General features: G+C 36.9%; 2 annotated features.

Moving 5' to 3' along the window:
- Positions 7,767 to 8,268: an enhancer, noted in NCBI's record as "OCT4 hESC enhancer chrX:61887532-61888033 (GRCh37/hg19 assembly coordinates)". NCBI's record gives its function as "activates a minimal SCP1, AML or CMV promoter by ChIP-STARR-seq in primed H9 embryonic stem cells {active_cell/tissue: H9 hESC(primed)}" and the evidence as "EXISTENCE:reporter gene assay evidence [ECO:0000049][PMID:30033119]".
- Positions 35,943 to 36,444: an enhancer, noted in NCBI's record as "OCT4 hESC enhancer chrX:61915708-61916209 (GRCh37/hg19 assembly coordinates)". NCBI's record gives its function as "activates a minimal SCP1, AML or CMV promoter by ChIP-STARR-seq in naive H9 embryonic stem cells {active_cell/tissue: H9 hESC(naive)}" and the evidence as "EXISTENCE:reporter gene assay evidence [ECO:0000049][PMID:30033119]".

A 72,089-nucleotide genomic window follows, 5' to 3' on the forward strand; every position in this document is an offset into this window, starting at 1 on the left:
GCGTAGAGGTGTTTGTAGTATTCTCTGATGGTAGTTTGTATTTCTGTGGGATCAGTGGTGATATCCCCTTTATCATTTTTTATTGTGTCTATTTGATTCTTCTCTCTTTTTTTCTTTATTAGTCTTGCTAGCGGTCTATCAACTTTGTTGATCCTTTCAAAAAACCAGCTCCTGGATTCATTAATTTTTGAAGGGTTTTTTGTGTTTCTGTTTCCTTCAGTTCTGCTCTGATTTTAGTTATTTCTTGCCTTCTGCTAGCTTTTGAATGTGTTTGCTCTTGCTTTTCTAGTTCTTTTAATTGTGATGTTAGGCTGTCAATTTTGGATCTTTCCTGCTTTCTCTTGTGGGCATTTAGTGCTATAAATTTCCCTCTACACACTGCTTTGAATGCGTCCCAGAGATTCTGGTATGTTGTGTCTTTGTTCTCGTTGGTTTCAAAGAACATCTTTATTTCTGCCTTGATTTCATTATGTACCCAGTATTCATTCAGGAGCAGGGTGTTCAGTTTCCATGTAGTTGAGGGGTTTGGAGTGAGATTCTTAATCCTGAGTTCTAGTTTGATTGCACTGTGGTCTGAGAGATAGTTTGTTATAATTTCTGTTCTTTTACATTTGCTAAGGAGAGCTTTACTTCCAAGTATGTGGTCAATTTTGGAATAGGTGTGGTGTGGTGCTGAAAAAAATATATATTCTGTTGATTTGGGGTGGAGAGTTCTGTAGATGTCTATTAGATCCGCTTGGTGCAGAGCTGAGTTCAATTCCTAGGTATCCTTGTTGACTTTCTGTCTCGTTGATCTGTCTAATGTTGTTGAGCAGTTTGGAATCTGTCTTTTTGTATTATCTGCAAATGGATATTTGGAGGACTTTGAGGCCTATAGTGGAAAAGGAAATATCTTCACTAAAAAACAAGACAGAAGCATTATGAGAAACTTCTTTTTGAAGCTTGAGTTCATCTCACAGAGTTGAAACTTTCTTTTGATTGAACAGTTTTAAAACACTCTTTTTGTAGCATCTACAACGGATATTTGGAGCACTTTGAGGTCTATGATGGAAAAGGATATATCTTCACATAATAACTAGACAGAAGCATTCTCAGAAACTTCTTTGAGATGTGTGCATTTAACTCACAGAGCTGAACCTTTCTTTTGATTGAGTGGTTTGGAAACAGTCTTTTTGAAATATCTGCAAATGGATACTTGGAAGTCTTTGAGGTCTATGGTGGAAAAGGAAATATTTTCACGTAAAAACTAGACAGAAGCATTCTGAGAAATGCCTTTGTGATATGTGCATTCATCTCACAGAGTTGAAGCTTTCTTTTGAGAGCGCAGTTTTGAAACACTCTGTTTGTAGAATCTGCAAGTGGATATTTGGAGCGTTTTGAGGTCTATGGTGGAAAAGGAAATATCTTCACATAAAAACTAGACAGAAGCATTCTGAGAAACTATTTTCTGATATGTACATTCATCTCACACACTTGAACATTTCTTTTCATTGACAAGTTTGGAAACAGTCTTTTTGTAGTATCTGCAAATGGATATTTGCTTTGAAGCCTATGGTGGAAAAGGAAATATTTTCACATAAAAACTAGAGAGAAGCATTCTGAGAAACTTCTTTGTGATGTGTGCATTCATCTCACAAAGTTGAACCTTTCTTTTGATTGAGCAGTTCGGAAACAGTCTTTCTGTAGTACCTGTATGGAGTGCTTTGAGGCCTACGTTGGAAAAGGAAATATCTTCCCATAAAAACTAGATAGAAGCATTCTGAGAAACTTCTTTGTGATGTGTGCATTGAACTCACAGAGTTGAACCTTCTTTTGATTGAGCACTTTGGAAACAGTCTTTTTGTATTATCATCAAATGGATATTTGGAGCGCTTTTAGGACTATAGTGGAAAAGGAAATATCTTCACATAAAAACTATACAGAAGCATTCTGAGAAACTTGTTTGTGAGTTGTGCATTCATCTCACAGAGTTGAAACTTTCTTTTGATTGAACACTTTTGAAATACTCTTTTTGTAGAATCTGCAAATGGATATTTGGAGCGCTTTGAAGCCTATGGTGGAAAAGGAAATATCTTCACATATAAACTAGACAGAAGCATTCTCAGAAACTTCTTTGTGATCTGTGCATTCAACTCACGGAGTTGAACTTTTCTTTTGATAGAGCAGTTTTGAAACAGTCTTTTTGCAGTATCTGCAAATGGATATTTGTAGCGCTTTGAGGCCTATGGTGGAAAAAGAATATCTTCACATAAAAACTAGACAGAAGCATTCTGACAAACTTCTTTGTCATGTGTGCATGCATCTCACAGAGTTGAAGCCTTCTTTTGATTGAGCATTGTTGAAAGACACTTTTCATAGTCTCTGCAAATGGATATTTGGAGTGCTTTGAGGCCTATGGTGGAAAAGGAAATATCTTCTCATAAATACTACATAGAATGATTTTGAGAAACTTCTTTGTGATGTGTGCATTCATATCACAGACTTGAACCTTTCTTTTGATTGAGCAGTTTTGAAACACTCTTTTTGTAGAATCTGCAAGTTGATATTTGGAGTGCTTTGCGGCTTATAGTGTTAAAGGATATACCTAATGCTAGATGATGAGTTAGTGGGTGCAGCGCACCAGCATGGCACATGTATACATATTTAACTAACCTGCACAATGTGCACATGTACCCTAAAACTTAAAGTATAATAATTAAAAAAAAGAAAAAAAAGAAAATATCTTCACATAAAAACTAGAAGGAAGCATTCTGAGAAACACGTTTGTGATGCATGCTTTTATCTGACAGTGTTGAACCTTTCTTTTGATTGAGTAGTTTTGAAACACTCTTTCTGTAGAATCTGCAAGTGGATATTTGGAGCTCTTTGAGGCCTTTGGGGGAAAAGGTGATATCCTCATATAAAAACTAGACAGAAGCATTCTGAGAAACTTCCTTGTGATGTGTGCATTCATCTCACAGAGTTGAAACTTTTGACTAAGCAGTTTTGAAACAGTCTTTTTGTAAATTTTGCAAGTGGACATTTTGTGCGCTTTGAGGCCTATGGTGGAAAAGGAAACATCTTCACATAAAAATTAGGCAGAAGTATTTGGAGAAACTTCTTTGGGATATGTGCACTCAACTCTCAGATTTGAACCTTTCTTTTGATTGAGCAGTGTGGAAACAGTCTCTTTATAGTATCTTCAAATTAATATTTGGAGTGATTTGAATCCTATTGCGGAAAAGGAAATATCTTCACATAAAAACCAGACAGAAGCATTCTGAGAAACTTCTTTGTGATGTGTGTATTCATCTCACAGAGCTGAGCCTTTCTTTTGATTTAGCAGTTTTGAAAAACTCTTTCTGTGGAATCTGCAAGTGGATACTTGGAGGGCTTTGAGACCAATGTTGGAAAGGAAAATATCTTCAATAAAAAACTAGACAGAAGCATTCTGAGAAACATCTTTGTGTTGAGTGCATTCACCTCACAGAGATGAACCTTTCTTTTGATTGAGCAGTTTGGAAACACACTTTTTGTGCAATCTGCAAGTGGATATTTGGAGCGCTATGCAGCCTATAGTGGAAAAGAAAACATCTTCACATAAAAACTAGACAGAAGCATTCTGAGAAATTTCTTTGTGATGTGTGCATTCAATGCAAAGAGTTGAACCTTTCTTTTGATTGAGCAGTTTGGAACCAGTCTTTTTGTAGTATCTGAAAATGGATAGTTGGAGTGCTTTTTGGCCTATGGTGGAAAAGGAAATATCTTCACATAAAAACTAGACAGAAGAATTTTGATGAACTTCTTTGTGATGTGTGCATTCATCTCACAGAGTTTAACATTTCTTTTGATTGAGCAGTTTTGAAACACTCTTTTTGCATAATCTTTAAGTGGATATTTGGAGCGCTTTGAAGCCTACGGTGGAAAAGGAAATATCTTCACATAAAACCTAGACAGAACCATTCTGAGAAACATATTTGTGATATGTGCATTAATCTCACAGAGTTGAACATTTCTTTTGATTGAGCAGTTTTGAAACTCTCTTTTCGTGGAATGTACAAGAGGATATTTGGAGCACTTTGAGGCTTATGGTGGAAAGGAAATATCTTCACAAAGAAACTAGACAGAAGCATTCTGAGAAAAATCTTTGTGATGTTTGCATTCAACTCACAGAGTTGAAACTTACTTTGACTGAGCAGTTTGGAAACAGGCCTTTTATACTATCTGCAGGTGGATATTTCGAGCACCTTCAGGGCCGTAATGGAAAAGGAAATATCTTCACATAAAAACTAGAAAGAAGCATTCTGAGAAACTTTTTTGTGATGTGTGCATTCAACTCACAGAGTTGAAACTTTTTCTTTGGATTCAGCAGTTTTGAAACACTCTTTTCATAGAATCTGCAAGTGGATATTTGGAGAGCTTTGGGGCTTATACTGGAAAAGGAAATATCTTCACATAAAAAGTAGACAGAAGCATTATGAGAAACTTCTTTGTGATGTGTGCATTTGACACAGAATTGAACATTTCTTTTGAGCATTTTGGAAACTATTTTTGTTGTACCTGCAAATGGATATTTGGTGTGCTTAGAGGACTCTGGTGGAAAATTAAATATCTTCAAATAAAAACTAAACGGAAGCATTCTGAGAAACTTCTTTGTGATGTTTGCATTCAACTCATATAGTTGAACCTTTCCTTTGAGCATTTTTGAAACACTGTTTTTGGAGAATCTGCAATTGGATATTTGGACCGCTTTGAGGACTATAATGGAAGTGGATATATCTTCAAATAAAAACTACTCAGAAGCATTCTGAGCAACTACTTTGAGAGGTGTGCATTCATCCCTCCAGGTTGAAACTTTCTTTTGATTGAGCAGATTTAAAACACTGTTTTTGTAGTATATTCCAGTGGATATTTGGAGGGCTTTGAAGCCTATAGTGGAATAGGAAATATCTTCACATACAAACTAGACAGAAGCATTCTGAGAAACTTCTTTCTGATGTGTGCATTCATGTCAGAGAGTTGAAATGTTCCTTTGATTGAGCATTTTGGAAAAAGTCTTTTTATAGTATCTGCAAATGGATATTTTGTGTGCTTTGAGGCCAATAGTGGAAAATTAAATATCTTCATATAAAAAGTATACAGAAGCATTCTGTGAAACTTCTTTGTGATGTGTACATTCATGTCACAGAGTTGAACCTTTCTTTCGATTTAGCAGTTTTGAAACATTCTTTTTGTAGAATCTGCAAGTGGATATTTGGAGCGATTTGCGACCCATAGTGGAAAAGGAAATATCTTCACATAATAATTAGACAGAAGCATTCAGAGAAACTTGTTTGTGATGTGTGCATTCGTCTCACAGTGTTGAAACTTTCTTTTGATTGAGCAGTTTTGAAACACTCTTTTTGTAGAATCTGCAAAAGGATATTTGGAACACTTTGAGGTCTGGGGTGGAAAAGGTAATATCTTCACATAAAAACTAGACAGAAGAATTCTGAGAAACTTCCTTGTGATGTGTTCATTCAACTCACAGAGTTTAAACTTTCTTTTGATTGAGCATTTTGGAAACAGTCTTTTTGTAGTATCTGCAAACGGATATTTGGAGCGCTTTGAGACCTATGGTGGAAAAGGAAATATCTTCACCTAAAAACGAGACAGAATTATTCTGGGAAACAACTTTGTGATGTGTGCATTCATCTCAACGAGTTGAACATTTCTTTTGATTGAGCAGTTTGGAAACAGTCTTTTTGTAGTATCTGCAAATGGATATTTGGAGCGATATGAGGCCTACAGTGGAACAGGAAATATGTTCATATAAAAACTAGACAGAAGCATTCTGAGAAACATCCTTATGATGTGTGCATTCGTCTCACAGAGCTGAAAGTTTCTTTTGATTGAGCAATTGTGAAACACTGTTTTTGTAGAATCTGCAAGCGGATACTTGGAGCGCTTCATGCCCTATAGTGCAAAAGGAAATATCTTCACATAAAAACTGGACAGAAGTATTCAGAGGAACTTCTTTGTAATGTGTGCATTCATCTAATAGAGTTGAACCTTTCTTTTGATTGAGCAGTTTTGAGACACTCTTACAGTAGAATCTGCAATTGGATATTTGGAGCGATTTGAGGCCTATGGTGGAAAAGGAAATATCATCACATAAAAACTAGACAGAACCATTCTGAGAAACTTCTTTGTGATGTGTGCATTCAATGCAAAGAGTTGAACCTTTCTTTTTATTGAGCAGTTTGGAACCAGTCTTTTTGTAGTATCTGAAAATGGATAGTATGAGTGCTTAGAGGCCTACGATGGAAAAGGAAATATCTTCACAAAAAAACTTGAGTGAAGCATTCTGAGAAACTTCTGTGCAATGTGTGCATTCATCTCACAGAGATGAACCTTTCTTTTGATTGAGCATTTTGGAAATAGTCTTTTTGTAGTATCGGCAAATGGATATTTTTAGCGCTTTAAGGCCTATGGTGGAAAAGAAATATCTTCACATAAAAACTAGACAGAAGAATTTTGAGAAACTTCTTTATGATGTGTTCATTCAACTCATGGAGTTTAAACTTTCTTTTGATTGAGCATTTTGGAAACAGTCTTTTTGTAGTATCTCCAAATGGATATTTGGAGTGCTTTGAGCCATATGGTGGGAAAGATATATCTTCACATAAAAACGAGACAGAATTATTCTGGGAAACAACTTTGTGATGTGTGCATTCATCTCACCGAGATGAACATTTCTTATGATTGAGCAGTTTGGAAACAGTCATTTTGTAGTATCTGCAAATGGATATTTGGAGCAATATGAGGCCTGCAGTGGAAAAGGAAATATGTTCATATAAAAACTAGACAGAAGCATTCTGAGAAACATCCTTATGGTGTGTGCACTCGTCTCACAGAGCTGAAAGTTTCTTTTGATTGAGCAATTGTGAAACACTGTTTTTGTAGAATCTGCAAGTGGATACTTGGAGCGCTTCACGCCCTATAGTGCAAAAGGAAATATCTTCACATAAAAACTGGACAGAAGCATTCAGAGGAACTTCTTTGTGATGTGTGCATTCATCTAACAGAGTTGAACCTTTCTTTTGATTGAGCAATTTTGAGACACTCTTATTGTAGAATCTGCAAGTGGATATTTGGAGTGATTTGAGGCCTATGGTGGAAAAGGAAATATCTTCACATAAAAAATTGACAGAGGCATTCTGAGAAACTTCTTTCTGATGCGTGCATTCATCTCACAGAGTTGGATCTGTCTTTTGATTGAGCACTTGTAAAACACTCCTTTTGTACAATCTGCAAGTGTATATTTGGAGTGCTTTGAGGCCTATGGTGGAAAAGGAAATGTCTTCACATAAAACCTAGACAGAAGAATTCTGAGAGTCTTCTTTGTGATGTGTGCACTCAACTCACAGAGTTGAATCTTTCTTTGGATTGAACAGTTTGGAAACAGTCTTTTTGTAGTATCTGCAAATGGGTATTTGGAGTGCTTTGAAGTCTATGGTGGAAAAGGAAATATCTTCAGATAAAAAGTAGACAGAAACATTCTGAGCAATTTCTTCCTGATGTGTGCATTCATCTTACAGTTGAACCTTTTCTTTGAGGAGTTTTGAGACACTCTTTTTGTAGAATCTACAAGTGGAAAATTTGAGCGCTTTGTGGATTATAGTGGAAAAGGAAATATCTTCACATAAAAACTAAACAGAAGCATTATGAGAAACTTCTTTGTGATGTGTGCATTCACCTCACAGAGTTGAAACCTTTTGATCGGGCAGTTTTGAAACACTCTTTTTGTACAATCTGCAAGTGGATATTTGCAGCGATTGGCGGCCTTTATTGGAAAAGAAAATATCTTCACATAAAAACTGGAGAGAAGCATTCAGAGAAACTTCTTGGTGATGTGTGCATTCATCTTACATAGTTGAAGCTTTCTTTTGATTGAGCAGTTTGGAAACAGTCTTTCTGTAGTATCTGCAAATGGATATTTAGAGTGCTTTGAGGCCTATGGTGGAAAAGGAAATATCTTCACATTAAAACTAGACAGAAGCATTCTGAGAAACTTCTTTGTGATTTTTGCATTCAACTCACAGAGTTGAAACTTTCTTTTGATGGAGGATTTTAGAAACAGTCTTTTTGTACTATCTGCAAATGTTTATATGGAGCACTTTGAGGCCTATGTTGGAATGGAAATATTTTCAAATAAAAACCATATAGAAGCATTCTGAGAAACTTCTTTGTGATGTGTGCATTTCTCTCACTGAGGTGAACCTTCCTTTTGATAGAGCAGCTTTGAAACACTCTTTTTGTATAATCTGCAAGTGGATACTTTGAGCACTTTGCAGCCTATAGTGGAAATGGAAATGTCTTCACATAAAAACTAGACAGAAGCATTCTGAGAAACTTCTTTCTGATGTGTGCATTCATCTCACACAGTTGAATCTTTCTTTGATTGAGCAGTTTTGAAACACTCTTTTTTGTAGAAACTGCAAAAGGATATTTGGAGGGCTTTGAGGCCTATGGTGGAAAAGGAAATATCTTCACATAAAATCTATACAGAAGCATTCTGAGAAACTTCCTTGTGCTGTGTGCATTCAACACACAGAGTTGAACCTTTCTTTGGATGGAGCAGTTTGGAAACTGTCTTTTTGTAGTATCTGCAAATGGATATTTGTAGCGCTTTAAGTCCTATGGTAGAAAAGGAAATATCTTCACATACAAACTAGACAGAAACATTCTGAGAAACTTGTTTGTAATTATGTGCCTTCATATCACAGAGTTGAAATTTTCTCTTGATTGAGCAGTTTTCAAACACTCTGTTTGTAGAATGTGCAAGTGGATATTTGCAGCGCTTTGTGCCTATGATCGAAAAAAGAAATATCTTCACATAAAAACTAGACAGAAGCATTTGAGAATCTCCTTTGTGATGTGTGCATTCATCCGAAAGAGTTGAAACTTTTTTTGATTGAGCAGTGTTGAAACAATATTTTTGTAATATCTGTGAGTGGATATTTGGAGGTCTTTGTGGCCTAAGGTGGAAAAGTAAATATCTTCATATAAAAACTATACAGAAGCATTCTGAGAAACCTCTTTATGTTGTGTGCATTCATCTCACAGAGCTGAACCTTTCTTTTCATTGAGCAGTTTTGAAATACAGTTTTCATAGAATCCACAAGTGAATATTTAGAGAGCTTTGTGGCCTATAGTGGAAAAGGAAGTATCTTCACATAAAAACTAGACAAAAGCATTCTGAAAAACTTCTTTGTGATGTCTGCATTCATCTCATGGAGTTGAACGTTTCTTTTGATTGAGCAGTTTTGAAAAACTCTTTTTGTAGAATCTACTAGTATATATTTGGAGGGTTTGAGGCTTATAGTGGAATAGGAAATATGTTTACATAAAAACTTTACAGAAGCATTCTGAGAAACTAGTTTGTGATGTGTGCATTCATCTCACAATTTTGGAACTTTCCTTTGATTGTGCAGTTTGGAAACAACAGTCATTTTGTAGTATCTGCAAATGGATATCTGGTGTGCCTTGAGGCCTATGGTGGAAAAGGAAATATCTTCACATAAAAGCTAGACAGAAGCATTCTGAGAAACTTCTTTGTGATCTGTGCATTCATCTCACAGAGTTGAACTTTTCTTTTGATTGAGCGGTTTGGAAAAAAGTCTTTTTGTAGGATCTGCAAGTGGATATTTGGACTGCTTTGTGGCTTATGGTGGAAAAGGAAATATCTTCACATAAGAAATAGAAGCATTGTCAGAAACTTCTTTTGATGTGTGCATTCATCTCACACAGTTGAAACTTTATTTTGATTGAGCAGTTTTGAAACACTCTTTCTGTAGAATTTTCAATTTTATATTTGGAGTACTTTGAGGCCTATGGTGGAAAAGGAAATACCTTCACATAAAAACTAGACAGAAGCATTCTGAGAAACTTCTTTGTGATGTGTACATGCAACTCACGTAGTTTAACCTTTCTTTTGATTGAGCAGTTTGGAAACAGTCTTTTTGTAGTATCTGCAGATGGACATTTGGAGTGCTTTGAGGACTGTGGTGGAAAAGGAAATGTCTTCAAATAAAAACTATACAGAAGCACTCTGAGAAACTTCTTTTTGTTGTGTGCATTCATCTCACAGTGTTGAACCTTTTTTTTCCTTGAGCAGTTTTGAAATACTCTTTTTGTAGTACCTGTAAATGGATATTTTGAGTGTTTTGTGGCCTATAGTAGAAAAGGAAATATCTTCACATAAAAACTAGACAAAAACATACTGTTTAACACCTTTGTGATGTTTGCATTCATCTCACAGAGTTGAACCATTCTTTTGATTGAGCAGTTTTGAAAGAGTCTTTTTGTAGAATCTTCAAGTGGATATTTGGAGTGCTTTGAGGCCTAGAGTGGAAAAGGAAATATCTTCACTTAAAAACTAGACAGAAGCATTCTGAGTAACTTCTTTTTGTTGTGTTTATTGAACTCACATAGTTGAACCTTTATTTTGATTGAGCAGTTTGGAAACAGTCTTTTTTAGTATCTGCAAATGAATATTTAGAGTTCTTTGAAGCCTATTGTGGAAAAGGAAATATCTTCACATAAAAACTAGAAGGAAGCATTCTGAGGAAATTCTTTGTGATGTGTGCATTCATCTCACATAGTTGAAACTTTGTTTTGATTGAGCAGTTTTGAAACACTCTTTTTGTAGAATCTGCAAGTGGATATTTGGAGCGCTTTGAGGCTTCTGGTAGAAAAGGAAATATCTTCACATAAAAACTAGACCAAAGCAGTCTGAGAAACTTCTTTGTGATGTGTGCATTCAACTCACAGAGATGAAATTTTCTTTTGATTGAGGAGTTTAGAAACAGTCCTTTTGTAGTATCTGCAAAAGGATATTCGGAGCGTTTTGACTCTTATGGTGGAAAAGGATATATCTTCACATAAAAACCAGACAGAAGCATTCTGAGAAACTTCTTTGTGATGTGTGCATTCATCTCACAGAGTTGAACCTATCTTTTCTTTGAGCAGTTTTAAAACACTATTTTTAAAGAATCTGCAAGTGGACATTTGGAGCGCTTTGAGGCCTATGGTGGAAAAGGAAATATCTTCACATAGAAACTAGACAGAAGCATTCTCAGACACTTCTTTGTGATGTGTGCATTCAATTCACTGAGTTGAACCATTCTTTTGATTGAGCAGTTTGGAAACAGTCTTTTTGTAGTATCTGCAAATGGATATTTGGAGCACTTTCAGGTCTATAGTGGAAAAGGAAATATCTTTACACAAAATTAGACAGTAGCATTCTGAGAAACTTATTTGTGATGTGTGCATTCATCTCATTGAGTTGAACCTTTCTTTTGATAGACCAGTTTTGAAACACTCTTTTTGTAGAATCTACAATTGGATATTTGGAGCGATTTGAGGCCTATGGTGGAAAAGGAAATATCTTCACATAAAAACTAGACAGAAGCATTCTGAGAAACTCCTTTGTGATTCATGCATTCATCTCACAGAGTTGAACCTTTCTTTTGATTGAGCAGTTTGCAAACACTCTTTTTGTAGAATCTGCAAAGGGATATTTGAGGTGCTTTAAGGCCTATGTTGAAAAAGGGAATATCTTCACATGAAAACTAGATGGAAGCTTTCTGAGAAACTTCTTTGTTGTGTTGGCATTCATCTCACAGAGTTAAACCTTTCTTTGATTGAGCAGCTTGGAAATAGTGTTTTTCTGGAATCTGCAATGGCATATTTGAGGGCTCATTGAGGTCTTTGGTGAAAAAGGAAATACCTTCACATATAAACTAGATAGAAGCTTTCTGAGAAACTTCTTTGTTATGCGTGCATTTATCTCACAGAGTTCAAACTTTCTTTTGATTGAGCAGTTTGGAAACAGTCTTTTTATGGAATCTGCAAAGGGTTGCTTGGGAACTCTTTGAAGCCTATGGTGAAAAAGAAAATATCTTCACATAAAAACTAGACAGAAGCTTTCTTAGGAACTTCTTTTTGATGTGTGCATTTATCTCGAAGATTTGAATTTTTCTTTTGATTGAGCAGTTTGGAATCTGTCTTTTTGTAGAATCTGCAAAGGGACACTTCGGGGTGCGTTGAGGCCTATGGTGGAAAAGGAAATATCTTCACATAAAAGCTAGACAGAATCTTTCAGAGGAACTTGTTTTTGATGTGTGCATTCATCTCACAGAGTTGAAACTTTCTTTTGATTGAGCAGTTTGGAAACAGTCTTTTTGCAGAATCTGCAAAGGGATATTTCTGAGCAGTTTGAGGCCTATGGTGAAAAAGGAAATCTTTTCACATAAAAACTAAACAGAAGCTTTCTAAGAAACATCTTTGTGATGTGTGCATTCGTCTCACACATTTGAAACTTTCTTTTGATTGAGCAGATTGGAAACACTCTTTTTGTACAATCTGCAAAGGGATATTTCTGAGTGGTTTGAGGCCTATGGTGAAAATGGACATATTCATATAAAAACTACACAGAAGCTTTCTGAGAAACTTCTTTCTGTTGTGTGCATTCATCTGACAGAGTTGAAGCTTTCTTTTGATAGAGCAGTTTGGAAACAGTCTTTTGTAGAATATGCAAAGGGATATTTAGGAGCCTTTGAGGACTATGGTGAAAAAGGAGATATCTTCACATAAAAACTATACAGAAGCTTTCTCAGAAATGTCTTTGTGATGTGTGCATTCATCTCACATAGTTGAACCTTACTTTTGATTGAGCAGTTTGCATACAGTATTTTTGTGGAATCTGTAAAGGGATATTTCTGAGCGTTTTGAGGCCTATGGTGAAAAAAGAAAAATATTCACATAAAAGTAGACAGAAGATTTCTGAGAAACTTCTTTCTAATGAGTGCGTTCACCTCACAAATTTGAACCTTTCTTTTGACTGAGCAGTTTGGAAACTGTCTTTTTGTACAATCTGCAAAGAGATATTTGGTGGTGCTTTGAGGCCTATGGTGAAAAAGGAAATATCTTCCCATAAACACTAGACAGAAGCTTTCTGCAAAAAATTTTTGTGATGCATGCATGCATCTCACAGAGTTGAAACTTCCCTTTGACTGAGCAGTTTGGAAACACTCTTTCAGTATAATCTGCAAAGGGATGTTTGGGAGCCCTTTGAGGCTTATGGTGAAAAAGGAAATATCTTCATATAAAAACTATACAGAAGCTTTCTGAGAAACTTATTTGTGATGTGTGCATTCTTCTCACAGATTTGAACTTTACTTTTGATTGAACAGTTTTGAAACAGTCTTTTGGAGGATCTGCAAAGGGATAATTGGGAGCCCTTCGAGGCCTATGGTGTGAAAGGAAATATCTTCACATAAACACTACACAGAAGCTTTCTGAGGAACTACTTTTTGATGTGTGCATTCACTTCACATTGTTGAATTTCTCTTTTGATTGAGCAGTTTGGAAACAGTCTTTTTATAGAATATGCAAAAGGACACATGGGGGAGGTTTGAGGCCTATGGTGGAAAATGAAATATCTTCACATAAAAACTAGACAGAAGCTTTCTAAGAAACTTCTTTGTTATGCGTGCATTCACCTCACAGAGTTTAGACTTTCTTTTGACTGAACAGTTTGGAAACAGTCTTTTTCTAGAATATACAAAAGGATATTTGGGAACTCTTCATGGCCTATGGTGAAAAAGGGAATATCTTAACATAAGAACTAGACAGAAGCTTTCTAAGAAACTTCTTTGTGATGTGTGCTTCCAACTCACAGAGCTGAAACTTTCTTTTGATTGAGTACTTTGGAAACAGTCTTTTTGTAGAATCTGCAAAGGGATATTTCAAAGCGGTTTGAGGCCTATGGTGAAAAAGGAAATATGTCCATATAAATACTAGACAGAAGCTTTCAGAGAAACTTTTTGTGATGTGTGTATTCATCTCACAGAGTTGAACATTTCTTTTGATTGAGCAGTTTGGAAACAGTCTTTTTCTAGAATCTGCAAGGGGATATTTCCGAGCATTTTGAGGCCTATGGTGATTAAGGAAATATCGTCACATAAAAACTATACAGAAGCTTTCTGAGAAACTGCTTTGTAATGAGTGCATTCGCCTCAAAGAGTTGAACGTTTCTTTTCACTGAGCATTTTGGAAACAGTCTTTTTGCAGAATCTGCAAAGGGATATATGAGGGCGCTTTGAGGCCTGTGGTGAAAAAGGAAATATCTTCATATAATAACTAGACAGAAGCTTTCTGAGAAACTTCTTTTTGTGATGTGTGCATTCATCTCATAGAGTTGAAACTTTCTTTTGATTGAGCAGTTTGGAAGCAGTCTTTTTGTAAATTCTGCAGAGCGATATTTGTGAGCTGTTTGAGGCCTATGGTGAAAAAGGAAATATCATCACATTAAAACTAGACAGATTTCTGAGATACATTTTTGTAATGAGTGCAATCATCTCACAGAGTTGAACCTTTCTTTTGATTGAGCAGTTTAGAAACAGCCTTTTTCTAGAATCTGCAAAGGGATATCTCTGAGCAGTTAGAGGCCTATGGTGCAAAAGAAAATATGTTCACCTAAAAACTAGACAGAAGCTTTCTGAGATACTTCTTTGTGACGTGTGCTGTCATCTCACAGGGTTGAAACTATCTTTTGATTGAGCAGTTTGGAAACAGTCTTTTTGTGGAATCTGCAAAGGGATATTTGGGGGCCCTTTGAGGCCTATGGTGAAAAAAGAAATATCTTCACATAAAAACCAGACAGAGCTTTCTGAGAAACTTCTTTGTGATGCGTGCATTCATCTCACAGAGTTCAAGCTTTCTTTTGATTGAGCCGTTTGGAAGCAGACATTTTGTAGAATTTGCAAAGGGATGTTTGGGAGTCCTTTGAGGCCTATGGTGAAAAAGGAAATATCTTCATATAAAAACTAGATAGAAGCTTTCTCAGAAACTATTTTGTGATGTGTGTATTCATCTCATATGTTTGAACCTCTCTTTTGATTGAGCAGTTTGGAAACATTCTTTTTGTAGAATCTTCAAAGTGATAATTCTGAGTGTTTTGAGGCCTATGGTGAAAAAGGAAATATCTTCATATAAAAATTAGAAAGAACCTTTCTGAGAAACTTCTTTGTGATGTATGCATTCAGCTCACAGAGCTGAACCTTTGTTTTGATTGAGCAGTTTGGAAACAGTCTTTTTGTAGTATCTGCAAAGGGATATTTCTGAGCAGTTTGAGTCCTATGGTGAAAAAGGAAATATCTTCACATAAAAACTAGACAGGAGATTTCTGAGAAACTTCCTTGTGATGTGTGCATTCAACTCACAGAGTTGAAATTTTCTTTTGAATGAGCAGTTTGGGAGCAGTATTTTTGTGGAATATGCAAAGGGATATTTGGGATCCCTTTGAGGCCTATGGTGAAAAAGCGAATATCTTCCCATAAAAACTAGACAGAAGCTTATTGAGAAACTTCTTTGTGATGTGTGCATTCACCTCACAGAGCTGAACCTTACTTTTGATTGAGCAGTTTGGAAACAGTCTTTTTGTAGAATCTGCAAAGGGATATTTGAGGGTGCTTTGAGGCCTACGGTGAAAAAGAAATTATCTTCACATAAAAACTGGACAGAAGTTTTATGAGAAACTTCTTTGTGATGTGTGCATTCCTCTCACACAGTTGAAACTTTCTTTTGATTGAGCAGTTTGGGAGCAGGCTTTTTGTAAGATCTGCAAAGAGATATTTTGGAGCCCCTTGAGGCCTATGGTGAAAAAGGAAATATCTTCACCTAAAAAGCAGACAGAATATTTCTGAGAAACTTCTTTGTGATGTCTGCATTCATCTCACAGAGTTCAACCTTTCTTGGATTGGGCAGTTTGGAAACAGTCTTTTTCTAGAATCTGAAAAGGGATATTTCTGAGTGGTTTGAGGCCTACGGTGAAAAAGGAAATATGTTCACCTAAAAACTAGACAGAAGCTTTCTGAGAAACTTCTTTGTGATGTGTGCATTCATCTCACCGAGTTTAACCTTTCTTTTGATTGAGCAGTTTGAAAACAGTCTTTTTGTGGAATCTGCAAAGGGATATTTGAGGGCCCTTTGAGGCCTATGGGGAAAAGGGAAATATCTTCACATAAAAACTAGACAGAAGCCTTCTGAGAAACTTTTTTCTGATGCATCCATTCATCTCATAGAGTTCAAACTTTATTTTGATTGAGCAGTTTGGAAACAGTCCATTTGCAGAATCTGCAAAGGGATATTTGACGGCCCTTTGAGGCATATGGTGAAAAAGGAAATATCTTTACATAAAAACAACTAGACAGAAGCTTTCTGAGAAAATTCTTTGTGATGCATGCATTCATCTCACAGAGTTCAAGCTTTCTTTTGATAAAGCAGTTTGGAAACAGACTTTTTCTAGAATCTGCAAATGGATGTTTGGTAGCTCTTTGAGGACTATCATGAAAAAGGAAATATCTTCACATAAATACTAGCCAGAAGATTTCTGAGAAACTTCTTTGTGATGTGCACATTTATCTCCCAGTGTTCAAACTTTCTTTTGATTGAGCAGTTTGGAAATAGTCTTTTTCTAGAATCTTCAAGGGGATATTTCTTAGCATTTTGAGGACTACGGTGAATAAGGAAATATCTTCACATAAAAACTAGACAGAAGTTTTCCGAGAAACTTCCTTGTAATGTGTGCATTCAACTCACAGAGTTGAAATTTTCCTTTTAATGAGCAGTTTGGAAACAGTATTTTCGTAGAATCTGCAAAGGGATATTTGGGAATCCTTTGAGGCCTATGGTGAAAAGGAAATATCTTCAGATAAAAACTAGACTGAAGCTTTCTGAGAAAGTTCTTTGTGACGTGTGCACTCATCTCACAGAGATGAACCTTTCTTTTGATTGAGCAGTTTGGAAACAGTCTTTTTGGAAAATCTGCAAAGGGATATTTCTGAGCAGTTTGAGGCCTAGGGTAAAAAAGGAAATATCTTCATATAAAAACTTGACAGAAACTTTCTCAGAAACTTCTTTCAGATGTGTGCATCAATCTCACAGAGTTCAACCTTTCTTTTGATTGACTAGTTTGGAAACAGTGTTTTTGTAGATTCTGCAAATGGATATTTGGGAGCCCTCTGAGGCCTATGGTGAAAAAGGAAATATCTTCAGGTAAAAACTAGACAGACAAAAGCTGTCTCAGAAACTTCTTTGTGATGTGTGCATTCATCTCACAGAGTTGAAACTTTCCTTTCATTGAGCAATTTGGAAAAAATCTCTTCATAGAATCTGCAAAAGGATATTTCTGAGCGGTTTCAGATCTATGGTGAAAAAGGAAATACCTTCATATAAAAACTAGACAGAAACTTTCTGAGAAACTTCTTTATGATGTGTGCATTCATCTCACAGAGATGAACTTTTCCTTTGATTGAGCAGTTTGGAATCATTCTTTTTCTAGAATCTGCAAAGGGATATTTAGGAGCCCTTGGAGGCCTATTTTGAAAAAGGAAATATCTTCAAATAAAAACCAGAAAGAAATTTCCTGAGAAACTCTTTTGTGATGTGTGCATTCATCTCACAGAGTTGAAACTTTCTTTTGATTGAGCAGTTTGGGAGCAGTCTTTTTGTAGAACCTGCAAAGTGATATTTGAGGGCCCTTTTGGGTCTATGGTGAAAAAGGAAATATCTTCACACAAAAACTAGACAGAAACTTTCTGAGAAACTTCTTTGTGATGCATGAATTCATCTCATAGAGTTGAAAATTTCCTTTCATTGAGCAGTTTGGAAACAGTCTTTTTGTAGAATCTACAAAGGGATATTTGGGAGCCCTTTGAGGCCTACTGTGAAAAAGTAAATATCTTCACATAAAAACTACACAGAAGCTTTCTGAGGAACTTCTGTGTGATGTGTGCATTCATCTCACAGAGCTGAACTTTTCCTTTGATTGAGCAGTTTGGAAACAGTCTTTTTCTAGAATTTGCAAAGGGATATTTGGGAGCCCTTTGAGGTCTATGGTAAAGATGAAACATCTTCACATAAAAACTAGAAAAAGAAGCTTTATGAGAAATTTCTTTGTGATGCATGCATTCATCTCACAGAGTTGACATTTCTTTTGATTGAGCAGTTTGGAAACAGTATTTTTCTAGAATCTGCAAAGGAATATTTCTGAACTTTTTTAGGCCTATGTTGAAAAAACAAATTTCTTCACATGAAAGTAGACAGAAGGTTTCTCAGAAACTTTTTTGTGATGTGTGCATTCATCTGACAGAGTTGAACTTTTCTTTTGATTGAGAAGTTTGGAAACAGTCTTTTTGTAAAATCTGCAAAGGGATATTTGGGATCCGTTTGAGGCCTATGGTGAAAAAGGAAATATCATCACATAAAAACTAGACAGAAGTTTCTGAGAAACTTCTTTGTGATGCATGCATTCATCTCAGAGAGTTGAACCTTTCTTTTGATTGAGCAGTTTGGAAACATTCTTTTTGTAGATTCTGCAAAGTGATATTTGTGATAGATTCTGCAAAATGATATTTGTGATCCCTTTTATTCCCATTGAGAAAAAGGAGATATCTTCACATAAAAACTAGACAGAAGCCTTCTGAGAAACTTCTTTGTGATGCATTCATCTCACAGAGTCGAACCTTTGTTTTGATTGAGAAGTTTGGAAAAAGTCTTTTTGTAGAATCTGCAAAGGGACATTTGTGAGAGCTTTGAGGCCTGTGGTGAAAAAGGAAATATCTTCCCATAAAAACTAGACAAAAGCTTTCTGAGAAACTTCTTTGTTATGTGCACATTCACCTCACAGGGTTGAACATTTCTTTTGATTGAGCAGTTCGGAAACAGTCTTTTTGTAGGATCTGCAATGGGATATTTGTAGGCGGTTTGAGGGATATGGTGAAAAAGGAACTATCTTCACATAAAATCTCGACAGAAGCTTTCTGAAGAACTTTTTTGGATGTGTGCATTCACTTCACATAGTTGAATCTTTGTTTTGATTGAGGAGTTAGGAAACTTATTTTGTATAATCTGCAAGGGGATATTTGTGAGCACTTTGAGGCATATGGTGAAAAGGGAAAAATCTCCACATAAAAACTGGACAGAAGCTTTCTGAGAAACTTCTTTGTGTTGTGTGCATTCATCACCCAGAGTTGAACGTTTCTTTTGACTGAGCAGTCTGGAAACAGTCTTTAAGTAGAATCTTCAAAGGGATATTTGTGAGCACTTTGAAGCCTATGGTGAAAAAGGAAATATCTTCACATAAAAACTAGACACAAGTTTTCTTGGAAACTGCTTTGTGATGTGTGCTTTCATCTCACAGAGGCAAAAGTTTCTTTTCATAAAGAAGATTGAATACTCTGCTCTGGTAGAAGCTGCAAAGGGATATGGTGAAAAAGGAAATTTCTTCACCTTAAAGCACGACGGAAGCTTTCTGAGAATCTTCTTGATGTCTGCATTCATCTCACAGAGTTAAAAATTTCTTCTGATTGACTAGTTTTGAAACAGTGTTTTTGTAGAATCTGCAAAGGGATATTTTTGAGTGCTTTAGGCCTATGGTGAAAAAAGAGATAGCTTTACATAAAAACAAGACAGAAGATTTCTCAGAAACTTCTTTGTGATGTTCGCATTCATCTCACACAATTGAACCTTTCTTTTGATTGAGCAGATTGGAAACAGTCTTTTTGTAGAATCTGCAAAGGGATATATTTGTGAGCGCTTTGAGGCCTATGCTGAAAAAGAAATATCTTCAAATTAAAACTAGTCAGAAGCTTTCTGAGAAACTTCTTTGTGATGTGTGCATTCACCTCACAGAGTTTAACAATTCTTTTGATTGAGCAGTTTGGAAAAAGTCTTTTTGTAAAATCTGCAAAGGGATATGTGTGAGCGGTTGGAGGCCTATGGTGAAAAAGGAAATATCTTCACATAAAAACCAGATAGAAGCTTTTGGAGAAACTTCTTTGTGATGTGTGCATTCAACTGACAGAGCTGAACCTTTCTTTACATTGAGCCGTTTGGAAGCAGTCTTTCTGTAGAATCTTCAAGGGTATATTTGTGGGTACTTTGAGGCCTATGGTGAAAAAGGAAATATCTTCATATAAAAACTCAACAGAAGGTTTCTGAGAATCTGCTCTGTGACGTGTGCATTCAGCTAACAGAGGTAAAGGTTTCTTTTCATTGAGCAGATTGGAAACTCTGTTCTTCAAGAATCTGCAAAGGGATATTTGAGAGTGCTTTGATACCTATGTCAAAAAAGGAAATACCTTCACATAAAAGCTAGAGAGAAGCTTTCTGAGAAACTCCTTTGTTTCTCACAGAAACAGAACAAATGTTCATCTCACAGAGTTGAACATTTCCTTTCATTGAGCAATTTGGAAACAGTCTTTTTGTAGAATCTGCAAAGGAATATTTGTGAGTGTTGTGAGGCCTACAGTGAAAAAGGCAATATTTTCGCATAAAAATTATACAGAAGCTTTCTGAGAAACTTTTGTGATGTGTGCATTCATCTCACAGAGTTGAACCTTTCTTTTGAGTGAGCAGTTTGGAAACAGTCTTTTTGTAGAATCTCCAAAGGGATATTTGTAGGCTCTTTCATGCCTATAGTGATAATGGAAATATCTTCACATAAAAACTAGACAGAAGCTTTCTGAGAAACTTGTTTGTGATGTGTGCATTCATCTCACAGAGGGGAACCTTTCTTTTGAGTGTGCAGTTTGGAAAGAGTCTTTATGTAGAATCTGCAAAGGGATATTTGTAAGCTCTTTGAGGCCTATGTTGGAAATGGAAATATCCTCACTTAAAAACTAGTCAGAAGGTTTCGGAGAAACTTCTTTGTGATGTGTGCATTCATCTCACAGACTTGAACCGTTATTTTAATTGAGGAGTGTGGAATCCGTCTTTTTGTAGAATCTGCAAAGAGACATTTGTGAGCACAATGAGGCCTATGGTGAAAAAGGAAACATCTTCACATAAAAACTGGAAAGAAGGTTTCTGAGAAACTTCTTTGTGATGTGTGCATTCATCTCACAGAGGTAACAATTTGCTTTCATTGAGCAAATTGGAAACTCTGTTCTTGTAGAATCTACAAAAGATATTTGGACGCGTTTTCAGGCCTATGGTGAAAAAGGAATTATCTTCACATAAAAACTAGACGGGAGCTTTCTTAGAAACTTTTTTGTGATGTGTGCATTCATCTCAGACAGTTGAAACTTTCTTTTGATTGAGCAGTTTGGAATCAGTCTTTATGTAGAATCTCCAAAGGGATATTTTTTAGTGCTTTGAGGCCTATGGTGAAAAAGAATATATCTTCATATAAAAATTAGACAGAAGCTTTCCGAGAAAGTGCTTTGTGATGTGAGCATTCACCTCACAGAATTTAACCCTTCTTTTGGTTGAGCAGTTTGGAAACATTCTTTTTGTACAATCTGCAAAGGGATACTTTTGAGCTATTTGAGGCCTATGGTGAAAAGGAAATATCCTCACATAAAAACTAGAGAGAAGCATTCTTAGAAAATTATTTGTGATGCGTGCATTCATCTCACAGAGTTGAAGGTTTCTTTTGATTGAACAGATTGGAAACAGTCTTTTTGTATAATCTGCAAAGGGATATTTGTGAGTGCTTTGAGGCCTATGCTGAAAAAGGAAATATCTTCAAGTAAAAACAAGACAGAACATTTCTGAAAAACTTCTTTGTGAGGTGTGCAGTCATCTCACAGAGTTGAACCATTCTTTTGATTGAGCATTTTAGAAACATACTTTTTTTTAGAATCTGCAAACGGATATTTGTGAGCGCTTTGATTCTTATGGTAAAAAAGGAAATATCTTCACATAAAAACTAGACAGAAGCTTTCCGAGAAAGTGCCACGTGACGTGTGCATTCATCTCACACAGTTGAACCTACCTTTTGATAGAGCATTTTGGAAACAGTCGTTTTGTAGAATTTGCAAAGGGTTATTTCTGAGCTGTTTGAGGACTATGGTGAAAAAGGAAATATCTGCACATAAAAACTAGATAGAAGCTTTCTGAGAAACTTCTTTCTGTTGTGTGCATTCATCTCACAGAGTTGAAAATTTCTTTTGATTGAGCAGTTTGGAAACAGTGTTTTTGTAGAATCCACAAAGGGATATTTATGAGCACTTTGAGGCCTATGGTGAAAAAGGAAGTATTTTCACGTAAAAACTAGACAGAATCTTTCTGAGAAGCTTCTTTGTGATGTGTGCACAGAGTTGAACCTTTGTTTTCATTGAGCAGTTTGGAAACAGTCCTATTGTAGAATCTGCAAAGGGATACTTGGGAGCCATTTGAGACCTATGGTTAAAAAGGAAATATCTTCACATAAAAATTAGACAGAAGGTTTCTTAGAAACTGATTTGTGATCTGTGCATTCATCTCACAGAGGTAAACGTTTCTTTTCATGAGCAGATTGGAAACACTGTTCTTGTAGAATCTGCAAAAGAATATTTTTGAGCCCTTTGAGGCCAATGGTGAAAAAGGAAATATCTTCACATAAAAAGAAGACAGAAGTTTCTGAGAAACTTTTTTGTGATGTGTGCATTCATCTCACAGGGTTGAAACTATCTTTTGATTGAGCAGTTTGGGAACAGTCTTTTTCTGGAATCTGCAAAGGGACATTTGTGAGTGCTTTGGGGCCTAAGGCAAAAGAGGAAATATCTTTACATAAAACCTAGACAGAAGCTTTCTGAGAAACTTCTTTGTGATGTGTGCATTCATCTCCCAGAGTTGAATATTTCTTTGATTGAGCAGTTTGGAAACAGTATTTTTGTAGAATCTGCAAAAGGATATTTGTGAGCACTTTGAGGCCTATGATGAAGAAGGAAATTTTTTCACATAAAAACTAAACAGAAGCTTTCTGAGAAACTTCTTTGGATATGTGCATTCATCTCATGGAGTTGAACATTTCTTTTAATTGAGCAGTTTCAAAAATGTCTTTTTGTAGAATCTGCAAAGGGATATTTGTGATTGCTTTGAGGGCTATGGTGAAAAAGGAAATATCTTAATGTAAAAACTAGGCAGAAGCTTTCTGAGAAACCTTTTGTGATGTGTGCATTCATCTCACAGAGTTGAACCTTTATTTTGATTGAGCAGTTTGGAAACAATCTTTCTGTAGAATCTTCAAAGTGATATTTGTGAGCGGTTTGAGGCCTATGGTGAAAAAGGAAATATCTTCACACAAATACTAGCAGAAGCTTTCTCAGAAACTTCACTGTGATGTATGAATTCATCTCACAGAATTGAAACTTTCTTTTGATTGAGCAGTTTGGAAACAGTCTTTTTGTAGAATCTGCAAAGGAATTTTTTGAGTCCTTTGAGGTCTATGTGAAAAAGGAAACATCTTCACATAAAAACTAGCCAGAAGGTTTCTGAGAAAAAGCTTTGTGATGTGTGCATTCATCTCACAGAGGTAAACGTTTCTTTTCATTGAGCAGATTGGAACCTCTGTTCTTGTAGAATCTGCAAAGGGATATCTATGTTCACTTTGAGGCCAATGGTGAAAAAGGAAATATCTTCATATAAAAAGGAGACAGAAGCAGTCTGAGAAACTTCTTTGTGATGTGTGCATTCATCTCACAGATTTGAACCTTTCTTTTGATTGAGCAGGGCAGAAACAGTCTTTTTGTAGATACTGCAGAGGGATTTTTTGAGCCCTTTGAGGCCTGTGGTGAAAAAGGAAATATCTTCATGTAAAAACTAGACAGAAGCTTTCTGACAAAGATCTTTATGATGTGTGCATTCATCTCACAGAGTTGAACCTATCTTTTCATTGAGCATTTTGGAAACAGTCGTTTTGTAGAGTCTGCAAAGGGATATTATTTATGAGCAGTTTGTGGCCTACGGTGAAGAAGGAAATGTCTTCATGTAAAAACTAGACAGAAGCGTTCTGAGATACTTCTTTCTGTTGTGTGCATTCATCTCATAGATTTGAACATTTCTTTTGATTGAGCAGTTTGGAAACAGTCTTTTTGTAGAATCTGCCAAGAGATATTTGTGAGCGGTTTGAGTCTTACGGTGTAAAAGGAAATATCTTCATGTAAAAACTAGACAGAAGCATTCTGAGAAACTTCATTCTGTTGTTTGCATTTGTCTCACAGAGTTGAAAATTTCTTTTGATTGAGCAGTTTGGAAACAGTCTTTTTGTAGAATCAGCAAAGAGATGTTTGTGAGTGCTTTGAGGACAATGGTTAAAAAGGTAGTATCTTCACATAAAAACTAGACAGAATCTTTCTCAGAAACTTATTTGTGATGTGTGCTTTCATCCCGCAGAGTTGAACCTTTCTTTTGATTGAGCAGTTTTAAAAGGGTCTTTTAGTAGAATCTGCAAAGGAATATTTGTGAGCCCTTTGAGGGCAATGGTGAAAAAGGAAATATCTTCACATAAAAACTAGACAGAAGGTTTCTGAGAAACTGCTTTGAGATACGTGCATTAATCTAACAGAGGTAAAAGTTTCTTTACATTGAGCAGATTGGAAGCTCTCTTCCTGTAGAATCTGAAAAGGGATATTGGTGAGTGCTTTCAGGCCCATGGTGAAATAGGAAACATCTTCACATTAAAACTGGACAGAAGCTTTCTGAGAATCTTCTTTGTGATGTGTGCATTCTTCTCACAAAGTTGAACCTTTGTTTTGATTGTGCAGCTTGGAAAGAGTCTTTTTGTAGAATCTGCACTGGGATATTTGTGAGTGGTTTGAGACCTATAGTAAAAAGAAACATCTTCAAGTAAAAACTAGACAGAAGCTTTCTGATAAACTTCTTTCTGTTGGGTGCATTCGTCTCACAGAGTTGAACATTTCTTTTCATTGAGCAGTTTGGAAACAGTCTTTCTGTAGAATGTGCAAAGGGATATTTGTGAGTTCTTTGAGGCCTATGTGAAAAAGGAAATATCTTCATATAAAAACTGGACAGAAGTTTACTGAGAAAATGCTTTTTGATGTGTGCATTCATCTCACAGAGGTAAACGTTTCTTTTCATTGAGTAGATTGGAAAGTCTGTTCTTGTACAATCTGTGTATGGATATTTGTGAGCGCTTTGATGCCTATAGTGAAAAAGGAAAAAAGTAGACAGAAACTTTCTGATAAACTTCTTTCTGATATGCGCATTCATCTCACAGAATTGAACCTTTCTTTTGATTGAGCAGCTTGGAAAAACTCTTTTTGTAGAATCTGCAAAGGGATATTTTTGAGTGGTTGGAGGCCTATGGTGAAAAAAGAAATATCTTCCCATAAAAACTAGACAGAAGCTTTCTGAGAAACTTCTTTCTGTTGTGTGCATTCATCTCACACATTTGAACTTTTCTTTTGATTGAGCCATTAGTAAACAACAGTCTTTTTGTAGAATCTGCAAAGCAGTATTTGTGAGCCCTTTTTAGGCCTGTGTTGAAAAAGGAAATATCTTCACATAAAAATAGACAGAAGGTTTCTGAGAAACTGCTTTGTAATGTGTACATTCATCTCACAGAGGTAAACGTTTGTTTTCATTGAGCAGATTGGAAACTCTCTTCTTGTAGAATCTGCAAAGGAATATTTGTGAATGCTTTGAGGCCTATGGTGAAAAAGGAAGTATTTTCACTTAAAAACTAAAAGTAAGCTATCTGAGGAATTTCTTTATGATGTGTACATTCATCTCACACAGCTTAACCCTTCTGTTGATTGAGCAGTTTGGAAACAGTCTTTTTGTGGAATCTGCAAAGGGACACTTTTGAGTGCTTTGAGGCCTATGGTGAAAAGGAAATATCTTCACATAAAAACCAGACAGAAGCTTTCTGAGAAACTTCTTTGTGATGTGTGCATTCATCTCACCGAGTTGAACCTTTCTTTTGATTGAGCAGTTTGGAAACAGTCTTTTTGTAGAATCTGCAAAGGGATATTTATGAGCACTTTGAGGCCTATGGTGAAAAAGGAAGTATCCTCACATAAAAACTAGACATAAACTTTCTGAGAAACTTCTTTGTGATGTGTGCATTCACCTCAGAGAGTTGAAACTTTCTTTTGATTGAGAACTTTGGAAACAGTCTTTTTGTAGAATCTGCAAAGTGACATTTGTGAGCGCTTTGAGGCCTATGGGGAAAAATGAAATATCTTCACATAAAAACTAGGCAGAAGCTTTCTGAGAAACTTCTTTGTGATGCGTCCATTCATCTCACAGAGTTGAACATTTCTTCTGAATGAGCAGTGTGGAAAAAGTCTTTTTGTAGAATCTGCAAAGGGATATTTCTGAGCACTTTGAGGACTGTGGTGAAAAGGGAAATATCTTCACATAAAAACTAGAGAGAAACTTTCTTAGAAACTTCATTGTGATGTGTGCATTCGTCCCACATATTTGAATTTTTCTTTTGATTGAGCAGTTTGGAAACAGTCTTTTTGTAGAATCTGCAAAGGGATATTTGTGAGCGCTTTGATGCCTATGGTGAAAAAGGAATAACTTCACATGAAAACTAGACAGAAGCTTTCTGAGAAACTTCTTTTTGATGTGTGTTTTCATCTCACAGATCTGAAACTTTCTTTTGATTGAGCAGTTTGGAAACAGTCTTTTTACAGAACCTGCAAAGGGATATTTGTGAGCACGTTAAGGCCTGTTGTGAAAAAGGAATAACTTCACATGAAAACTAGACAGAAGCTTTCTGAGAAACTTTTGTGATGTGTGCATTCATCTCACAGACTTGAATATGTCTTTTGATTGAGCAGTTTGGAAGCATTCTTCTTGTAGAATCTGCTAAGGGATATTTTCGACTGCTTTGAGGCCTATGGTGAAAAAGTAAATATCTTCACATAAAAACTAAACAGATGCTTTCTGAGGAACTTCTTTTTGATGTGTGCATTCATCTCATGGAGTTGAACCTTTCTTTTGATTGAACAGGTGGAGACTGTCTTTTAGCAGAATCAGTAATGGGATATTTGTGACCCCTTTGAGGCCTATGGTGAAAAAGGAAATATCTTCCCATAAAAACTAGACAGAAGCTTCCTTAGAAACTTCTTTGTGATGTGTGAATTTATCTCACAGATTTGAAACTTTCCTTTTGATTGAGCAGTTTGCAAACACTCTTTTTGCAGAATCTGCAAAGGTATATTATTTGTGAGCAGTTTAAAGCCTAGGGTGAAAAAGTAAACATCATCAAATTAAAACTAGACAGAAGGTTTCTGATTAACTTCTTTGTGATGTGTGCTTTCATCTCACAGTGTTGAATCTTTCATTTGACTGAGCAGCTTGGAAACAGTCTTTTTGTAGAATCTGCAAAGGGATATTTGTGATAACTTTGAAGGCTGTGGTGAAAAAGAAATATCTTCACATAAAAACTAGCCAGAAAGTTTATGAGAAACTGCTTTGTGATGTGTGCATCCTTCTCACAGAAGCAAACATTTCTTTTCATTGAGAAGATTGGAAACGCTGTTCTTGTAGAAACTGCAAAGGGATATTTGTGAGCACTTTGAAGCCTATGGTGAAAAAGGAAATATCTTCACATAAAAACTAAACAGAAGGTTTCTGAGAAACTTCTTTGTGATGTGTGCCTTCATCTCACAGAGTTGAACCTTTCTTTTGAAAGAGCAGTTTGGAAACAGACTTTTTGTAGAATTCGCAAAGGGATATTTGTGAGTGGTTTGAGGCATATGGTGAGAAAGGAAATATCTTCATGTAAAAACTAGACAGAAGCATTCTGAGAAATGTCTTTCTGGTACATACATTCATCTCACAGAGTTGAATATTTCTTTCAATTGAGCAGCTTGGAAACAATCTTTTTGTAGAATCCACAAAGAGATACTTGTGAGCGCTTTGAGGCCTATGGCGAAAAAGGAAATATCTTCCCATAAAACCTAGACAGAAGCTTTCTGAGAAACTTCTTTGTGATGTGTGGATTCAGCTCACAGTGTAGAAACTTTCATTTGATTAAGCAGTTTGGAAAGAGTCTTTTCATAGGATCTGCAAAGGGATATTTTTGAGCACTTTGAGGCCTATGGTGAAAAAGGAAATATCTTCACATAAAAAGTAGACAAAAGCTTTTGGAGAAACTTCTTTGTGATGTGTGCATTCATCTCACAGTGTTGAACCTTTCTTTGGTTGAGCAGTTCAGAAACTGTCTTTTTGTACGTTCTTCGTAGGGATATTTTTGAGCCCTTTGAGGCCTATGGTGAAAAAGTAAATATCTTCACGTAAAAACTAGACAGAAGTTTTCAGAGAAACTGCTTTGTGATGTGTGCATTCATCTCACAGAGTGAACCTTTGGTTTAGTAGAGCAGTCTGGAAGCAGTCTTTTTGTAGAATCTGCAAAGGGATATGTGTGAGCGGTTGGAGGCCTATGGTGAAAAAGGAAATATCTACACGTAAAAATCAGACAGAAGCTTTCTGAGAAACTTCTTTCTTTTGTGTGCATTCATCTGACAGAGTTTAACCTTTTTTGATTGAGCAGTTTGGAAACAGTCTGTTTTAGAATCCACAATGGGATATTTGTGAGTGTTTTGAGGACTATGGTGAAAAAGGAAATATCTTCACGTTAAAGCTAGACAGAAACTTTCTGAGAAACTTCTTTATGATGTGGGCATTTATCTCACAGAGTTGAACCATTCGTTTCATTGAGCAGTGCAGAAACAGTCTTTTTGGAGATTCTGCAAAGGGATATTTGTGAGCCCTTTGAGACCTATGGTGAAAAAAGGAAATATCTTCACATAAAATCTAGACAGATTGAGCAGTTTGGAAGCATTCTCTTTGTACAATCTGCAAAGGGGTATTTCTGAGCGATTTGGAGCCAACGGTGAAAAAGGAAATATCTTCCCATAAAAATTACACAGATACTTTCTTAGAAACTTCTTTGTGCTGTGTGCATTCATCTCATAGAGTTGAAACTTTATTTTGATTGAGCAGTTTGGAGACAGTCTTTTTGTAGAATCTGCAAAGGATTATTTCTGAGTGCTTTGAGGGCTATCATGATAAAGGAAATATCTTCACATAAAAACTTGACAGAAGTTTCCTTCGAAACTTCTTCTCTGTGAATTCATCTCACAGATTTTAAACATTCTTTTGATTGAGCAGTTTGCAAACAGTCTTTTGCAGGATCTGCAAAGGGATATTTGTGAGAGGTTTGAGTCCTAGAGAGAAAAAGTAAATATCATCACATTAAAACTAGACAGAAGCTTTTTGGGTAACATCTTTGTGACTTGTGCATTCATCTCAGAGAGTAGAACCTTTCTTTTGATTGAGCAGTTTGGAAACGGTCTTTTTATAGAATCTGCAAAGGGATATTTGTGAGCTCATTGAGGCCTATGGTGAAAAAGGAAATGCCTTCACAAATAAACTAGACAGAACGTTACTGAGAAAATGCTTCTTTGTGATGTGTGCTTTCATCTCACACAGGTAAATGTTTCTTTTCATTGAACCGTTTGGAAACTCTGTTCTCTGCAGAATCTGTAAAGGGATATTTGTGAGTGCTTTGAGGCCTATGGTGAAAAAGGAAATATCTTCACATAAAAACTAGACAGAAGCTTTCTGAGAAACTTCTTTGTGATGTGTGCATTCATCTCACAGAGTTGAACCTTTGTTTTGATTGAGCAGTTTGGAGACAGTCTTTTTGTAGAATCTGCAAAGGGATATTTGTGAGTGCTTTGAGGACTATGGTGAAAAAGGAACTATCTTCTCATAAAAACTAGACAGAGACTTTCTTAGAAACTTATTTTTGATGTGTGCATTCATCTCACAGATTTGAAACTTTCTTTTGATTGAGAAGTTTGCAAACAGTGTTTTGGCAGAATCTGCAAATGGATATTTTTGAGTGCTTTGTGGCCTATGGTGAAAAAGGAAATACCTTCACATAAAAACTAGACAGAAGCTTTCTGAGAAACTTATTTGTGATGTGTGCATTCATCTTACAGGGTTGAACCATTCTTTTGTTTTGGGGGTTTGGAAACAGTCTTTTTGTAGAATCTGCAAGGGGATATTTTTGAGCACTTTGAGGCGTATGGTGAAAAAGGAAATATCTTCACATAAAAACTATAAAGAAGGTTTCTGAGAAACTGCTTTTTGATCTGACAATGTATCTCACAGAGGTGAACCATCCTTCTGATTGAGTAGTATGGAAACAGTCTTTTTGTAGAATCTGCAAATGGATACTTGTGAGCACTCTGAGGCCTTCGTTGGAAAAGGAAATATCTTCACATAACTACTAGAGAAAAGGTTTCTGAGAAACTTCTTTGTGACTTGGGCATTCAACTCAAAGAGGTACCCATTTCTTTTCATTGTGCGTATTGGAAACTCTTTTCTTGTAGAGTCTGCAAAGGGATATTTGTGAACATTTAGAGGCATATCATGAAAAAGGAATATCTTCACCTAAAAACTAGACAGAAACTTTCAAAGAAAATTCTTTGTGATGTGTGCATTCATCTCATGGAGTTGAACCATTCTTTTGTTTGTGCAGTTTGGAAACAGTCTTTTTGTAGATTCAGGAAAGGGATATTTGTGGGTGCTTTGTGGTCGATGGTGAAAAAGGAAATATCTTCACATTAAAATTAGACAGAAGCTTTCTGAGAAACTTCTTTGTGATGTGTCCATTCATCTCACAGAGTTGAAACTTTCTTTTGCTTGAGCAGTTTGGAAAGTCTCTTTTTGTAGAATCTGCAAAGGGATATTTGTGAGCGATTTCAGTCCCATGGTGAAAAAGCAAATGTCTTCACATAAAAACTAGACAGAAGCTTTCTCAGAAACTTCTTTGAGACGTGTGCATTCATTTCACAGAGGTACCCATTTATTTTCATTGAGCAGATTGATAACTCTCTTCTTGTAGAATCTGCAAAGGGATATTTGTGAGCGTTTTGAGGTCTATAGAGAAAAAGGAAATGTCTTCATATAAAAACTAGACAGAAACTTTTGGTGAAACTTCTTTGTACTGTGTTCATTCATCTTACAGAACTGAACCATTCTTTTGATTGGGCAGTTTGTAAACAGTCTTTTTGTAGAATCCCCAAAGGGATATTTGTGAGCACTTTGAGGCCTATGGTGAAAAAGGAAATATCTTCAAATAAAAACTAGACAGAAGCATTCTGAGAAACTTCGTTGTGATGTGTGCCTTCATCTCACAGAGTTGAACCATTCTCTTCATTAAGCACTTTGGAAATAGTCTTTTTGTAACATCTACAAAGTGATATTTGTGAGCACTTTGAGGACTATGGTGAAAAAGGAAATATCCTCACATAAAAACTAGACAGAATCTTTCTGAGAAACTTCTTTGTGATGAGTGCATTCATCACACAGAGTTGAACCATTCTTTTGATTGAGCAGTTTGGAAACAATCTTTTTGTATAATCTGCAAGGGGATATTTTTGAGCGCTTAGAGGCCTATGGTGAAAAAGCAAATATCTTCACATAAAAACTAGACAGAAGCTTTCTGAGAAACTTCTTTTTGATGTGTGCATTCATGTCCCAGAATTGAACCATTTTTTTTTTCTTGAGCAGTTTGGAAACAGTCTTTATGTAGAATCTGCAAAGGGATATTTGTGAGCTCTGTGGGGTCGAAGGTCAAAAAGGAAATATGATCACAAAAAAAATAGAAGGAAGGTTTCTGAGAAACTGCTCCCTGATGTGTGCATTTTCCTCACAGAAGTAAAAGTCTCTTTTCATTCAGCAGTTTGGAAACTCTGTTCGTATAGAATCTGCAAAGGAATATATGTGAGTGCTCTGAGGCCTATGGTTAAAAAGGAAATAGCTTCACATAAAATCTAGAAAGAAGCTTTCTGAGAAACTTCTTTGTAATGTGTTCATTCGTGTCACAGAGTTGAACCATTCTTTTGATTGAGCAGTTTGGAAACAATCTTTTTGTAGAATCTGCAAAGGGTTATATGTGAGCGCTTTCAGTCCTATGGTGATGATAAAAAGAAATATCTTCAGATAAAAAGTAGACAGAAGGTTTCTGAAAAACTGCTTTGTGATGTGTGCATTCATCTCACAGAGTTCAATGTCTCCTTGGATTGAGCAGTTTTGAAACAGTCTTTTTGTAGAATCTGCAAAGGGATATTTTTAGGTGGTTTGAGGCATATGGTGGAAAAGGAAATATCTTCACATAAGAACTAGACAGAAGCTTTTGAAGAAATTTGTTTGTGATGTGTGCATTCAAGTCACAGACTTGAACAATTCTTTTGATTGAGGAGTTAGGAAACAGTGTTTTTGTACAGTCTGCAAATGGATAATTTTGAGCCCTTTCGGGCCTATGGTGAAAAAGGAAATATCTTCACATTAGAACTAGAAGGAAGCTTTCTGAGAAACTGTTTTGTGATGTGTGCATTCATCTCACAGCGGTAAATGTTTCTTTTCATTGAGCATTTTGGAAACAGTCTTTTTGTAGAATCTGCAACGGGATATTTTTGAGTGCTTTGAAGTCTATGTGGATATCTTCACATAAAAACTAGAAAGAAGGTTTCAGAGGAACTGCTTTGTGATGTGTGCATTCATCTCACAGAGATAAACGTTTCTATTCATTGAGCAGTTTGGAAGCTCTGTTCTTGTAGAATCTGCAAAGGGATATTTGTGAGTGCTTTGAAGCCTATCAATCATCATGAAAAAGGAAATATTTTCACATAAATACTAGAAAGAAGTTTTTTGAGAAACTGCTTTGAGATGTGTGCATTCATCACACCAAGGTAAAAAAGTTTCTTTTCATTGAGCAGTTTGGAAACTGTTTCTGTAAAATCCACAAAGGGATGTTTGTGAGCACTTTGAGGCCTATGGTTAAATAGGTAATATCTTCACATAAAAACTAGACAGGAGCTTTCTGAGAAGCTACTTTATGATGTGTGCATTCATCTCACAGAGGAAAACGTTTCTGTTCATTGAGGAGTTTGGAAACTGCAGTTTGGAAAACTGCATAAGGCAGTTCCTCAGAAACCTTCTTTCTAGATTTAATGTGAAGATAATTCCTTTTTTAACATGGGCCTCAAAGTGCTCAGAGCTATCTCTTTGCAGATTCTACAAAAAGACTGTTTCCAAACTGCTTCATCAAAAGAATGGTTCAACTCTGTGAGATGAATGCACACATCACAGACAAGTTTCCCAGAAAGCTTCTGTCTAGTTTCTTTGTGAAGATATATCCTTTTTCACCATTGGCATCAAACCCCTCACATATATCCCTTTGAAGATTCTACAAAAAGATTATCCAAACTTATCAATCAAGAGAATGGTTCAACTCTGTGAGATGAATGCACACATCAAAAAGAAGTTTCTCAGAAAGGTTCTTTCTAGTTTTTATTTGAAGATATTTCCTTTTTCACCATAGGCCTCAAGTGCTCGGAAATATCCCTTTGCAGATTCTAGAAGAATAGAGTTTCCACACTGCTCAATGAAAAGAAACGTTTACATCTGTGAGATGAATGCACACATCACAAAGCAGTTTCTCAGAAATCATCTTTCTAGCTTTTATGTGTAGACATTTCCTTTTTCACCATAGGCCTCAAAGCACTCAAAATATATCTTTTCAGGTTCTACAAAAAGACAGATTCCAAACTACTCGAACAAAAGAATGGTTCATCTCCTTTAGATGAATACACACGTCACAAACTAGTTTCTCAGAAAGCTTCTGTCTAGTTTTCATGTGCGTTTATTTCCTTTTTCACCATAGGCATGAAAGCGCTCCCAAGAATCCCTTTGGAGATTCTATAAGAACAGATTTTCCAAACTGCTGACTGAAAAGAAACCTTTACCTCTGTGTGATGAATGCACACATCACAGAGCAGTTTCTCAGAAACCTTCTTTCTTGTTTTTTGTGAAGATATTTCCTTTTTCACAACAGGCCTGAAAGCACTCCCAAGTATCCTTTTGCAGATTCTACAAAAAGACTGTTTCCAGACTGCTCAATCAAAACAAAATTTCAATTCTGTGGGATGAATGCACTTATCCCAAAGAAGTTTCTAGGAAACCTTCTTTCTGGTTTTTATGTGAAGATATTTCCTTTTTCACCATAGGCCTCAAAGCACTCAAAAGTATCCCTTTGCAGATTCTACAAGACCAGAGTTTTCAAACTGCTCAATGAAAAGAAACGTTTACCTCTGTAAGATGAATGCACATATCTCAAAGCAGTTTCTCAGAAAACTTCTTTCTAGTTTTTTGTGAACATATTTGTTTTTCACCATAAGCCTCAAAGCGCTCACAAAAATCCCTTTGCATATTGTACAAAAAGAAGGTTTCCAAACTGCTCAATCAGAGGAATGGTTCAACTCTGTGAGATGAATTCACATCTCACAAAGAAGTTTCTCAGAAAGCATCTGTCTAGTTTTTATGAGAAGATATTTCCTTTACCATCACAGGCCTCAAAGTGGTCACAAATATCCCTTTGCAGATTCTACAAGATCAAAGTTCTAAAACTGCTCAATGAAAAGAAACGTTTAACTCTGTGAGATGAATGCACACATCACAAATCAGTTTCTCAGAAACCTTTTGTCTAGCTCTTATATGAAGATATTTCCTTTTTCACCATATTCTTCAAAGTGTTCCAAATATCCCTTTACAGATCTTACAAAAAGACTGTTTCCAACCTGCTCAATCAAAAGAATGGTTCAACTCTTTGAGATCAATGTGCACACCACAAAGAAGATTGTCAGAAAGCCTCAGACTAGTTTTCATGTGAAGATATTTCCTTTTTCTCCATAGTCCTCAAAGAGTTCAAAAATATCCCTTTCCAGATTCTACAGGAACAGACTATCAAAACTGCTCAATGAAAATAAACGTTTACATCTGTGAGATGCATGCATGCATCACAAAGCAGTTTATCAGAAAGCTTCTTTCTAGTTTTTATGTGAAGATATTTCCTTTTTCACCACAGGCCTCAAAGTGCTCCCAAATATCTGTTTGCAGATTCTGCAAAAAGACTGTTTCCAAACTGCTCAATCAAAAGAATGTTTCAACTCTGGGAGGTGAATGCACACATCACAAAGAAGTTTCTCAGAAAGCTTCTGTCTAGTTATTATGTGAAGATATTTCCCTTTTCAACATAGGCCCCAAAGGGCTCACAAATATCCCTTTGCATATTCTACAAGAACAGAGTTTCCAAACTTTGCAATGAAAGGAAATGTTTACTTGTGTGAGATGAATGCACACATCACAAAGCAGTTTCTCAGAAACCATCTTCCTAGTTTTTATTTGAAGATGTTTCCTTTTTCACCATAGGCCTGAAAGTACTCCCAAATATCCCTTTACAGATTCTACAAAAATACAGTTTCCAAAGTGCTCAATCAAAAAAATGGTTCAACTCTCTGGGATGAATGCACACATCACAAAGAAGTTTCCTGGAAAGCTTCTGCCTAGTTTTTATGTGAAGATATTTCCTTTTTCACCATAGGACTCAAAGCAATCACAAATATCCCTTTGCAGATTCTAAAAAAAGGCTGTTTCCAAACTGCTCAATCAAAAGTATGGTTCAACTGTGTGAGACGAATGCACACATCACAAAAAAGTTTCTCAGAAAGCTTCTGTCTAGTTTTTATGTGAAGAGATTTCTTTTTGCATCATAGGCCTCATAGCACTCAGAAATATCCCTTTGAACATATTTCAAAAAGACTCTTTCCAAACTGCTCACTAAAAAGAAACGTTTACCTCTGTGGCATGAATGCACACATGACAAAGTAGTTTCTCAGAAAGCTTCTGTCTAGTTTTTATGTGAAGGCATTTCCTTTTTCACCATAGGCCTCAGAGCACTCACAAATATCCCTTTGCAGATTGTACAAAAAGACCCTTTCCAAACTGCTCTATCAAAACAATTTTTCAAATCTGTGAGTTGAATGCACGCATCACAAACAAGTTTCTCAGAATTTATCTGTCTAGTTTTTATGTGCAGATATTTCCTTTTACACAATAGGCCTCAAATCGCTCACAAATATCCCTTTGAAGATTCTACAAGAACAGAGTTTCCAAACTGCTCAATGAAAAGAAACGTTTATCTCTCTGAGATGAATGCACACATCACAAAGCAGTTTCTCAGAAACCTTCTTTCTAGTTTTTATGTGGGGACATTTCCTTTTTCACCCTAAGCCTCAAAGTGCTCAAAAATATCCCTTTGCAGTTTTACAAAAACAATGTTTCCCAACTGCTCAAGCAAAAGAATGTTTCATCTCTGTGAGATTAATGCACACATCACAAAGTACTTTCTCAGAAAGCTTCTGCCTAGTTTTTATGTGATGATATTTCCTTTTTCACCATAAGCCTCAAAGCGCTCCCAAATATCCCTTTGCAGAATCTACAAAGGACTGTTTCCAAAATGCTCAATCAAAAGAATGGTTCAACTCTGTGAGATGAATGCACACATCACAAAGATGTTTCTCAGAAAGCTTCTGTGTAGCTTCTATGTGAAGATATTTCCTTTTTCACCATAGGCCTCAGAGCACTCACAAATATCCCTTTGCAGATTCTACAAAAATGGTGTTTCCAAAATGCTGAATCAAAAGAAAGTTTTAACTCTGTGAGGTGAATGCACATATCACAAATTAGTTTCTCTGAAAGCCCCTTTCTAGTTTTTATGTAAGGATATTTCCTTATTCACCACAAGACACAAAGGACTCCCAAGTATCCCTTTCGAGAGTGTGCAGAAACAGTGGTTCCAAACTGTTCCATCAAAAGAATGGTTCAACTCTGTGAGATGAATGCACACATCACAGAGCAGTCTCTCAGAAAGCTTCTGTCTCGTTCGTATTGGAAGATAATTCCTTTTCACCACAGGCCTCCATGTGAATCCAAATATCCCTTCACAGATTCTACAAACACTGTGTTTTCAAACTGCTCAATCAAAAGAATGGTTTAACTCTGTGAGATGAAAGCACAGATCACAAAGCAGTTTCTACGAAAGCTCCTTTCTAGTTTTTATGTGGGGATATTTCCATTTTCAACATAAGCCACAAAACACTCACAAGTATCCCTTTGCAGTTCCTAGAAAAATAGTGTTTCTAAACTGCTCAATCAAAAGAATGGGTCAGCTCTGTGGGAGAAATGCACACTTCACAAAGCAGTTTCTCAGAAAGCTTCCTTCGAGTTTTTAGGTGAAGATATTTCCTTTTTCACCTTAGGCCTGAAAATGCTCCCAAATATCCCTTTGCAGATTCTACAAAAACGGTGTTTCCAAATTGCTGAATCAAAAGAAGGTTTTAGTTCTGTGAGACAAATGCACACATCACAAAGCAGTTTCTAAGAAAGCTCCTTTCTAGTATTAATGTGAGGATAATTCCTTTTTCATCATGGGCCTCAAAGCACTCACAAATATCCCTGGGTAGATTCTAGAAAAGCAGTGGTTCCAAACTGCTCAACCAAAAGAATGGTTCAACTCTGTTAGAGGAATGGACACATCACAAAGCAGTTTCTCAGAAAGATTATTTCTAGTTTTTATGTGAAGATATTTCCTTTATTACCATAGGCCTCAAAGCACTCCCAATTATCCCTTTGCAGATTCTGCAAAAACAGTGATTCCAAACTGCTCAATCAAAAGAATGGTTCAACTCTGTGAGATGAATGCACACATCAGAAAGCAGTTTCTGAGAATGCTTCTCTCTAGTTTGTATTGGTAGATATTTGTTTTTCACCAAAGGCCTCCAGGTGAATCCAAATATCCCTTTGCAGATTCTACAAACACTCTGTTTCCAAACTGCTCCATCAAAAGAATGGTTCAACTCAGTGAGAGGAATGCACACATCACAAAGCAATTTCTCAGAAACTTACTTTCTAGTCTGTATTGGAAGATATTTCCTTTTTCACCATAGGCCTCAAAGGGCTCCAAAATAGCCCTTTGCACATTCTAGTAGAACAGAGTTTCCAATCAGCTCAATGAAAAAAGCGTTTAACTCTCTGAGATGAATGCACACATCACAAAGCAGTTTCTCAGAAAGCTTCTGTCTAGTTTGTATCAGAGGGCTATTCCTTTGTCACCATAGGCCTCAAGGTGAATCCAAATATCCCTTCGCAGATTCTACAAAAACTGTTTTTCCAAACTGCTCCATCAAAAGTATAGTTTAACTCTGTCAGCCAAATGTACAGATCACAAAACAGTTTCTAAGAAAGCTCCTTTCTAGTTTTTAACGTGAGGATATTTTCTTTTTCACCATTGGCCTCAAAGCACTCAGAAATATCCCTGTGCGGATTCTAGAAAAACAGTGATTCCAGACTGCTCAATAAAAAGAATGGTTCAACTCTGTTTTAGGAATGCACACATCACAAAGCAGTTTCTCAGAAAGCTTCTGTCTAGTTTGTATCAGAAGATATTTTCTTTGTCACCATAGACCTCAAGGTGAATCCAAATATCTCTTCACAGATTCTACAAAAACAGTGGTTCCAAACTGCTCAGTTGAAAGAATGGTTCAACTCTGTGAGATGAATGCACACATCACAAAGCAGTTTGTCAGAAAGCTTCTGTCCAGTTTGTATCGACAGATATTTCCTTTTTCAATATAGGACTCCATGCAAATCCAAATATCCCTTTGCAGATTCTACAAACACTGTGTTTTCAAACTGCTCAATCAACAGAATGGTTAAAATCTGTGAGCTGGATTCACACATCACAGAGTTTGTGAATGCACACACACAGACTTCCCAAACTGCTCAATGAAAAGAAACATTTAACTCTGTGAGATGAATGCACACATCACAAAGCAGTTTCTCAGAATGCTTCTGTCTAGTTTGTATCAGAAGTTATTTCCTCTGTCACCATAGGCCTCAAGGTGAATCCAAATATCCCTTCACAGATTCTACAAACACTGTGTTTCTGAACTGCTCAATCCAAAAAATCGTTTAACTCCATGAGACAAATGCACAGATCACAAAGCCGTTTCTAAGAAAGTTCCTTTCTAGTTTTTGTGTAAGGATATTTCCTTTTTCACCATAGGCCTCAAATCACTCGCAAATATCCCTTTGCAGATTCTAGAAAAACAGTGGTTCCAAACTGCTCAATCAAAGGAATGGTTCAACTCTGTGAGAGGAATGCACACATCACAAAGCAGTTTCTCAGAAACCTTCTTTCTAGTTTTTATGTGAAGATATTTCCTTTTTCACTATAGGCTTCAATGCACTTGCAAATATCCATTTGCAGATTGTAGAAAAACAGAGTTTCGAAACTGCTCAATATAAAGAAACATTTAACTCCTTGAGATGAATGCACACACCACAAAGCAGGTTCTAAGAATCTTTCTCTCTAGTTTGCATGTGAGGATATTTTCTTCTTCAACATAAGCATCAAAACACTCCAAAATATAAACTACAAAGATTCTGCAAAAACTGTTTCCAAATTGTTCAATGAAAAGAATGGTTTCACTCTGTGAGATGAATGCACGCCTCACAAAACTGTTTGTCGGACACCTTCTTTCTAGTTTACATCAGAGGATAATACCTTTTTCACCATAGGCCTCAGTTTAATCCGTTTTATCCCTTCCTAGATTCTACCAAAACTGTGTTTCCGAACAGCTCAATGAAAGGAAGGTTTAACTTTGTGAGATGAATGCACGTATGACAAAGAAGTTTCTCAGAAAGCTTTCTTTTGATTGAGCAGATTTGAAACACTCTTTTTGTAGAATCGGCAAGTGGATATTTGGAGCGCTTTGAGGCCTATGGTGGAAAAGGAAATATCTTCACATAAAAACTAGTCAGAAGCATTCTCAGAAACTTTCTGAGACCACATGTTCTCACTGTTATGTGGGAATTGAACAATGAGAACACTTGGACACAGGAAGGGGAACATCACACACCAGGGCCTGTTGTAGGGTGGGGGGAGGGATAGCATTAGGAGATATATCTAATGTAAATGACGAGTTAATGGGTGCAGCACACCAACATGGCACATGTATACATATGTAACAAACCTGCAAGTTGTGCACATGTACCCTAGAACTTAAAGTATAATAAAAATATATTAAAGAAAACACACACACACACAAAACAAAGATGGCTTGTTTCTAGTTTTTATCTGGTGATATTCTCTTTTTTCCCATAGGCCTAAATGGGCTCCGAAATGTCCCTTCACAGATTCCACAAAAAAAGTGTTTCTAACCTGCTGAATCAAAAGAAAGGTATTACTCCGTGAGATGAATCCACATATTTTAATACAGTTTCACAAGTAGCATTTTTCTAATTTTTATCTGGGGATATTTAGTTTTTCCAAATAGGCCTTAATTGGCTACCAAATGACCCTTCACAGATTCTACAAAAAGAGTGTTTCCAACCTGCTGAATCAAAAGAAAGTTTAAACTCTCTGAGATGAATCAACACTTCACAAAGTAGTTTCACAGATAGCTTCTTTCTAGTTTTCATCTGGGGATATTCAGTTTTACCCCATATGCTTCAATGGGCTTTCATATGTCCCTTCATGGATTCTACAAAAAAAAAAGTGTTTCCAATCTGCTGAATCAAAAGAAAATTTTAACTTTCTGAGATGAATCTACACATCACCAAGCAGTTTCACAGATAGCTTCTTTCAAGTTTCTAATTGGGAATGTTCCGTTTTTCTCCATAGACCTCAAGGGGCTAAGAAAAGTTTCTTTGCAGCTTCTACATAAAGAGTGTTTCCAACCTGCTGAATAAAAAAAAAAACAGGTTTAATTTTGTGTAATGAATCCACATATCACCAAGAAGTTTCACAGATAGCTTCTTTCTAGTTTTTAATCTGAGAATATTCGGTTTTTCCTCACAGGCCACAAAGGGTTCCCAAATGTCTTTGTGCAGATTCTACAAAAAGAGAGTTTTCAACCTACTGCATCAAAAGAAAGTTTTAACTCTGTAAGAAGAATCCACACATCAACTGGCAGTTTCATAGATAGATCCTTTCTAGTTTTTAGCTGGGGATATTCATTTTTCCCCCTTTGCCCTCATTGGGCTCCCAAATGTCCCTTCACAGATTGCACAAAAAAGTGTTTCCAAACTGCTGAATCAAAAGAAAGTTTTACCTCAGTTAGCTGAATCCACACTTCTTGAAGCAGTTTCACAGATAGCTTTTGCCAAGTTTTTATCTGGGGATATTCAGTTTTTCTTCATAGGCTGAATGGACTCTTGAATCTCCCTTTGCTGATTCTACAAAAAGAGTGTTTTTAACTTGCTGAATCAAAAGAAACGTTTAACTCTGTGAGATGAATCCACACATCACCAGGCAGTTTCCCAGATAGCTTCTTTTTAATTTCTATCTGGTGATACAAAATTTTTCCCCATAGGCCTCTATGGGCTGCCAAATGTTCCTTTGCAGATTCTACAAAAAGGGTGATTCCAACCTGGTGAACCAAAAGAAAGGTTTAATTTTGTAAGTTGATTCCACCCATCACTAAGCAGTTTCATAGATAGCTTTTTTTTAAGTTTGTGTCTGTGGTCTTTTTCTTTCTTTCTTTTCTTTCTTTCTTTCTTTCTTTCTTTCTTTCTTTCTTTCTTTCTTTCTTTCTTTCTTTCTTTGTCTAGGCCTAGATGGTCTCCCAAATTTCCCTTTGCAGATTCTAAAAAATAATGTTTCAAACCTGCTTAATCAAAAGAAAGTTTTAACTTTGTGAGATGAATCCACACATCAGCAAGCAGTTTCACAGATAACTTCTTTCTAGCTTTTAACTGGGGATAACCTGGTTTTCCCCGTAAGCCTTGAGGTTCTCAGAAATCTCCCTTTGCACATTCTATAATAAGAGTGTTTCCAAACTGCTGAACTGAAAGAAAGGTTTAGCTCTGTGAGATGAATTCACACATCACAAAGCAGTTTCGCAGGTATCTTCTTTCTAGTTTTAATCTGGTAATATTCAGTTTTTCCCCACAGGCAATGATGGGCTCCCAAATGACCTTTCACAGTTTCTACACAAAGAGTCTTTCCAACCTGCTGAATCAAAAGAATGGTTTCCCTAGGAGGGATGAATTCATATATCCTCAAGCAGTTTTACAGATAGATAGATTCTTTCTAGATATTATCTGGGGATATTCGGTTTATCCAAATAGTCTCAATGAGCTCCCAAATGTCCCTTCACAGATTCTACAAAAAGAACCCTTTTAACCTGCTGAATCAAAAGAAACGTTTAATTCTGTGAGATAAATCCACACATCACCTGGCAGTTTCACAGATAACTTCTTTCTAATTTTTATCTAAGGATGTTCGTTTTTTTCCCTGTAGGCCTCAATGGGTTCTCAAAACTCCCTACACACATTCTGCAGAAATGTTTCCAACCTGCTGAATCAAATAAAAAGGTTTAACTCTGTTAGTTGAATCCACATATCACCAGACAGTTTCAGAGATATCTTCTTTCTAGTTTTTTTCCGGGGATATTCCCTTTACACCTCTATGGGCTTCCAAATGTCCCTTTGCAGATTCCTGAAAAACATTGTTTCCAACCTGGTAAATCAAAAGGAAGGTTTAACTTTGTTAGATAAGTCCACATATCACCAAGGAGATTCACAGATATCTTCTTTCTAGTTTTTATCTAAGGATATTTGATTTTTCCCCTTAGGTTTCAATGGGCTCTGTTGTGTCCATTTGCAGATTCTACAAAAAGAGTGTTTTCAATCTGCTGAATCAAAAGAAAGGTTAAACTCTCTGAGATGAATTGACATTTCACAAAGCAGTTTCACGGATATCTTCCTTCTAGCTTTTATCTGGGGATATTCAGTTTTTCTCCGTAGGCCTTAATGGCTCCCAAATATCTCTTGGCCAATTCTACAAAAAGAGTTTTTCCAACCTGCTGATTCAAATGAAAGGTGTAACTCTGTGAGATAAATCAAAATGTTAAAAAGCAGTTTTACAAATAACCTCTTTCTAGTTTTTATCTGTGGATAATCAATCTTTCCCCATAGGCCTCAATGGACTCCTCATTGTCCCTTTGCTGATTCCATAAAAGGATTCTTTCCAACCTGCTGTATCAAAAGAAAGGTTTAACTTTATGAGATGAATCCACACATTACAAAGCAGTTTCACTGATACATTCTTTCTAGTTTTTATCTGGGTATATTTGGTTTTCCCCATAGGCCTCAATGGGCTCCCAAATATCCCTTCACAGATTATACTGAGAGAGAGTTTCCAACCTACTGAATCAAAAGAAAGTTTTAACTCTGTGACATGAATCCACGTAGCACAAAGCAGTTTCACAGGTAGCATCTTTCTAGTTTTTGTCTCTGGATATTCTGTTTTCCCCACAGGCCTCAATGGTCTCCTAATTTTCTGTTCGCAGATTCTACATAGAGAGGAGTATTATCAACCTATTGAATCAAAAGAAAGGTTTAACTTTGTTAGGTGAATCAATAAATAACAAAGCAGTTTCACAGATAGCTTCTCTCTAGTTTTTATCTGGTGATATTCAGTTATTCCCTATAGGCCAAAATAAGCTCCAAAATGTTCCTTTGCAGATTGCACAAAAAGAACTTTTTTTAACCTCCTGAATCAAAAGAAAGGTTTAACTCTGTGAGATGAATCTACGTATCTCAAAGCAGTTTCACAGATAGCTTCATTCTAGTTTTTATCTGGGGATATTCGGTTTGTCTTCTTAAGCCTCAGTGGGCTCTGAAAAGTCCCTTCACATATTCTACAAAAAGTGTGTTTCCACCCTGCTGAAACAAAGGAAAAGTTAAACTCTGTGAGCTGAATCAACACTCCAAAAAGCAGTTTCATAGGTAGCTTCTTTCTAGTTTTTATCTGTAATATTCCGTTTTTCCCTTAAGATCTCATTTGACTCTCAAATGCACTTTTGCAAGTTCTACAAAAAGAGTGTTTCTAACATGCTTAATCAAAAAAAAACATAATTCTTTGAGTTGACCAGACACATCACAAAGCAGTTTCACAAATAGTTTCTTTCTACTTTTGATCTAGGGATATTCGGTTTTTCCCTTAGGCTTCAATGGGCTCTCAAATGTCCCTTTGCAGATTCTACAAAGAGTGATTTCAACCTGCTGAATCAAAAGAAAGCTTTAAATCTATGAGATGAATCCACACAACACCAAGCAATTTCACAAATAGTGTCTCTCTAGTTTTTAAGTTGGAATATTCAGTTCCTCCTCCTGATTGATTTTCTTCTCCAATGTCCCTTTGCAGATTCTACAAAAAGAGTTTTCAAACTGCTGAATCAAAAAAAGGTTTAACTCTGTGATACCATTCCACACATCACCAAGCAGTTTCACAGATAGCTTATCTTTTTTTTTTTAATCTAGGGCTAATTGATTTTTCCTCATAGGCCTCAATGGGCTCTGAGGTGTCACCTCACAGTTTCTACAAAAGAGTATTTCCAACCTGCTGTATCAAAAAATAGGTTTAATTTTTGTGAGATGATTCCCCACATCACCAACCAGTTTCACAGATAGCTTCTCTCTAGTTTTTATCTAGAAATATTCAGTTTTCCCCACATGCCCCAATGGGCTCCAAGGTGTCCCCTGGTTGATTCTACAAAAAGAGTGTTTTCCACCTGCTGAGTCAAAATGAAGGTTTAACTCTGTGAGATGAATCCACATATCACCAAGCAGTTTCACAGATAGCTTCTTTCTAGTTTTTATCTGGGGATATTCAGCTTTTCCCCATAGGCCTCAATGGGCTCCCAAATGTTTCTCTACAAATTCTACAAAAAGAGTGTTTCCAACTGGCTGAAAGAAAAGAATTGTTTAACTCTGTGAGATGAATCCACACATCACAAAGCAGTTTCACAAATGGCTTCATTCTGGTTTTTATCAGGGCATATTTTATTTTTCCTGATAGGAGTCAACAGACTCCCAAATGTCCCTTTGCAGATTCTACAAGAAAAGTATTTACAACGTGCTGAATCAAAAGAAAGGTTTACCTCTGAAAGATGAATTCTCACATCACCAAACATTTTCACAGATAGTTTCTTTCTATTTTTTATCTGGGGATATTCTGTTTTGTTCCCAGAGGTCTCAATGGGGTCCAAAATGTCCCTTCACAGATTCTACAAAAAGAGAGTCTCCATACTGCTGAATCAAAGAAAAGTTTCACTTTGTGAGATGAATCCACACATCACAAAGCAGTTTCACAGATATTTTCTTTTTGATTTTTATCCAAGGATATTTGTTTTTTTCTCATAGGCCTCCATGTTCTATCAAATATCTTCACAGATTCTACAAAAAGAGTGTTTCCAAATTGCTGAATCAAAAGAAATATTTAACTCTGTGAGATGAATCCACACGTAACAAAGCATTTTCCCAGACAGCATCTTTCTACTTTTTATCAGGTGATATTCGGTTTTTCCCCATAAGCCTTAATGGGCTTCCTAAAGTCCCTTCACAGATTCTACCAAAAACAGCTTATTTCTAGATTTTCTTTGAGTTTATTCAGTTTTTCCCTATAGGCCTCAATGGGCTCTTAAACGTCCCTTCACAGACTCTACAAAAAGAGTTTTTCTGACCTGTTGAACCAAAAGAAAGCTTTAACTCTATGAGATGAATCCAGCTATCATAAACCAGTTTCACAGATAGTTTCTTTCTAGTTTTTATCTGAGGATATTCAGTTTTTCTCCATAGGCCTCAATGGGCTCCAAAATATCCTTGGCAGATTCTACAAAAAGTGTTTACAACATGTTGAATCAATAGAAAGCTGTAAGTCTGTGAGATCAAGGGAAATATAACAAAGCATTTTCACATATGCCTTCTTTCTAGTTTTTATCTGGGGATATTTTGCAGATTCTACAAAAATAGTGTTTCCAACCTGTGGAATGAAAAGAAAGGTTTAACTCTGTGAGATGAATCCACACATCACCAAATAGATTCACAGATAGATAGTTTTTTTCTAGTTTTTATATGTGGATATTCGATTTTCCCCCAGGCCTCAATGGGCTGCAAAAATTCACTTCACTAGTTCTGCAAAATAAATGTTTCTAAACTGCTCAATCAAAAGTAAGGTTTAACTCTGTGAGATGAATCCATACATCACAAAGCATTTTCACAGATGGCTTCCTTTGAATTTTTATCTGTGGATATTCTGTTTTTCCATGGGCCTCAATCAGCACCCAAATGTCCCTTCACAGATTCTACAAAAAGAGAGTTTCCAACCCACTGAATCAAAAGAAAGTTTAGCTCTGAGATGAATAAGCACATCACTAAGCAGTCTCTCAGATATCTTCTTTCTAGTTTTTACCTGGGGATATTCCATTTTTTCCCATAGGCCTCAGTGGTCTTCAAAATGTTCCTTCACAGATTCTACAAAAAGCGTGTTTGCAACCTGCAGAATCAAAACAAAGTTTTAATTCTGTGAGATGAATCCACACATCACCAAGCAGTTTCGCATATAGGTTCTCTTCAGTTTTTATCTGGAAATATTCCGTTTTTCCCCACAGGCCTCAATTGGCTCTGAAATTACCCTTTGCAGAGTCTACATAAAGAGTGTTTCCAACCTGATGAATCAAAAGGAAGTTATAAATCTGTGAGATGACTCCACCTATCACAAAGCAGTTTCACACACAGCTCCTTTCTAGTTTTTATCTTGGGATTTTTGGTTTTTTCCCATATGCGTCAATGGGCTTTGAAATGTCCCTTTGCAGATTCTACAAAAAGAATGTTTTCAACCTGATGAATCAAAAGAAAGGTTAAACTTTCTGAGATGAATCAACACTTCACAAAGCAGTTTCACAGATAGCTTCTTTCTAATTTCTATCCGGGGATATTCTTCTTTTCCACATAATCGTCAATGGGCTCTGAAAACTCCCTTGGCAGTTTCTACTAAAAGAGTGTTTCCAGCTTGCTGATTCAAAAGAAAGTTTTAACTCTTTGAGATGAATAAACACATCACAAAGCAATTTCACAGATAGCTTCTTTCTAGTTGGTATCTGTGGATACTCTGTTTTCCCCATAGTCTGAAATGGGCTCCCAAATGCCCCTTTGCAGAATCTACAAAAAGAGTGTTTCCAACCTGCTGAATGAAAAAGAAGCTTTAAGTTAGTGAGTTGAATACCCACATCAAAGAGCAGTTTCACAGATAGCTTTGTTCTAGTTTTTATCTGGGGTACTCTCTTTGTCCCCATAAACCTTAATGGGCTCCAAAAAATCTCTACTCATATACTACAGAAAGTGTGTTCCCTCCCTGCTGAATCAAAAGAAAAGTTAAACTCTTTGAGATGAATCAACACTTCACAAAGCAGTTTCACAGATAACTTCTTTCTAGTTTGTATCTAAGATATTCAGTTTTTCCCTGTAGGCCTCAATTGGCTCCTAAATGTCTCTTTGCAGGTTCTATAAAGAGTGTTTCTAACCTGCTTAATCAAAAAATTTGTAACTCTTTGCAATGAATTGACACATTGCCAAGCAGTTTCACAGATAGCATCTTTCTAGTTTTTATCTAGAGGTATTCAGTTTTTCCCATAGGCTTCAGTAGTCTCTCAAATGTCCCTTTGCAGATTTTACAAAAATAATGTTTCCAAACTGCTGAATCAAAAGAACAGTTTACCTCTGTGAGATGAATCCACAAATCACCAAGCAGTTTCACAGATAGCTTCTTTCTAGTTTTTAACTTGGAATACTTTGTCCACAATACAACAGGGCTCTCTCTTTGTCCCAAGGTGGATCAGCAGGTTGAGAAATAAGTGATACACACAAAAGAGTGAGAACACTGGGTCCAGGGAGGTCACTGCCTTCTGGTCTTGTGATGTCACCAATTCGCTGGATATACCAGCAATTATTATCAGGTTTAGTGAGGAAAGTGGTGAAAGAGTGAGGGGTTTGGGGTAGTATGATCATGGGGTGTGGTGATCACATGGGGATGAAGTAACTTCTTGTCATCCAAAGTATAGGTTTACAAAAGACAAACTTTTACAATATAGTGTGTGAGTCACCAGTTTAACAGAGCCATAAAGTAGGAACAACATCTACCCATAACTTATGTTTAGCAAGATACTAATCAGCAGCAGCAGCTGCAGCAGAAGCTGGTTTCAGGCAATCAATAACAACAGGACGTGAAACTAGACAACTGGTTAGACCACAAATTCTCAGAAGCCAGTAGGCTTTAACCCCAAAGAGGCCTAGAAGGGCTGTGGTACCATAAGGGCATTTTAGCTCCATCTTATCCCTGAGAAGAGGCACCACTCATGCTTCCATTTTAGGCTCTTCTCAAGGGTCGCCTTCCATTCTCAGAGCTATGAACACCTGCTTTTCTGTGATAGGAATCTTGGTGATGTGAAACCTCCTGATCTGCGTGTCCGTTTATAGGCTTTCTGCAGTGGTAAGCACATCACTTGCTCTTGGCTCATTCTGGCAGTCCAACCACATATTGTCTTTGCAACATTCCTGTATTCAATATTTTATTTACAACGATTAAGAACGTTTCATTCCTTCATTCTGTAGAAACAGTTTCAGGGGGTGTCCCTACATCTCCCCCTTTGCTCTGATTTAAATGAACCATAGCAATCATTGCTTGACGGTGATCATGGTTAGATTGATGGATCCTTTTTCCAATCTTACAGATAATCAATAAACCAATAGCACAGAATATGCATAGAATAAAATTTACAACTTTAGAACCTCCTAAGGATTTTACCCATTGAACAAGATTCAGGTTAGATAATCCTTCAGAAATACCATCTAATACTTCAGCACCTGGCAAGGCCTTTAGATGTGCTTGAGAGGCCTCAAAAATTTGTCCTTTCAATTTACTAATATCTCAACGTAAATTATCTCCACTTCCTTTTAAATAGCATTTCATGGATTCTCAATTATGAACAGACTCATTGTATTGAAAAGGTGTTATACAAAAATCAGAAGTATTCCAATCACATTGCATTTGTAGTCTATGTTCTAAACTCATAATTCTATCTCTCATCCATATTATAGTTTGTCTTAAATCATTAATTTGGTTGGCCAACTTTTGATCAACACCTGATTGAGAATTCCACATTCAGGTAGAATTTTTTTGCCATTTGCCCACAAAGTGAACAGTTTGGATAGATTGATCTAATGTAACTCCAGCCATGGCTGCCGTTGCTGTGACTGCAATTAGACCCATAACTACTGCAATTAGAGTGAAAATAAACCACCTACTTCATTTTAAAATTTTTTGTAAAATATAGTTAATAACATGAATAGAGGGAGAAGATTCCCAAAGTCGATGTAAGACTACTGGGAGCCATGTGCCTTCCCTAGTTCTAACAATAAGCACACTATGATGTTGATTAAAAGACAAATCAACACAAGTATACAAATAACAATTAGTACAGGTGATAATATTAGTCTCTAAACTAAAATGCATTTTCCTGCCAACAACATATATGAGGGTTTAACACAGCTTTTAAGAGGTACTGTTTTGTTATATTCCATGTACACAGTATAAATATTTTGAGATGTTGTTCTTTGGGGACGTACTGTAAGGGGAGCAGGCTGCATAAGGGGTGGAAAATGTGCATTATAAACAGGGGGGTATTGATCTTCGTAGTCCTCATTATCCCATTTTTGAATTGACCTTTTAACAACAGACATCATTATGTTTTTTGCTGTATGTGAATAATAATGTAAATCAATTTGTTTTCTAAGTTGTCAAGGTGATGTGGTAGATTTACTGATAACACTTTCTCTGGCCCAAACTCTCATGCCTGTCATGGCAATAGTCAATCTCCAAAATTCTGAATGTTCACGTCCTAAATGGGGAATGATAAGTCTGGGTTTAGGAGGAGCAATTCCTGCCCCTTTCCACTTAAAAAGAAAGAAAGAGTTAAACCTACTATATAATATGGGAGAATTGTCACTACCTTCTCAATATGTGATATCATAAAGAAAATGGTTGAGAGTCCCTTTGACCTTGTGAACAATCATTTGTATGATGTCCTTTCAGGGTCCAATCTATAATAGTATAGCCAGAAGGGTTAAATAAAAGTGTTCCTTCAGGACTGATACAATCATTCCATATTAGCTTTTCAGTGTGGGAAGACAAATTAAGAGGGCATGCAGGTCCTAGAGGTTTGAATTTTGAAGTATGGATATAATCAGCAATTCCTATTTTATATTGTCTTAAAGGTTTTAGAGAGAGTCCTGATACTAAATGTCCTAAAGGGGGAACAGAATGACCAGATGGTAATGTAACTGCCCAGGTCTGAATATCTAATGGGAGGCATCCTTCTGTTGGTCCTAAACATAGAGGTGGGTATTTAAAACCTAGAGTAATATTGAATGGGATACCTTCCTCGGAAGTTTGAGTGGGACAATGATCATCTATGTAACCAGGCATCCAAATACTATCATCATTAACATAAACTTCAATAGGACCATCCATCCGTGTCATAGCTCTGATAAGTGGGGGGAAAGGAACATAGGCCCAATAAGTATAGTTCTTAACAGTCTGTGGAGTGACTGGAGGCAGGAGAATCAGCGTCATCAGGAGAAGGCAGAGGTTGAGTCGAACCTGAATTGCTGGGGATGAATTGTTTGGGATAGCTGACTGAATTGTCTGTTGTAGGCGAGTGGTTATCCTCATCTTTTTGTTGACTGAGGGTCTCAGCTGACTCTTGTTGCAGCGTCTTTTCAGTAGTCTTTTACGTCTTTTGATCACGTACATTTTCAGGGCACAATTTCAAGTGTCTAGTGGGGATCCAAATGGGAGATTGATGTTCACCTGGGGAGACACAATCATAGCCTCTTTCCCACGTAAGAATAGTGCTTTTTGACCATTTGTTGGATTGAGTATCTTCCACCATACTTCCCACCCTTGATTTACATTAGAGCAGTTAGCAGAGAAATGTTTTTCAGCAGCAATGACAGAACTGGATTTAGAGATATTAAGAAAATTTAACGTTAGTAATGCCAAATTTAATTGCAAGTGTGGGGTGGATAACTCCTTATCACTTCCCCTTTTTTGTTTAAGTAATTGTAGCTTTAACGTCCTGTTGCTCCTTTTCTACAATGGCTTGACCTTGTAGATTATAGGGAATTCCAGTAATAGGTTTAATATCCCATTGATCGAGAAAAATTTTGAAAGCCTTGCTGCAATATGCAGGGCCATTGTCTGTTTTGATTTCTCTTGCAACTCCCATAACTGCAAAACAAGACAACAAATGTCTTTTAACATGAGAAACAGTTTCTCTTGTTTGACAAGTAGCCCAGATGAAGTTTGAAAAGGTGTCTACCAACACATGAACATAAGCTAATTTCCCAAAAGAAGGAACATGAGTAACATCCATTTGGCAGATTACATTAGGAGAAAGACCACAAGGATTGACACCGGGAGATTGTGTAGGTAGACCAACCACCTGACACTGAGAGCAGTTTTGGATGATATGTTTTGCCTGTTTTCAACTAAAAGAGTATTTATGTTTAAGGCCTGACACATTGGTATGAATAAGCTGATGAAACTGTGTGGCATCAGTGAAGGCTAGGGAAACAAGAGCATCTATTTTTTGATTGCCATTGGATAAGGGTCCAGGCAAATTGGTATGAGAAGGGATATGAGCAATGAAAAAGGCGTGATTTCTATCTCTGACCACTTGTTGTAATGAAGAAAACAGAGAAGACAGATTGGTGTCAGTGATATTTTTTATAGTAGCTGTTTCTATGGCTTTGGTAGCATGAATAACATAAGCTGAGTCAGATACAATGTTAAGAGGCTGATCGAAATCTTGCAATGTTGTTATAACAGCAAATAATTCAGCCTTCTGAACAGAGGTGTGAGGAATAGAAATGACTTTATCTTTTGGCCTACATATCCAGCCTTTCCATCACCAGATCTGTCAGTGAACAGTGTAAATCTCCCTCTAATGGAGAAAGACAAATAATTTTGGCAGAATCCAAAAAGTATTTCGTAAAAACTGGAAGAATTTTGACTTGGGTAAGTGATGATAGTCTATTGGCCAACGAAATCATCCGAATTAGTTTGCCAACATAGGGAAGTAGAAAAGGCATTTTTTTACTTAACTTTTTTGACAGAGGGACCACAATAACATTAGGATCAAGACCAGAAATTTTAACAATATGTTGTCGTCCTAATCCAATTGATGTAGAAATTTGATCAAGATATACTGAAAGAGTTTTAGAGGCAGAATTTGGGAAAAATACCCATTCAATTAAGGAATCATTTTGTGCTATAAGTCCTGTTGGAGAGTGAAGAGTAGGAAAAACTAAAAATTGTAAAGTTTGATTTGGATCTGTATGGAAATGAAACAGTTGGTTTGGACCTGTGTCATACAAGTCAAAAAGGTTGGTTTGGACCAGTTCCGTACAGATCCATACAAGATCTGTATGGAAACCAAAAGTCTGGTTTGGACCTGTGCCTCTCTTACCCTTTGTTCTGCAAAAGCCAACCCTCAATTAGCTGGTTCAGAAAGAACGTGAGGGTCATTTAGATCTGGATCTTCTGATAAGGTAGCAAATAAGTTGGAAACAGCATAGGTATAAATTGCTAATGTTGGTCTTAAATAATTAATGTCACTGAGTAATTTTTGAAAATCATTTGAAGTTTTTAAATTGTCTGTACGAAGTTGTATTTTTTGAGACTTAATAGAGGAAATTCGATTTGCATTCCTAAGTAAAGATATGGGGTAACTTGTTGAATTTTGTCAGGAGAAATGTAGAGTCCTGCATTAGCAATGGCTGCTTTTAAAGAAGTAAAGCAAGGAATTAATTTTTCTTTAGTAGGAGCAGCAATCAGTGTCCATATAATGAAGAACGTAATTATCTTGGAAGGCCTGTCAGATAGATAGGTTGTAATACAGTGCCCACAAAAAACTCACAAATAAATAATAAGACTGTTAATCATTCCTTGAGGTAAAATTTTCCACCGGAACCTAGCTGCAGGAGCTGTTATTTATAGAAGCCATAGTAAAAGCAAACTTTTCACAATCTGATTTGTCTAGGGGAATATGGAAAAAACAATCCTTGAAGTCAATAATAGTTAGAGGCCATTCTTTAGGAATCATGGAGGGGGAGGGCATGCCAGGTTGCAGTGCTGCCATGGGTTTAATAACTGCATTAGTAGCTCTTAAATCTGTTACCGTTCTCCATTTCCCTGACTTTTTTGTACAACAAGCAGGGGAGAATTCCATGGAGACAAAGAGGACCCAATTATGTTTGATTTTAGTAAATCATTAACAATTTCAATTAAAACTTCCAACTTTTGTTTGGACAGCAGCCACTGCTCTACCCAAACAGGTGAGTCACACATCCACTATAAAGGAATTCGTGGGGGAGACTCAGGAGTGACCACTCCTAAAAAGGCTATCCAAGTCCGGTTTTGTCAAGTTTTATGGTGGAGGTCTACGTGCTCTGCTATTACCCTCCCCTTTAACTCCTAATCCTCTTCCAGGAATAAAATTCATTTTACGCATCATGTTTTTACTAGCTTCACTGTAATTTGATAAAGGGATCAATATTTCAGCCCCCCATTATTGTAACAAATCCCATCCCCATAAATTAATGGGAATTGGAATAATGAAGGGCTGGATAGTGCCAACTTCATCATCAGGTCCAGCTCAAGGAAGTATTAAAGAACTTTGATACACAACAGAAGATGTCCCATCTCCCACTAAATTAGCGGAAGAAGGCTGTTTAGGCCATGATGAAAGCCATTGGTTAACAGCAATGATAGAAACATCAGCTCCAGTATAGACTAGACCTTCAAACTTTTTTCCTGAAATTTTTATAATACATGTAGCTTGATGTGATGAAATAGCATTAACCCAAAAAGCGGCTTTCCCTTGTTTAGAAGTATTTCCTATTGCTCCTGTTCGAGGGGCTGTCCCTGCAGCTAGAAACAGTGCTGTGAGAAGTAATTGAGCAATACACTCTCCTGATTCAATAGAAAATAGGAGATTTAGTGGAGATTACTAGACAAATTTCATCAGTGGTGTCAGCGTGTATTAGATCTGTATGCAGGGTAACAGCTTTTAACGCTAGTGATGCTCTGCCTAAAATTAAACCAATGTGATCTTTAGGTAATGGCCCTTTCACTCCAGTGTGGGCTAAGACAGGCTGTTCCCCAGGGAGTAAGGACGAAGGAAGGGTACTACACAAGTCTATTGAGCCCCCTACTGCAGTGGAATTGGACAAGCATTGTACTGGGACAAGAGAAGAGATTGGCTGGTATTGGGTATTGGATATTGAATTTGAGGCAGTATTTGTGCTATAGTATACATCTGGGTCTGTGGCATAGCCTGTGCAGCTAATAGATGTTGTAACTGGGAGGGTGAATCAAAACACTGGGGCCCCAATTGCGATCAGGGCCCAAGGCCAGCCCCTCCCCCCATTTCCCTGAAACAGAATGGAATTGACTGTGTTATTAGCCACGTTTAAAGGTGGAAGTGGGTTGTCACTGATATCAAAGTTAGGGTGACAATATTTCATCCAACGTTTACCCTATTTGCATCATAGACACACAGTAGCAGGGGCCTTTTGCGTATTTTGAGTTTGAATAGTGGCTTGTGGAGGATTCAAATTGAGTAAAGGACAGGATTTTTTAAAGTGTCCTACTCCACCACATTTGTAGCAAGCACCAGGAAAAGTATTATGTACCCCTGCAGGAGGAACATTAGGAATAACAGTGACTGCTTTTAGAGAAGTCATAGCTTGTGCCATAAGTACAGCTTTATGAGTTTCAGACCCAATTCCATCACAAGCAAAGATATAAGAAGGAATTATGGCATCATCAGGAATATTTTCAGTTTTATGATGTAAAGGTCAGATGGCAGCCTGGCACTCAATATTAGCATTTTCAAAAGCCATGAGTTTAATGACTACGTCTCTGGCTCTAGTATCAGAAATAGCCTTTTCAGCAGCATCTGTTAATCATGCCACAAAATCAGGATACAGTTCAGAGGGGCCTTGTTTAATAGCACTAAAGGATTAAGGAGCTTTGCCTGTATCTTGAATTGACTCCCAAGCCCAAAGGCATACTTGTGTAACTTGAGTCAGTATACATGGAGTATATTCCAATTGCTATGTAGGAGTATTACACACATCACCATTTCCCATAAACATATTATAAGAACCTTCCTCCGTAATCTCAGAATTAATGGATGCTTGCATCATGGCCTCTTCTGATCAATAAGTTTTAAACTGCAAAAATTGGGAAGGAGTAAGAGGAGCATGAGATGACAGATTCCAATCAATAGGGACAAGTTGTTTTTCAGTGGTAAGAGAAGGTAAAACAGTCATAAGGTAGGGAGAGTTTGGTCCATATTGATCACAAGCTGCTTTAAAATATTTAAGTTATTGTAAAGAAAAAGTCTCCTAATATTTGCTACCTTTAGAAGTTCCTTTGGCACTTTCGCCAGTGCCTTTGGTCTTAGGTGTCATGGCTATGGTGAATTGCCAGGCGTCCATGCCACCAGAAGCCCTAGCTCTACCATCGCCTCTTGAATTGAGGTATGGATAGATCTAGATGAGGCAGAGGAAAAGAGAGGAGGAGAGCAAGACTGCCAGGATATGGACTGGGGGGACATGGTATTCCAAGCCTCTGAAAGAGGGGGTCCCATGGCATTGAAAGAAACAGTAGGCTTAGCGGAGGGGAGTGGTCCAAAAGGATGAGAAGATCAAGAAACAGGCCACTCAGTTGAATGTTACACGTCCTCTTCTGGCACAGAGGGCAGCGGCTTAGAAGAAGAATTGTTAGCATATATAGGTTTTTCCTCAGGAGGATAAAGAAAGAAAAGAATGAATTCTTGCTCATCATCAGAAGGAGGACTCAGAAGGGTTCAGGAACATGAGGTAAAAGAAGTGGCTCACTGGCTGTGTTAAATTGTGGCAGTTGTAAAGGATCACCAGACTGAAAAGGAAGTAAAGCAACACGAATAAGATCCCAATCAGTCCAAACAGAAACAGGAAGAAAAACGCCATCTTTCATAAGTTGGCAGAGCATAGCACCAAAGTGGTCTCAATCCAAAAGGTCCATAGAACCTTTATCTGGAAACCAGGGACAATGTTTTTCAATAGTCTGAAATAAGATAATTAAGGTATGAGTATCAGCCTTAATTCCACCCTGTTTTAAAAGAAGTTTAATAAAGGAAAAATAAGCCTGGTGTTTAGACTGTGATTGTCCCATATTTGCCCTGGAATAATACCAGTCAACAAACCCACAGAAAAGGGGAAACTCAGAAAAAAAGCATAACCAGAGACCTTACTGTCAAGACCATAGACTGGTCGTCTTGAACCACACTCACAGTGCACTGAGTCAGGGAATGAAGAACACCATGTCAGACACCAGCCAGTGGCCTGCAATACAACAGGGCTCTCTCTTTGCCCCAAGGTGGATCAGCAGGTCGAGAAATAAGAGATACACAAAAAATAGAGAGAAACCTGGGTCTAAGGGGGTCACTGCCTTCTGGTCTTGCAATACCACCAATTCACTGGATATACCAGCATTTATTATCAGGTTTAGTGAGGGAGGGGGTGAAACAGTGAAGGGTTTGGGGTCGTATGATTGTGGGGTGAGATGATCACATGGGGATGAAGTAACTTCTTGTCATCCAAAGTATAGGTTTACAAAAGATAAGCTTTTACAATATAGTGTGTGCATCAGCAGTTTAACAGACCTATAAAGTAGGAATAAATTCTACCCACAACCTATGTTTAGCAAGATACTAATCAGCAGCAGCAGCTGCAGCAGAAGGTAGTTGCAAACAATTAATAGAAACAGGACGTGAAACTAGACAACCGGTTAGATGACAAATTCTCAGAAGAGTGTAGGCTTTAACCCTAAAGAGGCCTAGAAGAGCCACTGTAAGATAAGGGCGTTTATAGCTCTATCTTATCCATGAGAACAGGCGCCCCTCATGCATTCGTTTATAGGCTTTCCACAAAGGTTTCATTCCATTCCCAGAGCTATGAACATCTGCTTTTCTGGGATAGGAATCTTGGTGATGTGAATCCTCCAGATCTGCAACCGTTTATAGGCTCTCTGCAGTGGGAAGAACATCACACACAGCCCAACCCCACATTGTCTTTGTGACAATCCTGTATTTAATATTTTATTTACAATGATTAAGAACATTTCATTCCTTTGTTCTGTAGCAACCGTTTCAGGGGGTCTCCCTACACTTTCTAGTTTTTACCTAGAGGTATTTAGTTTTTCCTAATAGGTTTCAATGGCATTTAAAATGTACCTTTGCAGATTCTACAAAAAGAGTGTTTCCAACCTGCTGAATCAAAAGAACAGTTTACCTCTGTGAGATGAATGCACACATCATGAAGCAGTTTCACAGATAGCTTCTTTCTAGTTTCCAACTTGGAATATTCGGTTCCTCCCCGTAAGAATCAATGGATTCCCAAATGTCCCTTAGCAGATTCTATAAAAAGAGAGTTTCCAACCTGCTGATTCAAAGGAAAGGTGTAACTCTGTGACCTGAATCAACACATCACAAGTCAGTTTCACATATAGCTTCTTTCTAGTTTTTATATGGGGATATTTAGTTTATTCCTTTTGGCCTCAAAGGGCTCAAAAATGTCCCTTCACATATTCTACAGAAAGAGTGTTTCCAACCTGCTGAATCAAAGAAAGATTAAACTCTCTGAGATGAATCGACACTAAACAAAGCAGTTTCACAGATAGTTACTTTCTAGTTTTCATCTGGAGATATTCTGATTTTCCCCATAGGCCACAATAGGCTCCCAAAAGTTCCCTTGCAGATTCTAGTAAAAGAGTGCTTCCAACCTGTTGAATCAAAAGAAAGATTTAACTCTGTGACATGAACCCACACATCACAAAGCAGTTTCACAGCTAGCTTCTTTCTAGTTTGTATCTGTGGATATTCTGTTTTTCCCCATAGGCTTCAAAGGGCTCCAAAATGTCCCTTCACAGATTTTACAAAAAGAGTGTTTCGACCTGCTGAACAAAAGCAAAGTTTTAACTTTGTGTGTTGAATCCACACATCAAAAAGCAGTTTCACAAATAGCTTTTTTCTATTTTTTATCTGGGGATATTTCATTTATCCCCATAGGCCACAATGGGTTCCCAAATGTCCCTTTGCAGAGTCTATAAAAAGAGTATTTTTAACCTGTGGAATTAAAAGAAAGTTTTTACTCTGTGAAATGAATCCACACATCACAAAGCTGTTTCACAGATAGTTTCATTCTAGTTTTTACTGGGGACATTCCTTTTTTCTCCTTAGGTAACAATGGGCTCCCAAACATCACTTCACGGATTCTACAAGAAGATTGTTTCCAACCTGCTGAATCAAGAAATGTATAATTCTTTGAGGTGTATCAAGACATCACAAAGCAGTTTCACAGATACCTTACTTTCAGTGTTTATCTGGGAATATTCATTTTTTCCCCATATGACTCAATGGGCTCCCTAATGTCCATTCACAGATTCTACAAAAATAGTACTTCCAACCTGCTGAATCAAAGGAAAGGTTTGACTCTATGAGATGAATCCACACATCACCAAGCAGTTTCACAGATGATAGCTTCTTTCTAGTTTTTATCTGTGGATATTCGGCTTTTTCCCATAGGCCTCAATGGGCTCCCAAATGTCCCTTTGCAGATTCTATAAAAACGGTGTTTCCAACCTGCTGAATTAAAATAAAAGTTTAACTCTGTGCATTGAATAAACACGTCATTAAGCAGTCTCACAGTTAGTTTCTTTCTAGTTTTTATCTGGGGATATTCAGTTTTTCTCCTTACGTTTCAAAGCACTCCCAAATATCCCTTTGCAGATTCTACAAAAAGTGTGTTTCCGACCTGCTGAATCAAAAAAAGGGTTTAATTCTGCAAGTTTAATCCACACATCCCCAAGCAGTTTTTCAGCTACTTTCTTTTTTTTTTTAGTAACCTGGGGATATTTTGATTTTTTCCATAAGCCTCAATGTTCTCCCAAACGTCCTGTTGCTGATTCTAAAAAAGATTATTTCCAGCCTGTTGAATAAAAAAAGGATTAATTCTATGAGACGAATACACAAATCCAAAGCACTTTCCCAGATATCTTCTTTCTACTTTTTATGTGAAGGTATTCGGTCTTTCCTTTTAAGCCTAAATGGGCTCCCAAATGTCCCTTCACAGATTCTATAAAAAGAATCTTTCCAAGCTGCTGAATTAACAAAAGGGTTGGCTCTGTGAGAATAATCCACAAACCCAAAGCAGTTTCACAGATAGCTTCTTTCTGGTTTTTATTTGGGGATATTCCATTTTTCCCCATAGACCCTAATGTGCTCCCAAATGTTTCTTAGCAGATTCTACAAAAGAGTGTTTCCAAACTGCGAATATAAAAAAAAAAGGTTTAATCCTGTGAGACGAATCCACACATCACAAAATAGTTTCACAGCTAGTTTCTGTCAAGTTTTTATTGGGGATATTCTGTTTTTCCCCATATGTTTCCATGGGCTCTCAAAAGACCCTTCACAGATTGTACAAGAAGAGTGTTTCCAAGCTGCTGAATAAAAAGACAAGTTTAACTCTGTGAGATGAATCCACGCATCATAAAGCAGTTTAAAAGGTAGCTTCATTATCGTTTTTATCTGGATATATTCTGTTTTCCTAATATGCCTGAATTGGCTCCCAAATGTCCCTTCACAGTTTCAATAAAAAGAGTGTTGCCAATATGTGGAATCAAAGGAAAGGTTTAATTCTCTGAGATTAATCCACACATCCCAAGGAGTTTCACAGTTATCTTGTTTCTAGTTTTTATCTGAAGATATTGGATTTTTCCCCATAGGACTCAAGTCCCAAATATACCTTTGCAGATTGTACAAAAAAAAAGGTTTTAAAAGTGCTGAAACAAAAAAAAATGTTTAACTCTTTGAGATGAAGACACACGTCACCAAGCAGTTTCACAGAAAACTTGCTTTTAGTTTGTATCTTGGGATTTTCCGTTTTTCCCCCAATGCCTCAATGGACTCCCAAATGTCCTTTAACAGACTCTAGAAAAAGTGTTTCCAACCTGCTGAATAAAAAGGAAGGTTTAATTCTGTTTGATGAATCCACACATCACAAAGCAGTTTCACAGAGAGATTCTTTCCAGTTTTTTTTTTTTTTTTTGAGGTATATTCGGTTTCTCCCCATATGCCTCAATAGGATCTGAAAACTCCCATCACAGATTCTACAAAAAGACTCTTTCCAAAATGCTGAATCAAAAGAATGGTTTATCTTTGTGAGATGAATCCACACCTCACAAAGTAGTTTCACAGATAGATCTTTCTAGTTTTTATCTAGGGATAATCATTTTTTCTCCACAGGCCTCAATGGGCTTTCAAATGTTTCCTCACATATTCTACAAAAAGAGTTTCCAACCTGCTAAATCAAAAGAAAGTTTTAACTCTGTGAGATGAATCCACACATCCCCAAGCAATTTCACAGATAACTTCTTTCTAGTTTTTTCAGGGAATATTCAGATTTCCCCATAGGCCTCAGTGGGCTCCCAAATGTTTCTTCACAGATTCTACAAAAAGAGTGTTTTCAACCTTCTGAATAAAAAAAAAAGTTTGAACTCTTTGAGATGAATTTACTATTCTCAAAGCAGTTTCACAGACACGTTCTTTCTAGTTTTTGTGTAGGGATATTCTGTTTTTTCCCACAGGCCTCAATGGGCTTCAAAATGTCCCTTCCCAGTTTCTACAAAAAGAGTATTTCCAACCTGCTGAATCAAAAGAAAATTTTAACCCTGTGAGATGAATCCACACATAATTAAGCCATTTACAGATAGTTTTTTTCTACTTTCTATCTGAGTATATTCAGTTTTTCCATAGTCCTCACTGGGCTCCAAATGTCCCTTCATAGATTTTACAAAAAGAGTGTTTCCAACCTTCTGAATCAAAAGAAAGTTTTAACGCTGTAAGATGAATCCACACATCACAAAACAGTTTCACAGATAGCTTCTTTCTAGTTTTTATGTTAGGGTATTCAGTTTTTCCCCATGGGCCTTAAATGGTTCCCAAATGTCGCTTTGCAGATTCTACAAGAAGAGTTTTTCCAACCTGCTGAATCAAAATAATGTTTTAACTCTGTGAGATGAATCTGTATATCACAATCAGATTCACAGATAGATTCTTTCTGGTTTGTATCTGGAAATTCTCGGTTTTTCTTCCTAGGTCTCAATGGGCTCCCAAATATCCCTTTGCAGATTCTTCAAAAATAGTGTTTCCAACCTGCTGAATCAAAAGAAAAGTTAAACTCTGTGAGATGAATAAACACTTCACAAAGCAGTTTCACAGGTATTTTCTTTGTAGTTTTCATCTGGGGATATTCATTTATTCCCCATAGGCCTCAATGGGCTCCAAAATGTCGCTTCACAGATTCTCCAAAAAGAGTGGTTCCAAACTGATGAATCAAAAGAAAGGTATATCTCTGTGAAATAAATCCCTATATCACCAAGCAGCTTCACTGATTGCTTCTTCCTATTTTTTTTACCGGGAATATTTGTTTTTTCCCCATAGACTCAATGGATTTCAAAATGTCTTTTTGCAGATTCTACAAAAAGGGTGTTTTCAACCTGCTGAATCAAAAGAAAGGTTAAACACTTTGAGATAAATTGACGTATCATAATGCAGTTTCACCGTTAGCTTCTTTCTTGTTTTTATCTGTGGATATTCAGTCTTTCCCTATATGCCTCGTGGGCTCCCAAATATCCCTTTGCAGATTCTACAAAAAGAGTGTTTTTGACACGCTGAACCAAAGGAAAGTTTTAACTCTGTAACATGAATCCACACATCACCAAATGGTTTCACAGATTGCTTCTTTCTACTTTTTATATGGGGATACTCGATTTTTCCCCATAGTCCTCATAAGGCTTCAAAAATTCCCTTCACAGATTCTACAAAAAGTGTGTTTCCCACGTGCTGAATCAAAGAAAAGTTTTAACTATGTGAGATGAATCCACACATCAGAAAGCACTTTCAGGATAGCTTATTTATAGTTTTTATCTATCTGGGGATATTCATTTTTTTTAACACAGGCCTCAATTGGCTCCAAAATCTCTTTTGACAGATTCTACAAAAAGATTGTTTTCAAACTGCCAAATCTAAAGAAAGGTTTAACTCTGTGAGCTGAATCCACACATCACCAAGCAGTTTCACAGATAGCCTCTTATAGTTTTTATCTGGGGATATTCTGTTTTTCCCCATAGGCTTCAATGGGCTCCCAAGTCAATTCACATATACAACAAAAAGGGTATTTTCCACCTGCTGAATCAAAAGACAATTTTTACTCTGTGTGGTGAATCCACACATTACCTAGGAATTTCACAGATATCTTCTTCCCAGTTTTTATTTGGGGATATATATTTTTTCCCCCAAGGCCACAATTAGCTTAAAATGTCCCTTTGGAGATACTACAAAAAGAGTGTTTCCAACCTGCAGAATTACAAGAAATGTTTAACTCTGTGAGATGAATCCACACATCACCAAGCAGTTCTACAGATAGCTTCCTTCTAGTTTTTAACTCAGGATGATTGGCTTTATCCCCTAGGCCTAAAAGGGCTCCAAAAGAGCACTTTGCAGATTTTTATCTAGGAATTTTTATCTAGTTTTTATCTAGGAATATTCGGTTTTTCCCCATTGGCCTCAGAGGGCTCCCAAATATCCCTTTGCAGATGCTACAAAAACAGTGTTTTACACCTGCTGATTAAAAAAAAAAAAAAAAAAAAAAGTTTAACTCTGTGAGAAAAATCCACAAATCTCCAAGCAGTCACAGGTAGTTTCTCTCTAGTTTTTACTTGGGTTATTCGGTTTTTCCCTATAGACCTCAAAGGGCTCCCAAATGTCTCTTAGCAGATTCTACAAAAAAAGTGTTTTCAACCCATCAAATCAAAAGAAGGGTTTAACTCTGTGAGCTGAATCCACTCACCACTAAGCAGACTCACAGATGGCTTCTTTCTATTTTTTATCTGGGGATATTCATTTTCTTCACAGGCCTAAATGGGCCCTGTAATATCCCTTTGAAAATTCTACAAAAAGAATGTTTCCAACATGCTCAAACAAAAGACAGGTTTAACTCTTTGAGATGAATCTACACATCCCCAAACAGACTCATAGACAGCGTCTTTCTAGTTTTTATCTGGGGATATTCGGTTTTTCCCCAAAGCCCTCAAAAAGCTCCCATATGGCTCCTCACAGATTCTACGAAAAGAGTGTATCCAACCTGCTCAATGAGAAGACAGGTTTAACTCTGTGAGATGTAGTGAAACATCAGCAAGCAATTTCAAAGTACCCTCTTTCCAGTTTTTATTGGGGGATATTCAGTTTTTCCCCCATAGGCTTCAAAGGACTCCCAAATGTCCCATCACAGATGATACAAAAAGAGTTTTCCAAACTGCTGAATCAATAGAAAGCTTTAACTCTGTGAGATGAATTTTCACATCACCAAGCACTTTCACAGACAGCTTCTTTCTAGTGCTTTGCTGGGGATATTCTGTTTCTCCCCATAGGCCTAAGTGGGCTCCAAAATGTCCCTTTGCAGATTCTACAAAAAGAGTGCTTCCAACTTGCTCAATGAAAAGAAAGTTTGAACTCTGTGGGATGAATCCATACCTCACCAAGCAGTTTCACAGACAGCTTCTTTCTACTTTTTATCTGGGGATATTGTATTTTTCCATATTGGCATCAATGGGCTAAAAAATATCCCTTGACAGATTATATAGAAAGAGTTTTTCAAACCTGCTGAATGAAAAGAGACGTTTACTTCTGTGAGAATAATCCACACATCACCAAATAGTTTCACAGAGGGCTTCCCTCCAGTTTTTACCTGGGGATATCCTTTTTTTTCATACACCTCAAATGGCTTTCAAATATCCCTTTGCAGATTCTACAAAAATCTGCTTCCAATCTTTTGAATCTAAAAAAAGTTTATCTCTGTGAGATGAAACCACACATCCCAAAGCAGTTAGTTTCACAGATAGTTTCTTCCTAGTTTTTGTTTGGGGATATTCAGTTTTTCCATATAGTTCTCAAAGGGCTTCCAAATACCCCTTCACAGATTCTAGAGATAGAGTGTTTCTTACCTGTTGAATCAAAAGACAGTTTTAATTCTATGAGACTAATGCACTCATCTCCAAGCAGTTTCACAGACATATTCTTTATAGTGTTTATGTGGGGATATTCGTTTTTTTTTCCATAGATCTCAGTGGGCTCCCAAATGCCCCTTCATATGTTCTACTAAAAGAGTCTTTCCAACCTGCTCAATCAAAAGAAAGGTTTGACTCTGTGAGATGAATCCAAACAACCACAAGCAGTTTCAGAGATCACTTCTTTCTAGTTTTTCTTTTGGGATATTCAGTTTTTCCCCATAGGCCCCAGAGGGCTCCCAAAAGTCCCTTCACAGATTCTACAAGAAGAGTATTTCCAACCTGTTGAAACAAAAAAAAAAGTTTTACTCTTTGAGATGAATCCACACATCATGAAGCAGTTTCACTGATAGCTTCTTTCCAGTGTTTATCTGAGGATATTCCATATTTCCCTATATGGCTCAATGGGCTTCCAAAAGACCCTTCACAGATCCTCCAAGAGGAGTGTTTCGAACATACAGAAAAAAAAACAAAGATTTCACTCTGTGAGATGAATTAGACGTCTACAAACAGTTTCACAGATAGTTTCTTCAAGTTATTATCTTGGGATATTTGGTTTTTCCCCATAGGTCTCAAGGGGCTCCCAAATGTCCCTTCGCAGATTCTACAAAAAGAGTGTTTCCAACCTGCTAAATGTAAAGAAAGGTTTAACTCTGTGAGATGAGTCCACACATCACAAAACAGTTTCACAGATAGCTTCTTTCTAGTTTTTATCTAGGGATATTCCGTTTTTCCCCATAGGTTTCAATGGGCTCCAAATGTCCCTTTGCAGATAGTACAAAAAGAGTCTTTCCAACCTGCTGAATCACAACAAAGGTTTAACTCTCTGAGATGAATCCACACATCAAGAAGCAGTTTAACAGATAGCTTTTTGCTAGTTTTTATCAGAATATTAGGTTTTTCCCCAGAGACCTCAATGGGCTACCAAATGTCCCTTCCCACATACTACAAAAAATGTGTTTCTAACCTCTGAAACAAGAGAAGTTTACCTGTTTGAGATGAATCCACACATCACCAAGGAGTTTCATAGATGATAGTTTCCTTCAAGTTTTATCTGGGGAAATTTGCTTTTTCTTTATAGGTCTCAATGGACTGCCAAAAGTCACCCTGCAGATTCTACAAAAAGAGTGTCTGCAACCTGCTGAATCTAAAGAAAGGTTTACCTCTATGAGATGAATGCCCACATCACCAAGCAGTTTCACAGATAGCTTCTTTCTAGTTTTTATCTGGGGATATTCTGTTTTCCACCTAGGCTTCAATGTGCTCATGAATGTAACTACACAGATTCAACAAAAAGAGTGTTTCCAACCTGCCAAATCAAAAGAAAGGTTTTAGACTGTCAGATAAATCCACACATCAGCAAGCAATTTCACAGATTGCTTCTATCCATTTTTTTATCTGGGGATATTCTCTTTTTTCCCATAGGCCTCAATGGGCTCTCATATGCACCTTCAAGATTCTACAAAAAGAGTGTTTCCTAACTGCCGAAACATAAAAAAGTTTTAAAGGTGTGAGATGATTCCAAGCATCACCAAGCACTTTTATGGATAGTCTCTTTCTATTACTTATATGGAGATATTCGTTTTTCCCCCATAGGACCCAATTGGCTCCCACATATCCCTTCATAGATTCCTTAAAAAAAAAGTATTTCCAACGCTCTGAATTGAAATAATGGTTTAACTCTGTGTGATGAATGCACACATCACCAAGCCGTTTCACAGATAGCTTCTTTCCAGTTTTTATCTGGGGATATTGTTTTTTTTTTCCAATAGCCCTCAAAGGGCTCTTATATGTCAGCTTTCAGATTCCACAAAAAAAAAAGGGTTTCAAAGCTGCTTTATCAAAATAAAATTTTAACTTTATGAAATGATCCACATATCACCAAGTAGTTTCACAGATACATACTTTGTACTTTTTATCTGTGGATTTTCAGTTTTTTCCCATAGGCCATAATACGCTCCCAGGTGTCCCTTTGAAGATTCTAAAAAAATAGTGTTTCCAACCTGCTGAATTAAAAGAAAAGTTTAAATCTGTGAGATGAATCCACACATCACAAAGCACTTTCATAGATAGCTTCTTTCTAGTTTATATCTTGTGATATTCGGTTTTGCCCCATAGGCCTCAATGGGCTGTCAAATTTCCCTTTGCAAATTCTACAAACAGTGTTTCCAACCTGCTGAATGAAAAGAAAGGTTTAACTCTGTGAGATGAATCCACACATCACCAAGCAGTTTCACAGATAACTTCTTCTTAATTTTTATCTGGGGATACTTTGCTTTCCCTGACAGTACTCAATGGACTCCCAACTGTCCCTTAGCAGATTCTACAAAAAAAGTGATTCCAAACTGCCAAATCCAAGGAAAGTTTGAACTCTGAGAGATGAATCCACATATCACAAAGCAGTTTTACTGGGTTTGTTTCTCGTGTTTATCTGGGGATATTTGGTTTTTCCTCACAGACCTCGATGGGCTCCAAAGTGTCCCTTTGCAGATTCTACAAAAAGATAGTTTTCAACCTGCTGAATTAAAAGTATGGTTTAACTCTGTGAGATGAATCCCAAGCAGTTTCACAGATAGCTTCTTTCTAGTTTTTATCTGGGGATATTTGTTTTTTTCCAATAGACCTCAATGGACATTCACATGTCTCTTCACAGGTTCTACAAAAAAGTCATTCCAAACTGCTCAATGAAAAGAAAGGTTTGACTCTGTCAGTTGAATCCAAACATAATGAAGCCATTTCACAGACAGCTTCCTTCTACTTTTTATCTGGGGATATTCAATATTCCCCATAGGCTTCAATGGGCTTCCAAATGTCCCTTCGCAGATGCTACAAAAAGATGTTTCCAATCGGCTGAATCAAAAAGAATGTTTTATAATCTGAGATGAATTGACACATCACAAAGCAGTTTCACAGATATCTTCTTTCCAGTGTTTATCTGGGGATATTCCATATTTCCCCATAGGCCTCAAAGGGCTTCTAAGTGCCCCTTCAGAGCCTCTACAAAGGAGGGTTTCAAAACTACTGAATCAAAAGAAAGATTTAACTCTGTGAGATGAATCCACACATTACCAAGCAGTTTCACAGACAGCTTCTTTCTAGCTTTTATCTGAGGATATTTTGTTTTTCAACATAGGCCTCAACAGGCTCCCAAATGTACCTCTGCAGATTCTACAAAAAGAGTGTTTCCAACCTGTTGAATCAAAAAAAAGTTTTACCTCATGAAAAGAATCAACACATCACAAAGCAGTTTCACTGAGAGCTTTTTTCTAGTTTTCATCTGGGGATATTCTGTTTTCTTGCATAGGCCTCAATGGGCTCCCAAATATCCCTTCATAGATTCTTTTAAAAAAGTGTTTCCAATCTTCTGACTCAAAAGAATACTTTAACTCTGTGAGATGAATCCACACATCATCAAGGAGTTTCACAGATAATTTTTTTCTAATTTTTATCTTGAACTATTCAGTTTTTTCCATAGGCCTCAATGGACTCCCACATATTTCTTGGCAGATCCTACAAAAAGAAAATTTCCAAACTTCTCAATCCAAAGAAAGGTTTAACTCTTTCAGATTAATCCATACAACAAAAAGCAGTTTCACAGATAGCTGCTTTCTAGTTTTTATCTAGGGAAGTTCAGTTTTTCCTTTTAGTCCTCAATGGGTTCCCATGAGTCCATTTGAAAATTCTACAAAAAGAGTTTCCAACCTGCTGAATGAAAAGAAAGGTTTAAATTTGTGAGATGAATCCACACATCTCCAAGCAGTTTCACAGATAGCTTCTTTCTAGTTTTTATCTGTGGATTTTCTATTTTTCCACTAAGGCCTCAATGGGCTCCCAAATGTCCCTTTGCAGATTCTACAAAAAAAGTGTTCTCAACTTGCTTAATCAAAAGAAAGTTTTCACTCTGTGAGATGAATTTAAACATCACCAAGGAATTTCACTGAGAGCTTGTTTCTATTTTTTTTCTTGGGACATTGGGTTTTTTCCCATAGGCCACAATGGGCTCCCAAATGTCCCATCAGGGATTGTACAAAAAGAGTGTTTCCAACCTGCTCACTCAAAAGAAAGGTTTAACTCTTTGAGATGAATCCACACATCACCAAGCAGTTTCACAGATAGCTTCTTTCTAGTTTTTATCTGGTGATATTTGGATTTTCCCCAGAGGCATCAATGGGCTTATAAATGTCCCTTAGCAGGTTATAAAAAAGCAGTGCTTCCAAACTGCTGAATCAAAAGAAACGTTTAACTCTGTGAGAATAATCCACACATCACCAAGCAGTTTCAGAGATAGCTTCTTTCTAGTTTTGTCTGGGGATATTCATTTTTTCTCCTTAGGCCACAATGGGGTCCCAAATGTCTCCTCACAGAATCTACAAAAAGTGTGTTTCCAACATGCTAAATCAAAAGACAGGTTTAACTCTGTGAGTTGAATCCACCCTTCACCAAGAAGTTTCACAGATAGCTTCTTTCTCATTTTTCACTGGGGATATTCGTTTTTTATTCCATAGACCTCAAATTGCTCCCTAATCACCCTTTGCAGATTCTACAAAAAGAGTTTTCCAACCTGCTGAATCAGAATAAAAGTTTAACTGTGTGATATAAACCACACCTCACAAAGCAGTTTCAGAGATCATTTCTTTCTACTTTTTCCTTCAGGATATTCAACTTTTCCCCTTAGGCCTCAAAGGGCTGCCAAATGTCCCTTCAGAGATTCTAGAAAAGAGTGTTTCCAACCTGGTTAATCAAAGGACAAGTTTAACTCTTTGAGATGAATCTACTCAACACCAAGCAGTTTCATAGATTGCTTTTTCATGTTTTTGTTTGGGGATAATTGTTTTTTTCCCACAGGCCTATATGGGCTACCAAATGTCCCTTCACAGAGTCCAGAAAAATAGTATTTTCAACCAGTTGAATAAAAAGTAAGGTTTATCTCTGTGAGATGTATCTAAACATCACCAAGTAGTTTCACAGACTGCTTCTTCCTAGTTTTTGTCTTGAAATGTTCTATTTTTCCCCATAAGCCGCAAAGGGCTATCGCATGTTTCTTCACAGATTCTACAAAAAGTGTGTTTCCAATCTGTTGAATCAAAAGAAAGGCTTAACTGTGTGAGATGAATGCTCACATCACCAAGCAGTGTCAAAGTTAGTTTCTTTCAAGTTTTTCTCTGGGGATGTTCCATTTTTCCCCATGGGCCTCAATGGGCTGCCAAATGTACCTTCACAGATTCTACAAATAAAGTGTTTTCAACCTGCTGAATCAAAAGAAAGTTTTAACTCTGTGAGATGAAGCCACACATCATGAAGCAGTTTCACAGATAGCTTCTTTCTAGTTTTTATCTGAAGATATTTGGTTTTTACCCATAGCTGCCAATTGGCTAAAAAATTACACATCGCAGGTGATACAAAAAGAATGTTTCCAGCCTGCTGAATTAAAAGTCACATTTAACACTGTGTGAATTATCCACACATCACAAAGCACTTTCACAGATAGTTTCTTTCTAGTTTTTACCTGGGGATATTCTGTTTTTCCCCATAGGCCTCAATGGGTACCCAAAGGTTATTTGCAGATTCTACAAAAGGTGTGTTTCCAACCTGCTGAGGAAAAGACAGGTTTAACTCTGTGACATGAATCCACACATCAGCAAGCAGTTTCACAGAGATCTTCTCTGTAGTTTCTATTTGGAGATAAATATGTCTATCTGGGGAAATTTCTATCTGAGGAAATTCGTTTATTATTTCCCACAGACTTCAGTAAGCTACCAAATGTTCCTTCACAGATTATACAAAAAGAGTGTTTCCAACCTGCTGAATCAGAAGAAAGGTTTAACTCTTTGAGATGAATCATCTACACATCACAGAGCATTTCCACAGATTGATTCTTTCTAGTTTTTATCTGGGGATATTCAGTTTTTTCCCATAGGCCTCAATGGGTGGCCAAATATCCCTTCTCAGATTCTACAGAGTGTTTCCAACCTGCTGTATCAAAAGAAACAGTTAAGTCTCTGACATGAATCCACACATCACAAAGCACTTTAACAAAGAGGTTTTCTCTAGTTTTTATCTGGGTGTATTAGATTTTTTCCCCATGCACCTCAATGGGCTCCCAAATATCACTTTGCAGATTCTAAAAAATGAGAGTTTCCAACCATCTGAATGAAAAGAAAAGTTTAATTCTGTGAGATGAATTCACACATGACAAAGCAGTTTCACACAGTGTTTCTTTCTAGTTTTTATCTGGAGATATTCTATATTTCCCCGTAGGCCTCAGTGGGCTCCCAAATGTTCCTTCACAGATTCTACAAAAAGAGTGTTCCAACATGCTGAATCAAAAGAAAGATTTTATTCTGTGAGTTGAATCCACGCATCACAAAGCAGTTTCATTTATAGCTTCTTTTTTGGTTTTATGTGGGGATATTCCCTTTTTCAACACAGGCTTCAAAGGGCTCTTGAATGTCCCTTTGGAGATCCTACAAAAAGTTGTTTCCAATATGCTGTATCAAAAGAGAGGTTTACTTCTGTGAGATGAGTCCAATTATCACAAAGCAGTTTCACATATAGCTCCTTTCTAGTTTTTATCTAAGGATGCTTTGTTTACCCATATGCCTCAATGAGTTCCAAGATATCCCTTGGCAAATTCTACACCATGAGTGTTTCCAAGGAGCTGAATGAAAAAAAAAAGGTTAATTTGTGAGATGAATTTATACATGACCAAGCAGTTTCACGCAGAGTTTCTTTCTAGTTATTTTCTGGGGGTATTATATTTTTTCCCCATAGGCCTCAGTGGACTCCCAAATGTGGTTTTGCAGATTCTACAAAAAGAGTGTTTCCAACATGTCAAATCAAAAGAAATGTTTAGCTCTGTGAGATGAATCTGCACATCACAAAGCAGTTTCACTTATAGCTTCTTTCTAGGTTTAATCTGGGGATATCTGCTTTATAAATATAGGCCTCAATGGGCTCTCGAATATCCCTTCACAGATTTTACAAAAAGTTGTTTCCAAACTGCCAAATAAAAAGAATGGAATCATCTGTGAGATGAGACCACACATCACAAAGCAGCCTCCTTCTACTTTTTATCTAGGGATATTTGGTTTTTCCCCATATGCCTCAAAACGCTCCAAAATATCCCTTTTGCATATTCTACAGCAAGAGTGTTTCCAAGTTGCTGAATCAAAAAAAAGGTTTAACAATGCAAGATGAACATACACTACAAAAGCCACTTTCACAGATAACTCCTTCCTAGTTGTTGTCTGTAGATATTCTGTTTTTCCCCCTAGGCTTCAATGGGCTCCCAAATATTTTTTTCAGAGATTACACAAAAAAAGAATTTACCACCTGCTGAATCAAAAGAAACGTTCAACACTGTGAGATGAATCTACACATCAGAAAGTAGTTTCACAAAAAGCTTCTCTCTAGTTTTTATCTGGGGATATTCTATTTTTCCCAAAAGGCAACAATGGTCTCTTAAATGTCCTTTCAGAGATTCCACAAAAAGAGTGCTTCCAACCTGCTGAATCAAAATAAATGTTTAAATATTTGAGGTGAATCCACACATTACAAAGCAGTTTCACTGATAGCTTTTTTCTACTATTTATCTAAGGATATTCAGTTTTTCACCACAGGCCTCAATGGGCTCCAAAATGTCCCTTTGCAGATTCTACAAAAAATGTGTTTCCAACCTGCTGAATAAAAAGAAAGGTTTAACTCTGTGAGATGAATCCAAGCATCACAAAGCAGTCTCACTTACAGCTTCTCTCTGGGTTTTATCTGGAGATATTTGCTTTTTCAACATAAACCACAATGGTCTTCCGAATGCCCATTCACAAATTCTGCAAAAAGTTGCTTCCAACCAGATGAATAAAAAGAAAGGTTCAACTGTTTGATATGAATGCACAAATCACTAAGCAGTTTCACAGATAGCTTCTTTCTAGTTTTTATCTGAGGATATTGTGTTTTTCCCCATAGGCCTCAAAGGGCTCCCAAATGTCCCTTGGCAGATCCTACAAAAAGAATGTTTCCAACCTGCTGAATCAAAAGGAAAGTGTAACTCTGTGAGATGAATCGACACATAACAAAGCAGTTTCATAGATAGCTCCTTTCTAGTTTTGATCTGGGGATATTCAGTCTTTTCCCTTAGGCCTCAAAGGGCTCCCAAATGTCCCTTCACAGATTCTACAGAATGTGTTTTTCCAACCTGCTGGGTCAAAAGAATGGTTTACCTTCATGAGTTGAATCCACACATCACTAAATAGTTTCACAGATTGCTTCTTTCTAGTTTTTATATGGGGATATTTGATTTTTCCCTGTAAATCTTAGTGGACTCCAAAAATTG

Source organism: Homo sapiens, chromosome X (genome assembly GCF_000001405.40).
Source record: "Homo sapiens chromosome X, GRCh38.p14 Primary Assembly".
NCBI lineage: Eukaryota > Metazoa > Chordata > Mammalia > Primates > Hominidae > Homo > Homo sapiens.